Genomic DNA, 72,089 nt, shown 5'->3' with positions numbered 1-72,089 from the left:
CATAGTCACAGCAACGTTTTCTACCGCAGCATCACGGCGTCAAGGAGATGCGAGTTGGGAAGCAGTCCATCCCCCACTCACAGCATGGCTATCAGCAAAGCTGCATCAGGTCAGGCACAGCGTTGTCTAGCTCAGTCCCGAAAAGCTCCAAGGGCCCTCTGGGTACCTTTTCCTGTGCACCAGCACTCTCCTTTTTCCTCAGGTCCAACCCGAACACCCCATGGTGCCGTCTGTGGGCATTGCCCCTTAATATACTGCCTGGCACTGCTGAGGGGGATTTGGGTCCTTTCTCTCTGTGACTATTTTTCAAGTACTTGAGCACTTCAGCCTTTTCTATGTCAACCATTGCTAGGCTGCCTCTCCTATCTGTAAGCAGGTCCATATTTACCCCGAATTTCTTTTAGCAGCTAGCATACCTGCAGGATTCCTCCTTGTTACCCTTAAAATCTCTCTCAAGTCCTTGCTCCAGCTAGGCTTTTGTCTTCTTGACTTTGTCCTTGAGCACACAAGTGACGCTTTTATACTCCTCTTCTATTGTCTGTCCCAGCTTCCAACTCCTGCATGCTTCCAGTCTCATCCCAGTTGTCTTGAAACACTGCTTTTCAAAGACAATCAGCCTGAGGCAGACAGCTGGTATGAAAAATTACAACCCAGTCATAGATCCTTAGAGTTATAAGTAACTGAAATGAGGATCTTACGGGCAGGGTCAGGAAATTTTAATAATTAGTAACTCTAGCCTTCCCACCTATAATTATTTACTGTCAGATATTACAGCCAGCACTCACTATGCTCTGGCCAGAGCCACGTAATCCTTTTAAGCAACCCTGAAGTGTATTTTTGTTACCCAAATAAATACAGTATCGATTTATCCTAGTAAATGAGTGTGCACTTGCTCTGTTTAACATTATTGTATTATCTTCCACTATTTCTGCAGCCCTAGCCATTTTTACTTTATTTACATGACTTTAATCTTCTCCCCAGCCACACCTCATTTTATGCACTCTGGTCCTTGCTGAGTTTTATATTTAGATTTTTATTATATCTAATATCACTTGCCTGTATTCTGTTCCACATTTTTCTCATTTGACCTCAAGCTGTTCCCTGCCTCTCAAGCTCCCTCTTCCTTTATTTTCCCTCCTCTACCTTGCACACATGCTGCTCCCCCACATCTCTCTCACACACAATCAGTTCCCATCTTCTTCTCAGACACAGCTCTTCTGGCTTAACACAAGCTCTCATCCATCACACCCATTTTATTCCAGCGCAATTCAGTGTCGCATGTTATCTGCCATGGGGAGAGAAAAGGCTCAAGTGCAGCACTTCCCTCGGGCACATTCAGTCCTTTGCCCTCTGCACTAACCTCACCCCTCATCCCCATAGCCAGCAGTTGTCCTGGGCAGCCCGCACTTGGCAGTCCAGCCCCACGTGCAGATGTGTCCTCAGTCCACCTGCAGAGTCACCAGCCTTTTGGGGCTCTGGGAGAGCTATTCCTGCCCCTTGGCTTTGGTGTACATCTGAGAGATGCTCTAAGCAGAGCTCCTCCTGCATCCAGGCCTGAGCTGAGTGTTGGGTTTGGTTTTTCTTCTTCTTCTCAGCAAGGACCCAAGATTAGCGTTTTACCTGCTACAAAAGTCATCAGCCTTTCCTGGAGGGCTGAGGTCAGTAAGTCATACCCAGTCCTCCCACCCAGCTGCTGTAAGTCAGCGCAGACATCTGCCCCTCACCCTTTCTGGCTGCCACCAGCGACAGCTGGAGGGACACTGTGCCGAGCTCCTGCGGCAGCAGGACAATAAATCCAGCAAACTCAGAGGCAAAGCCCCCATGCTGCATGATCTTGGGCAGGTTGTTCAGTTGTTTCGCAATCCCTAACAAGAACAGCGCTTTTCTGAACCTACTTAGTCTCCCACTGGCCTGGGAGATACCCTGAAAATCTACAGAGCACCATGAATATTGATAAGATAAACAGGACTTTGGAATAAGGAATCAAGAAAACTGCCGGAGAATATTTTCCATTTTCTTTGCCTGGGGGAAGTGCGATCGCTATCCATTCGCTTTGGCAACATCCACCCACGCAGAAGGGAAAATAGAGGGAAGCTGGCAGAGCGAGAGCTCCAGCTCAGGTCTACAAGGACATACCACAGCAAGATTTGCCCACAGCAGATGCATCTCTAAAAAAGGAAGTGCCTGGTTCCCGTGGTGGCTGACCAAAGAGGTAAATGCAGGAGCTGCCGAGCAGTTGAGTTTTACAGGATCGTTGTTCTAACAGCACTGTCCATTAAACTGCTCCATCAGCCCCACACCAAAATCCAGATCAGCCAGATGGTCTCCTATCGCTGTGCGGATCACTCGGTACAAGGCCAACAGCATTTGTGCGCTTGTCTTCTGAAGTGTTGCCTAATTTGTTTTTAACTGTTTAAAAATTAAGTGCATCCTCAACCCTTCAGCTACTCATGTTTGTTTGCTTCATTCTGTTAGTAAGTACTAAATATTTTAAAAGGTCTTACGAGGTACCATGTAACAGCAGGTTCAGTTGTCGCTGTGCTTCATATTAATAATTTAACACACACACACCACCCAGAATAAAAATGAAGCCTGGAATACTGCATTGGTATAACCTTTATATTACACCTCTGTACGCAGCCACACAGAAGGCTACAGCAAGGGGCTTCCCAGACCGTGGGTAAGACGGCTTGACACATAAGGACCTTCTTGTTCATACCTCCCTCCTCTCCCTCTCACACCTTCTGCCCCTGTGGAGGTCAGACCTGCACCATGACTCCAAAAATGAGCGTCCCTCTTCCCCCTTCAGCTCTCCTCCTTTCTTCTTTCCTCCACAGACCTGGGAAGGCTGCTTGTCACTCCAGGAACACAGCGGCAGACAGGCAGTCGTGCCGCCTCCAGGTAAGCGATGCTTTATCACGGTGCCACAGGCTGACTGGCATCAGACACGCAGGCATCTCCCTGTGCATCGAAGGGGTAAGAGACAGAGTTACCGCAGAGGACAAGCTGTAGCTTGACCTATCCCACTCCTACAGAAAATTTCCTTTCTTTTAAGGGAATTCTCATGAATGTTTCAGCTTTCATTGCTTGCTCGTTTGCTCTTTCAGCAGCTCTCCTTCCACAGGCATCCTCACAGCTGTTGATAGGTACCACAAGCGCCCTTGCAAGGGAGACAGATTTCCCAAACAGCTCCACCAGCAGTGCAGAGGCTTCACCGAGCCCCACAGCAGCAAATCGTGCCTCCCTGGGAGCTTCCACCAGGGATGAGGGCAGGCGTGCAAAGAGGAGCTTTCTGCCTATAGTTGTTTGACCTGTCAGCTTGCCTGTTTATGTTCAGTGGTGTTTGCATGTACAAGCTGACTAGGAAAGCATCAAGCCATTCGGCTAAAAAAGAAAAAAAAAAAAATCTCAAGCCATTTTGTGTACCCACAAACTAAGATCAAAGGCAGGCAGAGGATGCTGGGACTCTGCAACTACAACTCTAAATATTTGAACCAGACAGCAAAAGCTTTGTCAAATTCAAGTTTCTGGCTACAAGATTACTATTCGTTTTTTTATGTACAAGAGCATGAGACCATGAGACTATAACGTAAGTAAAAGAGGGGGGGGAAGCAAACAAAAAGCCAAAAAATTAATGCAGACTTAAGTGGAAATACCAACTTTGCCTCAAGTAACCCGGCATCAGGAGGCACTGCTCAGTAACAATGCTACAAACAACACAGGCAGAACCTTAAAAATAGCAACATGGGAACAGTTAGCACACCAGCTTGCTATTCCTCTTCAGCTCTGTAACCCGAGAGGGCTCTACTTCTGTTGAGCAAAATGCAAGGCACATACTGCGGGTAGCATTAGCCTTGTAAGTACAGCACTTTCTGCACTGTTAAAAATAACCTTTCTTGTCTCTATACACTGGACTTTGGGGCTGGTTTTGTTTTTTGCTTTAAAATATCAATAGAATTTTGGTGCAAGCTAAGAAAATTTACTTCACCAAGGTGAAACTACACGGGTGAGTTACGCATCCTGTTTATTGTGTTTGATACAAGAGAGTCAAGTGGCTCCTGTCACCATGATGCTTTCCTGCCTCAGCTGCATTTATCTTGACAATACATCCGTGACACAACCAGCCCTGGACCACTACCGCAAGGGGGGTTGATGTGCAGAAGCAACTTTCTCAAGGCCACAGAGGAGGCTGCTAGCAGAACAACAAGCTTAACTCCCAGTTTGCAGAGTTGAGATGATCCCTTATTGAAGGTATTTTTTCTCCATTGCAGCCATGCTTGTTTGTATTGCGACTGTCTCCCTTCCACACAGATGAAAAACCCAGAACAAAACCCAAGTATATCACAGAAGTAATCGCTTGGGAGATCCCTGTAATTTCTCTCAGGGTGATGCTGTGCAGCCTCTTGGCTGCGAGTACCAGCCCTCAGCTCGACCTGGGACCTGCGCGCCTTCCTTGTGCTGTTGAATGGCACTGACATGCTACAGCTGAACAGAGCCCTGGGGAGGAGGACAGAGTTCTGAGGCAGGTCACGATGCCCTCCCCTCTGGGGCAGAGAAGGGCTGCCACAGCAGGAGGGGTCGATGTATAGGCGAAGGAGGGCAAGGACAGCCTCCAGAGCCTGGGGGCCATGGGGACAAGCAGAGGGGAGTGCCCTGTCGGGGCAAGCACAGCAGGATCAAATGTGGGGCTTGCTCTAGACCATGTCAGGAATATTTTATCTGGCCTTTCTACTGAGCTGGATCAAGCCCTCATCCAACGTAGGCTGGCAACATCTGAAAGGAGATGTGCCAAGGCAGCATTACGTAGCCACAGCAGCCAGTTTAAAAAAGAGCAATGCATGAAACTAAAAATGGATTGAGCACCCAAGAAACCCCACCCATGCTACTTCCTTCCCAGAGCAGCTGTAGTGTTTTAATACTGCATTTGAATCATCCAGCTCTTTTCACGCTGCCCACCGGGCTGGAAACCTTGCAGTCAGGCACTCAGATTTCTTCTTCCCTCCCAGCTGGGTCAGAAAGAGCCCCCCGAGGTGTTCTGCTATCTCCTAGCCAGGCAAAACCAGCGGGGCTACAAAACAAAGAGTTAATGGTTTCATACACGAAACCCTTTAACATCACTCAGGGTCCAACGTTTCTTATTTCATTCAAGTCCATTAAAGCCAGCTCACACAGCAACTCATCTATTGCACTAGTCAGCGAACACTGTTTGAAGCTGACCTTCACTCAGGCCACAGCATCCCAAGATCCAATAACAACTCGGGCTTCCTCTGAGCCTCACCCTGAGCTCAGAAATGCACCATTTGGCTTGAGGGGTTCAAGCTCTGTTTGCTGACAGTGAACATTGCATACCCGAGCCCTTCTCTTTATCCTTAGCTAGTCACCAGTGGCTGCGTTTGCTTGGTTCATTGATTTCTCCCCTTCCTCAGCCTGCTGTGGATGACCTTGTTCTGCTCCACATGCCAGGAAGGCCATGCTCTGCAAGCAAAGAATCGCATATGCCCTGAACTGAGGCACGCAAACACACTGAAATGCCTCTCCCCACCTCAAATAGCAGAAAGTGCTGCATACGCATTAGGGACAAAGGAGGAAGCAGTGGTCAGTGTTAAACAAATACATAGTCTTACCTACTGCATTTTAAAGAGAGTTGTCAGGGTAACAGAAGGTGGTTTGGGAGGGTTTTTTTTACTTTATCCATTATTTTTATAGGGCAAAAAGCCCACTGCCTGCTATACAAATCAGATGTTAACATTATGCTGTTAGAAAAAGGCAGTTTATGTAACCATAAAGCCTGGCATTTTATTATTTTTTATTCACTGCTATAGCACCAAGCAGTCACAGGCACTGCCTAAATAGGTGTACACTATTCAATCATCTTGTCAATATTCAGAAGGTTTTCAAGAATGGCCAGTAAGTTTGGGAACCTCAGATTCATAGTGCTCCAGGTGAGAAACATTGTGAAGAGAGTCATTATTTTTTAAATAAACGTCCTTTTAAAGTGCCCCATGTTGGAACACTGAGAAATCAAGGTCCTTCAAAATCAGTAGTTAATTATGAATCTCAGCCATTGGCCTTAACAAGCTTGCAGCAGAATAAGCAGCGTGTGTTGTTATAAGAAAAAAATCTTCAGTTAGGCTGGATGAGCTTCAGGCTAGACTATTTAGACTACAGGATCTTTATAGTTGCCCATAGAGTATTCCTCTGTGGCATAAAAAGTGGTGCATCTCTAATATTCTGGAGGGATAAAGATTATTATCCCATTAATAATAATAAATACCTTAATGCTATTTAAACCTTTGAAACATACCCAAACAATGGTCCCTCAGCAGAATTCCCACTTGTTACATCTGCCATAGTTCCCTCTCACAAGTGATCTTATACTACACAGTTCACATCAACTATTTTAATTTTTTCAAAGGTATTTAAAAAATACTACATTCTTTATGGCTCCTGCCAGTGAGCAGCTGAGAGGTGATGGAGGAGAGAAAGATAGAAAAACATGAGCAAGGCTCCTCAGCATTCATTTAGGTGTTCACCTTAAACAGTAAAACACATTAATCCTCAGAAATTAAAGCGGTCAGCCTGCTGTTTCTGCCTCTGATGTGTTCAGCCTAGACAGAGCCTTTGGTGCCAGGAGGCAGGTCCACCTGGGAGGGAAAGATGTTAGAAAGCCTCTAAATCAGCCAAGAGACTCCCTGCAGATTTGCTTCATTTTTCCAAGTCACTGCCAGCTTCCTGTAGTCTCCTCCTGGATGCTTTTGACATGTCAGCTTCTAAAAGGACCGACTCCACTCTTTCAGGAAACTAGAAATAAGAGAATAAGGAAGGAAAAATACTGATATACCATTAGATACTAGCAGCATCTTGTTTAGGAAACTGCTGTCAAAGCTGTGAAGGTCACCAGGACTTGAGATGAAGACTTTTCCTTCTTCAGAGAGAATCCCCACAATCTGCTTTGACAATGTGACCTAATATTAGATGCAGGAGAGTTCACGTTTGTTATCCTACGGGCAACAGACTGTCTAGTACACAAAGCTTTCTGTACATTGACTGTTAAGAGCTCCGTGAAGAGGAGAGGAAGTGCTGCTCCTTGCTTTTTGACACTGCTGTTGACTAAGCACCGGTGACATGCCTGGCTGAGACCTGTACAAGGAGGGAGCACTACCCACGTCTGGGCTTTCAGCCATGGGACCTGCTGACACCACTTTAGGCAGCCTCTTTGTGAGCATCTGTATGTTTTACCTGAATCCCAACAGGAACAAGTAGGCAGGTTGTGCTCACTGGAGCCCTTCTCTTTCCCTAACCTGTGATGGATAGTACGCTGTCATGATCCAAGTAGGGATAGCGCAAGAAGTAGGAATTAACAGCCAGTTTCTGTCATGGCAGTGGGTTAATGCAAAGTGCTGTCTTATACCCTCTTGTGGAAAACATTTCTCCAAGATCTGCAAAGCAGAAGACAGTCAGACAACAAAACAACAGACAGTAAGAGATATTTAAATTGAACAGGATGGATGGGACAAAAACCTCAGGCTGCGACAAGTTGAGTGGGCATCAGAACAATAGACGAAGTAGACAACTCAATTCTATTTAACTAATGCCAACAAATAGGGGAAAAATATTTTGTGGTATTTATTTTGAATGTAAGGGTTCACTCATTTGCTATCCCTAAGTAAGGGACCTCAAGTCTTCTGTGCAATCCCAAGTTACAAGCACTTACCTCTGCTCAGCTCTGAATTGCCCAACATGGGACAAACAGGTGGGACCACCCGCCCTTCCACGCAGCCGTGTTCCTTCCCCAGGAACCCTTCCAATTCCCTGCATTACCCTAAGGGTGGGGCGGTCCCATGAACTAGAGAATAAGATATTGTTTATTTTTAATAAGTTCCAGTGGCAGTCACACACTTGTTTTATAGATCAATCCATGTCCAAAGCTCTGCACAGAAAGCACCACTGGTTATCTGTCTTTTCCCTCAGCAGTGTAACAGTCCCAGATTGTGTGGGAAAGCTGTGTGGGTAACTGAAGTACACACCTAATCTGTCATTTACTGAAAAAGGATATAATGAAAATGTTGTCATTTTAGTTTGCTCCCCCTAGCCTACAAACATGTGGCATAGAAAGCTGTGGATCCATCTCCCAAATGCCATTACACAGCTCTGAAACCTCCTGCCAAATTTTGAGCATCAACTACCGTTCATTTATTAGTTTGCTGTCAGTAAGTGACACTTAACAATGAGAAAAACTCAAAGACTTCCATGATTTGCAAACAGTCCAGCATTTCACAGTCTTTTCCTGTCCCCAAAGGGCAAAATTTGGAAGTATAATGGTTTGGGGTGTTAGCCAGGCTCCACTGCAACACACTTTCAATCTAAACACATTTTAAAAACCAGCTTGCTTCTCTCTGTCTTCAACTATTTATACAAAAAATGAGCTGTGTGTCTCTAGCACCCACCCAAGAACCGTTTTTTCCACCAGGGCCCCTATGCACTGCAGCAAAGCACAGAAGTGATATATGAAAGCTCCCTATCACTAACCCAATTTAAAGGAAGGCTGCTTTCTAGTTAATGAAATGAGTAGTCTGCATTTAACTGGATAGAGGGTAAACTACATCAACTCTAAACCCAAATGATGCCAGCATATTTTATTTTTATCTAGCTCATCTGCCTCGTGGATTTCTGTGCACAAGCAGACCTGGGGTCCTATCAGCACAGGGGGAGATCCACAGTCTACATGGTACGCACTAAAAAGGGCACCGTAGCAGAACAGGAGCACAGTCAGCTCCAGCATCTACAATGTTATTTTCCTGATTGCCCCTGACCTTAATGTTTTTTAATCACAAGACCAGCGTACTTCCTAGGATTTCTGTTCCTGAAGTTGCTGGAGACGGGAAAGGAAGTTTCAGTCCTCCATCAACAGAGCAAACAACTTACAAGTGGCCCCTCAGAAAGCATCTCAAGAAACAATCAAACAATCCAATACGCATTATAATAGATTCAGGACTTTGTAGCCTCAGAGTGCCTACATTACTTACCTCATTAGTTTTGAGCATTTGAGACTAGCAAGGTTCAGACAGGGAGGAAACTTTGAAAGAAGTGGAAGGTCAGCATATTCCTCTACCACACCCGCTCTTTGATCTGGTTTCCCAGTCCTCATACATATTTGACAGCTGCTCCTCAATTTCTAGTTAACAAGAATCAGTGGTTGGATACAAAAGCTCTGAACAGTCCCAATGTTATTTAAAAAAAAAAAATAAATAAAAATTAAAAGCCAACCTCATACATGAGCCTGATCTATTTGAACCAACTCCCAGAGTTTTAAGCACCTTCCTGCAGGGGCTTCCTGCCTAGAAAAATAAACCCACTCTCCTAGGGAATATTCTGCTTTTATGAAAAAGAGAAGATGTGAAACTCAGGACTGGGGTTCGGCATGATAGCCTAACTTTCTCCAGCAAAGGCGGCACAGCAATACTGTGGGTTAATCTGCTTTATTTGATCTCTCTTGAATCCCTGCCTAGTTATCTTTGCTGGTGCTACAGAGGTAGCATAACTTTGACATACTTGAATTTCTGTTGCAAAAGGGATGAGAGCACTAGAGAGGAATTCTGAGGGAGAGGGAACAGTTGTTACAGGAGATACCAACTGCAGCCATAAATAAAAACTGTAAGAAATACAAGTGGTAAATGAATTAGGAAGCCACTAACAAGATCAGAACTGAAAAAGTCATACTATTTTCAGGAAGCACTCAGATTTTCATATGTGAGAGGTAACCAGAAGGGGGAAGTTAAACAATTATCAGTTCACTCAACCCTGGCATTAAAACTTCTAATTTTTGAAGAGTTGACATGTATTTTTAAACACATTGTCCTTGGGCCAAGGACAGAAAATCCAGCCTCCGAGTGATTAAGTGCTGAGCTGAACGTACAGCTTCACAAAGAAATAATCAATACAATACACTAAGTGGCAGCTCTTGACCAAGGCACATCAGAGGACAAAAGAAAGAGCAGGCACTTGAGGTAGCCTATGAAAATTCCAAAGATTTACCATTATAAAACATGCACTACTGTGGTACACTGTTGGTATGGAAACAGAAACACCTTCAAGACAAGTATAAAGAGGGGAATCTTGCAAACAAGTTACAGTGTACATAGCCTTTTTCCAATATGGGATCATTTTGTGCTTGTTTTAAGTCTAAACTAGCACCAGAAAAGTTCCCTAAATTAATATGTTAAAGCATTTCTGGTGACTGTGAAAGCTATATTAAAAGGACAGCTGGAGTTTAGGCGGCATGAATTAAATGGGTCCAGATAAAAGAACATTTAAACAGCCTCATTTCCTCCCAAAACCAGATGTTGTCAGTGGCTAATAGCGTATGTACAGCTATACCGACTCGAAAGACTTGTTTTTAGGTACATGTATCAGAGAACAGAATTATTTTTATGTTTGGGTTGGCAACAAACTCCTGTCCCTCCCAAACGAAAAATGCACTTTTCCTAACTTCAAGGCTGGAAAGCTGCAGTATTCCTTACTGGCAGTGGCAGCAGAGACTACACACATCACAGCCACTGCAAAATGGAAAAGGGTAATGACACATCCTACCAATGCTCTGCCTGACACACTGGCTTATTAGTAGCCCAAACATTAGATTCAGGGTTGAGCAGGTTAGCTGGTACACAATTACACAAATGTGCTTCTATCTGCATTACTCCTGAAGAACCTGTACTCACCTCTCCACAGGGCCACTGCCTGGACCCAGCGCAAAGCTCGGTGGAGCCTGATGGAGGGAAGTCAATCTCTGACAAGCGCTGAGCTCAGGAGACACGGATGTTTTTTATTTTCCAAGGGATACAAAGGTGGTGTCCATTTGGCAAGTTTGTGTGTCTGCCACCAGTTATTCCTTGTTTTGTTGCTTGCACTGTGCCCTCAGGTTTCTAAACCAGAACATTTCTGCGGCCCTGCAAATGCTACTGGAGCATCTTCCAGATATTTAGGAGAAAACCCTAAAGGCCACATTTTTCTTTTTTTTCCCCAGAATGTAAGATAAATTGTTTGATTAGCTCTAAGAGCTTTGTTCTCTTATAGTATGTGGCTGAGTTGCATTCACACACTGATGAAGACTTACCTGGGAAAGTGAAGTAAAGAAATAAGGTAAAAAATTAGTAAGCTCCAGCAGTATACAGCCACAATTCAGAAGACACTAAAATTTCCAGCATCCTTTCTAGTCTTTTGGATTGATTTGGTAGTGGCAGCAGAGCCTCTGTGGCAGAAATAGCACCAGATGACACATTCCTGTTTCCACTGAGTAGTAAAAGATCCTTAAGAGAAATAATCAAGCTGCTAAACTTGAAGGAATGGGGAAAATTAATGCAGACTGTAGACAAATGCACCACGACAGTACTGGAGGCAATGGATGCTAAAACTGATTAAGTAACTACCACTTCGGTAGGCTTGAAATTAAGACTGGAGAGACACAACAGAAAACATGCAGTTCATTGAAGATCGTTAGTTGCAAGAACAAGGTACAAAACCACCCAAGGGCCCACTTTAGCACAGGTTGAGTCCAACTCCATTTTTGGTATAGTGTGGGAGTCAAACAAGACATGTGATCCTTTAACATTTCTATAGGCATTAGGCAGCGCGCCGTCCCCCTCTAACCACAGTGTTGTCCAGGTACACTGGAAGCAACCCACAAGCAGCATCCAGAAGTCCTCTCTGTTGTGGCAACTCTTAGGACACACCTGAAGCCCACCTACCTAGCCTACCGCAGTGGTAGTTCACTAAGTCAACTCTAGTGCCTTTGTCTCAAGCACCATCATGGCATACTGTCTGTAGTCTTCACACGGCTCTGGCTCGGTACTGGTCGATGGACAAGTCTGAGGCATCCATTGAAGCCTTTTCATTTGCTTTATGAAGCTACCTCCTACTTACTGCAGTAGCAGAGGCTGCACAAATGAATAGGAAGGCAGGCCCTCACCCAAAGCCAGGTTCAGACAGAGCTGTGGGGAAAGCTGCCTGCAGGGTCTGCACAGCCCCCACTGTCACAAATTGGCTTCTCTTAGTGGGACACAGCAGATATTGGAGTCCCAAAATATTATCCCTACTGGGATTCCCTCTTTGCTATAGATCAGTATATTAAATAAAGGTTATTCCAACCTGGTGTTGCCTCAGGACACGCAACACAAAGGGAAACACCGATCCCGGAGAAGCACAATCCTGTCATAGACCTGCACGCTCCAATTCTTCATGTATCTGATAGCGCCCACCGCTCCAATTCCCACAAGCCCCAGTATGACTATGGGCTACATGAGGGGACACAGACTCAGCCACAAAGGCAGGGCAAGAGTCAAAGCCTTGCTGACACTGATGTAGGATCCTCCTTTAGGTTCATGTGCTCTTGTCCTCCTCTGCCCCCGAGAAGGGGTGGTCAGACAAGTCTCTGTCCTTGAAGTGGATCGCCTCCTACATTTTTTTGGTAGTTATGTGCTTCAAGTCCAACCCAGGACTATACAGTTAGTCAGACTGAAACCTCTGCTAAGGGCTACCCAGAGATATATTTGATTTTGAACCTGGGGAAAAAGAAATTCAACTAAATAAATACCAATGCAGTGGGAGAAGATATTTAAGTTTACTACCAAAACCTGTTAGCTGCTCCTCCAAAAGAAATTTCAGTCTTAGATACATTTAAAAAAAAATAAGTTTTCAAATAGCTCAGTTTCTTTAATTTTAAATAGCTAATGTTAATATTTGTTGGAAAACAGAAAAGTCTAATTTAATATTAAATAATATTAAATAATAACTAAATAATATTAAATAATATTAAAAGTGTAATTTAATATCTCAGAGAATTTGGTCATTAGTTCTACCAAAAAAAAAATAAAGCAGATAAAATCCCATTAGGACTAGGTAAGATTATAATAAATAGCCATTTCAAAACTTCAGAAACACCCTGTATTTACACTGTTGGCAGAGTCCTAAAGTGGCAAGAATAAATTTTGCAGCACTAGGTACTTTCTAGGCCCATTTTCTCTTCTTCACTTCAATTTCTCTCTAGCTTTCGATAACAACTTTAATCACATTCACACTTACTATTTGCTTACTGCCAAGAAAAAGGAAGGGGAAGTAACATGGAAGTCAAGTAGGAAGTAGTAGAGTTGTACATAATACATATAACTCGTACTGGTGGATTTGACCACTACATAAGCATAATACCTAAGTATACAAATCAGTTTCTTACTTGTTTCCTCTGCTTTACATATTTTTAGAAAAAAATTGAAGCAGATGTCCAGTTTTAAGGCCTTTGATTATCCTGACTGAACTGAGTAACTCACCTAATGAGAACTTTTCTAGAAAAGCATCCAATTTCAATTTGAGGGTACTAATAGATGGTGATCTCACCTATTCCCTCACCAGCAGGCTTAGAGGACTCCTCACCCTAACCATCAAGGTGCCCTATCTTCTTCCACACTCCAAGTTTCCTTCCTTTATCTTCCAGAATTCCTCCTTATACTTTTCTCCAATACATGAAAACCCTTACATCTCTCTTTCTTCCCATACAGAAACACACAGCAAAGACTCTTCTCTGTTTTCTTGATAGTTAAACATGTAATAGAGTAATTCTTTTAGTGAATTTTGTCTAGGCTTCCTAGTACTTAACTTCTTTTCTGACTCCCTCTCAAAAACCTCAACATCCTTTATAAAGCATTGCATGCAGTTATTCAGCACCTGTTTAACATCTGGACCTGACGCTGGCAGTGGCAAACCTTATGTAGCCAAGAAGCAATTAATCCTTTTGTTACAGCACTTCACCAAGCGTTTAAGTTCAACTGTTTGTTCAGAATGAGACCTGTATCTTCTTCCAGTTTCCAAGGAACAGGCTCTCTCTGTTGATGTGGCCCACATGACTGGTTTTTTCCTCCTAGAGGTGCATGTTTACATTCAGGCTGTCTTAAATCAGCAAAACCATCTTAGAAACAGATTGCTGAGTAATTCCAATTTCACATACGCTATTATACCTACCAAGATAAAGTGCTAAAGACTCTTACCAAGGCTCACAGTGTCCACGAGTTTGAAGTGCACAAAAGGAACAGGTATTTTGCTCCTGCTTTTCTTGGTCATGTTCCCTGAGAATAGTAAAAGCTTCCCTCCCACATTTACCCCAAGATGTTCCCTGTGTGAATGACAACTTTAGAAGTAAAAACCACCATAGGAATAATGGGGAGAAGGGGCAAAACCAAGGCTGGCAGAAGAACGGCTCATCTTCTTTCTTCTGTGCCACAGGAATATACTATCCTGTCACTACAGCCTCAAGAGGCACACTAAATATGATTACAAGCACTTTTCTCCTCTTTCTAAGCCAACTGGAAGAGCAACCATGGGACACATCACACTGTCAGCTCCTGCTGTAAAACATGCAAAGGCTAATGATGCCATGAAGCAGACCCCAGAAACACGTGCTCTTGCAGGCAGTCTTTTGTACACTGGAAAGGCACTTCAATACCAAACCAAAAACCTCAGCTTCACTACGTATTTAAGAGGGAACTTCAGTTCCTTTCATTAGCCATTTAAAAAGCCCAGAGGAAGCTCTCATGGCAGCCAGACTTGGCCCTTCTCATGAAAGCTGTCCGGCCAAGACAGTGAAAAGCCTGGGCTGCAAGATTTAATTTCAAGTTGTTTCAGTAACAGTGTGCTATTGATATGCCCCTTGAATATTACCCAGGGCCAAGAACACCCACACAGTATAAAGACATAAAGCACAATGAAATCTTAAGTGAATGGGTCAATTCTCCCCTCACTTACACCAAGGCCAAGCGTATCTCCATTAAGTAAAAAGCAGCAAGAATGAGACCCTGTAAGTCTCCAGGAAAATCAGGCCAGCTGCAAACAAAAGCTATTTAGAGTTTGTTTTTGCTTACTGACACTTGTAAGATAGTGAAACATGCAGAGCTGGAAAAGAGGAAGCCCTTCACAGAAGTGACTGTCCCATCCACATAGGACAAGAAAATAGTAAGAAACAATTAAGATTGGGACAGTCCTAAGTGTATCACCAAACCAGTTGGTTTTAGAAGGGGTAGATTTCAATTTTCCACAGCTACTTCAATGCAAGAGGAATAGGACAAATGATGCAAGTGTGTGATGCGTGCATTTGGGTGGGCATTTTTTAGCCAAGTAACATGAGGAAAAAAATATTTGCAGAGTAGCATTTTGCTACAGGAGGCAAGAGAACTGGCGCAGTTGCCATTACTTGACATTTCTGATTTTGCGCACCATTATTATAAAGGAAGAAAAAAAAATTATATTTGAAATCGTAAGTGAAGTCATAAAATGCATCTGTGGATGTGAAAATTACTAGAACCTCTAATGTTCAGATTTGGAGTTGTTCCTAAATATCACCTGCAAAACGTAGGCAGCTATAACCACCTCAGAAGTTGAAAAGGTGTATTGCATACTCTCAGTTGTTTCAGCCCATGTGTTAAATGCACGTGAATAAATTTATGAGTCAGGGAACAGTACCCATGAGCAGACAGCATTTCAGACACCTGCTCAAAACTCTAAACATTGCTAACAAGTCTCAAATCAAAAGGTTTTTTCCATTTTCAACATAACCTTGGTGCTTACAAAAGGCTCTCAATGGTTTACAAACCAACAGGCTTTCCAGAAAAAGGTCTATCAAAGTACCTGCCCAGTCAAACACACGAATTTTGCTAGTAACTAAGACTTCTTTACCAACACCACTCATTCCTGCCTCCAGAGTTAAGTGAAAAATCTAACAAAAGGCCCCTTACCTCAGGAGTTAAGGAAGCTTTTCCTGTAACTTGCTCTCCTTCAAAGGGTTATGTTGATAGAAACTTGGTAATTTAGATCTAGCTACATCAGATCCTCTGAAGGAGCGCAGACCAAAGGAGAGACAATCTTGTTGTGGCAAGACAAGTCATTCACATGAGCTTCTTTCAGAACTGAAGATATCCCACTGATAATGCTGACAATAGTGGGAGATCCCAACACAAAAACAGATGGAATCACAAGCTCCCCCCTGATTTCCCTGGAGCACAGATTTCACTTCACAATTTAAAAAAAAATTTGCTGGAAGACTCCTTAGGAAACCAGAGCTGAATTGCAATGTCAGCAAGGTACAAGATTTAAATTTAAGATGCTGCAGGCAAACCAACCACGTCTTTTCTTAGGGCTGCTGGAATTTCTTGAGGAGGTGCAGGAGGCAAGAAAGGTAGAGTGCCTCTTTCTGAAAGACGCCCTTCTGCCACACCTTCAGTAGAGAACTGAGAGTCACCCAGTGTAAGCTGTCCCCTACTCTCAGCTCTGCTGGAAGGAAAAAAGAAAGCAGCAGCATTTATCTGAAAGAATTTCCAGGCTTTTCCCCCCCACACACTTTTTAAATCCCCCAGGGCACAGAGAAGGAAGGCCTCATCTGCAGAAGACTTTCAAAAGTGAGGCTGTGCACTAGGTTACAGGATTTTGGCTGAGTGATACTGGGGCTGTTAAAAGCCAATTAGGGTCTATACATCTGGGTTCCCATGTACTTACCAACTCACAGCCTCCTCTTTTTGAAGAGCAAGTCCATTTACCAACCTACTCAGCAACAGTAGTCTTGTAAAGTGTACATGTAACAAGTCACAAGTTGTTCCATTTATTTGAGTAAATATCTGGTAAATAAAATCATCGGTAAATGTTACAAAATTAAATACATTAAAAAAGCTTGCCAGTATACATAAAATTCACAAACATGTACTTCTTTTGAAAAATAAAATATGTTCAGAGCACCCTTGATATAAAATGCCTGACTAGTGTCACCTACCAGCATATGGTAGCTTATTGAACATTTCAGTTAGGACAATTTCCAGGAGGGAGCAGGGATATCTCTTCTGTTCTTTCTTTTACAAGTGAGAGAGCCCAAGTTAACAAGTCTCCCCGCTTCTCATGGCAGAGCCATAAACAAAGACTATAATATTCTTTGCCTACCTTAATAGGAGAGGAATCTGCATTCGATTAAGACCACATCACTAAATGCAAGACAGTGCTTTTAATTCATTTTGGTAGCACTGCCTTTCCTCCACTGTGAAGCAGCTTTTAAGTGGTGACGGACATTTCTCTAGATATCACTGCAGGCCCTTATTCAGTATAGATTAGCACAGTTCCAAGACACCATGAGGTGGAGGGGATATGATCTGGCAAAGCATCAAAGTCAATCAAATAACTTTAAGTCTACAAATTAAGCCCTTAAAATTCCCAATTTTCATATGCTGCAGTCTCAACAAGGAGATATGATGAAATTCTTCACTGGGCTGCTTTAAGGGTATTTAGAAAAATGGCAGCACTCATTTTGGTAATCTAAATTGGTACCTTCTGGTAGCAAATTTGCAGTAGCCACCATTTAAATAATTTACTGTAACAAACTTTTCCTTCCATCCATGTGAAACAGTATTCACAACCCACTTTATAATTTATGTACAGACAAGCACAAGAAACTTGACATCCATGAGATAAATGTACAACCAACTTAAAAAATGTTATCTAACTACTTGCGAGGAGAAGTCTCCTAGCTCTGTAAATTTACAAGATCTTCTGGTTCACCACGTAGGCTTGCTGCCCTTCATCACTAATTCTTGGATTCTTCACTTGCTCCAGTAATCCTCAAGTGAAAGTTGAGCAGCATCCAAATTGTTGATATTCTCAATAAAAAAAATTGACACTTAAAAAAGAACCCTTAAAACACACAAAAGAAATTCCTTGAGTCAAAACTGAATGAAATCAAAAAAGTTGTGAAGAAAGACAACTATTTTAATAAAGGTCTTGTATTCAAAGTCCCATTTCCCTTGCCAGGTCTTTTACAGAGTGCTACTACTTCCAGTTATTTATATACTCTTCTTTTGAGGGGGACTGAGTTTCCTCATTCCTCTTATCCGAGTTAGCAGCTCTTTGATAAATTCCTAGGAAAAAAGATTAGAAAATATGAGTAATTTTTATGATCCCACAATACCATGATTTTGAGTTTAAAAAGAATTCAAAGCAAACTATACGTTTTTTATTTAAGCTTTTACAACTAAGATGGAATTTCTCTGGCCTGATCTCCAGGAACCTTATATTCATACTCTCATCACTCAGTTGCTAGCTGTCTTCCAGGCTTTTGCTGCACAGGGCCGTCTACCAAGTGTTGAATCAAGCATAATCTACGGCTGGATACAATGCAAATAGTCAAAGCAGACTTTCACAGTTTAAGCCTGCACAGAAATCAGCACTCCTGCCAAAAGAGGTGTTTCTCTCACCACCCTCCACGCTAACACTAGCACTTTGGTTGGCTGCAAAGTCAGCTGGAACAGAAAGCTGATCTGGCTGAAAACTCAGCTGTTTTTCCTCTTGCCCTGCTACTTTTCTAAGCTGGCCCAGCTCTCCAACCAGGCTCACCACTGAGCCCCACACCAACACTCATGCCAATCTGATGCAACGCAGGAACAAGTAGCCAGAGGTAGCACCATTGGCTTATGCTGGGTGAAACTGGTTGTGGAGCTCAGTGAATGACACTATTCTGAGGAAAAAAAAAAAATTAATGGACCAGGTCTCTATTCACAGTGGTATCTTCCCCAGCTTCAGTAGATTTTCTATTTTTAAGCTGTGGGAGAACAGAAGCTTACAGAGTTGTACCATTATCTGAAATACAATTTCGTATAACAGCTGCAGATACATTAAAAGCTAAATCACTCCCTTACTGTCATATTGGGAGAATGTTTACCAACAGTACTATGTATACACCTACAAAAAGGTTCTTATCATGAACTCATTTAGCTATAAACATGGAATCTAATTATGGATTTAGTCAGCCAGGTTGATGTGAAGGGATAAAAAGCATGACTTCCTAGCTGAATGCTTGAGGCTAAAAATTCCAGTGAACAAGGTCACCACCTAAATGATAACACAGTACCTTGCAAAAAAAGTCACACTGAAACATGTATTATCCAGGTGCTACACTGTGCATAAGGAAAGCCTCTGTCAATGTGTATTTTAACTTGAGAAAGATGTCAGGTTCTTCTGGTGGGACCACAATGCTGGCAGGTATCACCCCAATAGAGCAATTTCCTTTCCTGACAGTTTGTGCACGTCTATGCTGTACTGCATGTACTCTTGTACTATAGTTATTGTTGCACCAACACTAGCTGTGGCTTCAACTAACAGCAGTCAAGGCAGAGCAGCATAGACATCAGTGTGGGCTACAAATGCTCACCGAGAACCTTTTATATTCTGGCCTCCACTCCTGAACTAATAGATCAAGGCCAGTGCAGGAATACATCTATGCATATCAATATTGCGCTTCCCATCTGGGTAGACAGATAGCCTAAAGAGATGACCAGAAAAGCAGATTTGTTAAGACCCCAAATCCTCCCCCTCCATCCTCTAGAAGCTGTCTTTTTCCACACAGGCACAAGCCACTGCAACAATATCCACTCTAAACTTGTCAGAGTACAGTACTTATCCATTCAGAGGTCAGAAAAAGGAGGCAGACAGGTTTACTCTAAAAATTCACAGCTTTCAATGCACTATGCATTGGTTCTGTGTTATCCTTCTATCATTGTAAAGACCTGCTAAATAACACAAAACTGATGTGGCATGGTACTGTTTGAAACATATAAATACACCTTATGATTTTTTACTATCAAACTTAAATGAAGCCCTGCAGTGAAATCATTATAGAAATAAACTCTCTAAAATGGTCTTAAAAGATCTTTACTTGGGATTAATGCAGTTAGTACTGCCGTTCAACAGGTTTTTCCATGAAAAGCTATACTCCCATGCCAAAACATCAGATTAAGACAGCTTTGGGAAGGAATGGGCTGAAATTCAGTTATTCCCTTTGGATGACTTTATCAGTCATCTGTTAAAGCCACAAATACTCTCTCTACACCACCTCACCGTCAAGGCAGCAACAAAACACTGCAACTGGAAACTGTCCAACTGTTTCACAGAAGTCTAAAGCAAGAGCATTACAGGAAGGGGCATCTGCAGAGTGGACAGGGAGTTCTATGGTACTCTGTACCCATTTGGAATATCCCTGTTCGAAAGGCAGCTCAGCCATTTGTCTGTTTTCTCCCACAACTCGAAGGATTTGGAGCAAGTTTCCCTTGGATATGAAACGCAGCCAGGGGTCAGTTGCTTTTCAATATGACATTACAGCAAGGGAGGGGAGTTCCTCCCCTCATGCTCTGTAGCAGTACCACAAGCACCTTCTTTTGTAAAATAAGATATTTGCTTGAAGTTTTCAGTATTAACACCACCTAGAAACTTCTTAGTGCTGCCGAAATAAACCAAACTGTAGGCGCAACCCCCTAACCAGACCTGAGATGATTGAGGCTGTTCTTAAGGAAGGGGAAGGGAGCTGTATTCACTTGAAGTAGTACATATAACTGGAAGTGCTTTACCCCTCAGGAACTATTTTTCTTAAAATAAGGGTCTGCAGTACCAAACAGTAAAACCCAACAAGAGCATTTTGTATGTGGCAGACATTTTACATAATGCAGTAGTGCTCTTGTGCACACCCCATGGGTGTGCAAACCACAGCATTGGTTCAGTACATTTCTGATTTAAGCATCATTCTGCATCCGATGCTTGCTTGGAGCCAGCTGTCATTAACACAGCTGTGCTCCGGTGCTCGTGCCTTTCTTGTTTTGCAGCTCCCCATCAAGGACAGGCAGCATTCTAGAAAATACGTACATTTTCCCTCTTGGAGGTAGGAAAGGAGACTTCGCAGCATTTCAATAAGCCTTTACTTTATAACTAACCAACTCAGCTTTATGACATACAGTAATACCCATTTGTTTTCTTTAAACACCACTCAAAAATTGCAGTTTTATTCCTTGTGGACATCTGAGTTGAGGCTTAACAGAAGGCTTAATATCCACATCTATCTTAACCTCGTACACAAAAATCATTTTAGACAGAGCATTTTCTTGAAATCCCCTCTAGGAGATAAGCTAAAGTTTAGCATCATGCATTTGAAAGCTGATCATGTATGAATCTAAGTTAAAAGTAGTTCTGTAACACAGGTTGGATTATCTACTTACATATACTTGTATAATACTTAATTCAGAGTTGGAAAACATTTAGCATTAGTTCAGCTAAAGATTCAATAACTTATGAATTATTTCTGGCTGTAGACTTCCAAGGAATACACAGGTCACATCTACTTTTAATAGAAGAAAAATCTCATACTTTGGGCCTTGGTAAATAAAAAAGCAAAAATGTACACAAACTCAGTTTAAATTACTTTTACAGATTTTCTGCAAGGAGACCACCTTTAAATACAGGGTAGGTGGTTTTTTTTGTTTTTGTGTTTTTTGTTTTTGTTTTTTTTTTTTTAAAGTATTGACAGTCCTGTTGATTTATAATACAAAATCATTGTTTCTAGAAGACGTCTAATTCTAAAGGCAAATTTAAATGAGAGACAGAGACTAAATCTATAGCTCATTTGAAGTCATCTATATTCAGCCTTAGACACTTGTCTTGTCCCTTCTCTAACACCTTCCCTTGAATCAAAGGCATTCAGTTCAGCAAGAGCATTCATCTAATGCAGAATAAAAAAACATAAAGACAACAAACAAAGGTGAAATGATAATTCAGGAAACGGGAGAAAATCACTTCACCTCACTGCTTTGGAGGTGTGATTCATTGTTTTAATGAGGTCATTTGACAGACAATGAATTCCAGGCTTCCTATTCAAGTTTTCCAATTAATTTTGGAGACTAATTATACTCTGTCTCTCCAGATTTTTCTTCCACAAACATTAAACACGTAATAGGACTAGTTCTTAAACCAAAATATAGGGTTTCTAGTCCTCTTGCTTCACTAGAGCATGAAATAAATCCTAAACCAGCTTTCTTCCACAGCTTTACTGCCCTGCAGCCAAGTCAAAAATTAAGATTTCCTTGACTGTTTGCCCAAGGCTATTTCCTGAAGAGAGTCTGATTGGTTGGATGTAAAAAGTAAAGTCAGCCTGGAGAACAATGTCCACAGCTATTTGGGGAAGAAACTAAACAATAGCTCAAAAATGTCATCCGAATGGGAAGAAAAAAAAAATAGAAAAAAAAAAAGGAGGGAACCCTACTGCCAAACACCTTCCCTTCCCCACAGACTCAAACCTGAAGCTGATCATACGGGAAGAAGGGAACTGACAAGACACAGATGCTTCAGGAGAATGGATCCAGAAGCTGCCTTCTATTAGCAAGAACTGGTGCAGCATCTCTGTAGCCTCACTGAACAATCCCATTGGCACGGCCTCTCCAGTGCCCAGAGGAGGACAATACACAGCAATTTATCTTCTTGGTGAGCCCTGTACAATGCATTGACTAAATACCACAATGCTTAGCTATGGTTGAGACATGCAGTCCAGTTATTCTCCAACTCGGCAGCATGTAAACAAGCGCAGCTTATTCTTGTCAAATCACGGTTTGCTCCTCCATTCTTATAATATTGCTATGGGTATTTGTAAGTTGTACTTATGAGTACTTGCTGAAATGAAAACATCCAAGCTTAACTCCCTCCAACACCGTAGTACAATATAGAGCAGATCTCACCAGGCATATAAACAGTTTTAGTTCACTGAATTCAGAGTGGTCAAATGGATGAAGCAGCATGTTTTTCTAGAAATGCCTCTGTCTGCATTGCTTTTAAATATGCATGCTTCTTAACTTTTTTCCTCACAAAGTATCCTATTTGATTTCAGGTAATATGGACACATAATACAGTTACTGTGGCTTAATAATTTACCACCCATCAGCTGAGCTGCAATAAATGTCTATGAGCTTCTAGGCTCTCCCAGATGTATGGCAGTACACTGCACTGAGGCTTTAGGACACGTCTTTAGTTACTATTGCTTCAAATGAGTATCCTACATACTGCTGCCTTGCGATTATTTTAAAAACAAATAGTAACAAGAATTTGAAAGAATTCATAACATAGTAGGACCAAAAAAAAAAAATGATCCTTCAAAATTTTAGAGGTTCCATTTCAGAAGGGTTGAGCTTTCTATTCATATCTGCATACTAAGTACATACACTATCTGAAGACATACTGAAAATAGTTTTTAGTTTTAAAAACCACAGTGCTTAGACCACTCTAAAACGCTGCATCAGAAGCCCGTCATTTGCTTCAACTAGGAATTAAATTTGGAGAAACACGTAGTTAAGCAAATGCATCTCTACCTTTCTCAAAATAAAGTGTTACAAGTTGCTGAAATAGTCCAGCCACTGAAGTAACTGAGTAGTCAGTGACTTAAATCCCTGCCCAAATTCTCCAAAGAATATGCACAGCAATTTAACATAGCTTGTTTGGAAATAATCTTGAAAATTGTTATTAATTAGAAGTTCCCAGCAAAATAACTTTCTTTTATGATGCAACTTCATCTCCTTTTTCTCCTACTTTGTGCTGAGTGAAGAATTATACTAACAAGATGGTCTGGACAGATTTAATCCTGCCTGCCTGAGTGGGAGAGATCTCTAGCCCATTTGCCTGAAGCATCATGTATTTCTATAAGAAGAGAAAGAAGTAAAGAAACCCAAACCTAATTTATTCAGTTCTCTTCAAAGATTAGTTATCTGCAGACATTGTGTAGCTCAACCGCAGAGCTTCAGAGTCAGTAAAAAAAACCTGCCCACTCATTGGATTTCTCTCCCGTAGTAGAGTCTCCTTGTCATTTCCCCTGTCATCACTTTGGCAGTCCCATTGGAGAAGCTCTAATTCACATCACCCACAAGTATTTCAGATTTTCTCCAAAGCCCAGTCTAAATGGGTGGTCTTGCTGCTACCAATAGCAGAGATACATTAACACAGATTTAGCCAGCCTCCTTCAAAGTATGTGTCTTGACAAAACCTCATTGATTTCATGCCCACAACAGTCTTCCTATTCTAAATAAGTCTATTGTCAAGTATCAAAACCCTATCATCAAGATTATAGACTATATTTAAACTTCTTTGCTACATTCACTGCTGAGACTCAAAATTCCCTGTGACCTATATTAAGATTCTCCATCGCATAGACAGAACCGAGACAGCAATTTGACAAAGGTCGGGGTGGGATTTTCCACAGGCGACACATGACAGGGTGAAGCACTGGCTGCTCTGGCACATGGGTGATGCAGGAGGATGCTGCTGCTCCCTGCTCCTTTTCAACCACAAGTTCAGATCCAAGATTTGGTTATGGCACCAATTTTGCAGATAGCGTACCTTTTAAGTTTGTGCAGTCCCAAAAATGAATTGCTACTCTCTCATGTCAAGCCTTGTCTTATGTCAAAACTACATGATATGTACAGCTTTTGAACTACGTATGATAGTAACAGGAGAGAAGGGGAAGCAGATAAAGTGTAAACTGTCTGAAGAATACTTCTAGCATGTTTAATTTTGCATGATGGGAAGACCATCATCATGTGTCAAAGCACTGTCCACATCTGAGATCCCAAAGCCTATGCCTTGAGTCAGGCAGCTACTCAACTTCTCTTTCAAAAGTGCAACTTATCTACACAGAGCAAGGAGATTGTGGCTCAAGTAAAAGGATGTGAAATATAAATACAAGTCACATATTGCAATGATTAACACCAATAAAACCCATATACGTTACAGTTTGCTCGTAACCAAATGTACCTATTAGCTACTGTTTTGGTTTTTATTTTATTTTTTAATTATTATGTTTCTACAGTCAAGTTGGCAAAATCTGCCTAGAAATTATTTTTATTTTCTGGCATATTTTACAAAACTAACTTTTAATGACTGAATGACATGCCAGTCACATTGCATATGAATCTTGATTAGCAAATCAACATTTTAATTTAAGGATCATTAATGTAAACTTAAATAGCACCCAGAAATCATACTGACTGTGTGCACTTTCCTGATTAACCTTTAGTTGCCTTGTTTGGGTAAACTACACAACTCTTTACAACAAGGTTCCCACGTTAAGCATATTTCCATACAAATTAAAACAATGGCCTTAACTGCTACCTTAGAAAAGCTTTTAAAATTTAGAGCACATTCAACAGTCTAGCTATATTTCCCTTAGAAGAAAGGTTTCATAGCAGTTCCTCATAAGTAACTGTCAGCTACTATCTTTAGCCAATGTATTAGAGGCTGAGAATTCCTTCCACCTTTCCAGTGACCTGGATAACTCTGCTTCTTCTGATGAAAAGTCAATCCAGAATACATGCAAGAATCCCTCAGTCTTTCCTTAACTTTTACAGAATCACAGAATCATTAAGGTTGGAAAAGGCCTTTAAGATCATTGAGTCCAACCATCAAACCAACACCACCATGCCCACTAAACCATGTCCCAAAGTGCCACGTCTACACGTTTTTTGAACACCTCCAGTGATGGTGACTCCACCACCTCCCTGGACAGCCTGTTCCAATGTTTGACCACACTCTCAGTAAAGAAATTTTTCCTAATATCCAGTCTAAACCTCCCCTGGCGTAACTTGAGGCCATTTCCTCTCTTTCTAGTTTAAGTGGAAGACAATAAGCAAAACTGACTTAAGATATACATTTTGGTTTATTATTTTTTCTTAGCAGATGAGATAAGAGCTTCAAGTTAGTAAGCTTTCTGCCTGTACTATTTTTCCTTATGTTCTGAATGGTGGAGACATCATATTACATAATTTTTCCCCCAATTAGGGACTACTGCCTTTTGCAATCTGTGTAACTCTTGATGCTAAAATCCCTAGTGCACTTCATTGACTGTATTTGCTTGGTCAGGAAAAATCCCATCAACTCACATCTATTCTCCACAAATATTATAGGAATCCTTTCACAAACCAGTTGCCTCAATAGCTTTGAATCATTTGGAAATATGAAAGGATTGCAGATTTTCTAGAAGAGGTGTGGATCCTCATATAGGAAGTTTAAGCCAACTTAAAGGTTCCACACATGGTAGGTTAAAAAAAAAAAAAAAATCACTATTTTTAAGTGGCCTAAGTTAGCAGTCATGCCGTATTACTGGGCTTATGCTGCAGATGAAGAAGAAAAGCTGTTGTGAAAACAGTCCTGGGAAATGACTCCCATTTTGGCAACTACCCTCACAGAAGAGTGGATTAAGTACTCCTCTCAACTTGGCTATCTCAAAAGATTGTCAAGGAAGATGGATATTCTCCCAGGTAAAGGAGCTGCCTCCATCCCATCAGCAGAGGACTGAAGAGACAAGTTACAAGTTCAGTATTAAAATCTCACCTTTATCCAAGTGCCTTAAGGGCAGTTGAGCACACAGGATGTTGTTTCCTATGAACTGCTATGCCAACTTAATTTACCAGCACAGCACAAATATTTCCTGCAGTTCTAAGACCAAGGTTTCCAGTGGAAAACTCACTAACATCTGTCATGTACCCCTATCAGAGCTCTGAAATTTGTCCTTGCATTGTCAAGCTTCAGAGCTAAGAAAAATAATTCATATCACATGTTCAGTGAAGGAGGAATAAGGGTAATTATTTGATTCTCTGCCTTCCTCATCTGCCTTCAGATGACACAGAGATAAGAGGTCAGCACATGTGTGGCTGCTAAACTCTTGGCAACCTGTTCCTCCCATCCATTCATGACCCCTACGTTCTCTCACTAGCCTGTGACAAGAACCATGTCAGGCTCCACATGACGTATTGGTCTTCACACCTATCTTCCAAAGAACAACTAAGGTTCAATGGCACTTGCTGAGAGAAGGCTGACAGGGGTCAACTGTAGTGTAGCATTACTACAGTGAGACATCTGAAGACTTGATTTTTTTGGCCTGGCATCTCCATAACGGGAGATTGTGTTATCTGGTATAAAGAAACCAAGGTACAACACAGACCAAACTATACAAGTGTCAAGTGTTACCATTTACGTCTTTCTGGGTCAATTCCCTGCACTGTCAAAAAGTTAGTACCAGCAAGTGTAATAGCAATTCTGGAGAACTTTCCAAATCTACCACAGGAATCAATAAAAATGGAAAAGCTCTGAAGAAAGTATCTGATGAACACAGAAGCGTCTGTTTAACCGTACCAGTGGTTCTCCCTGACAGCCTGACTATCCTTAAGCCCCAGTAGTTTAAGTGGCTACAGCTACAGATGTTACAGAGGAACCAAGCTATATGCAACCTTGTTTCAAAAACCAAATGCCTGGCTTCTAGCCACACTCAGATGTAAGGTGCCAGACTAGGGGAATCCTGTAAGCCACCCACTCTATTAAATACCATGCAGCAGCCACTGGTGGGAAAGCACTGACTCTATAAATTGAACCAAGAAACTGATCCACAACCTAGACTTTTTTCTTTTTTCTTTTTTACAATAAGTCCAAGGTTTTGTTACAATATTTACTCTTCCTGGTAAGCACACATTACTATACGAGAAGTGGGCTATATTAGCACTGGACACGTTAATGGATATTCAAGTTGAAAGTTGAGTACATTTAACTAAATCCTGCTAGTTCAGGTTATCCCACAATTGTATTCAAGTCCATTCACAAAAACAATTAGCTGAACCACATATCTACACAACAGTTCCCAGAATAAACAATTTTACTGTCAGAGATAAAGTTAAATGGCTTCACATCAAAGACCGCACAGTCCATCTCTCAAGTTGAAGTTTCATGCAAATATCACAGAATCACATAATCATTAAGGTTGGAAAAGACCTGTAAGAACACCAAGTCCAACCATACATATAGTAGGGTTTTAACCACCTGATGAGAATTGTGTTTAGTTCTCTTATAACATGACAGCTTCAAGCTCAGTAAAGTCAATAAGGACATTACAGAAGACAATATTGATACTTCAGCTAGGGGCAGCTCCTCCACGGGGCCCAGTCCTGTTCCTACTGTAGTCAAGTGACAGCCACAAACATTCCCAGGATATAAAGCCTCAAGCCCATCAGCTCCCCATTAATACTCCTATATTTACTTTATCATAAGTATTAAAAAAGTTACTTTAGCTTGAACATAGCTATACTTTCCACACATTAATAGTATTTAAGAAAAGTCTTTTTACCTCTGTTGGTTTGTAGCAATCTACAAGAGTTTCCTAGAAGCAAAATATGAAAGCATCAGTTCCAATACAGATTAACAATGAACATTAATAAGTCTACAGTATGAAACCTGGCAAGGCAGTGGGGAAAGAAAAGGAGCAAGAAACAGGAATCACTGGAGGAAGATGCTACTGAAAACTGAGTGTTATAGCAAGTCACCTTTGCTCCCTAGGTGGATCAAAATGATTTGCAACAAGAGAGAAATGATGGCTTCTTCTTCCAGGTTGGAAATTACAAAATCCCCCTCTCCAAGAAAAACTGAGAAGAGGAGAATCCAAGAACACTTCTCCCAGCAATACACATATGAAAGGTAGCTTTTTGTGAGAGCACCACAGTCTTTGTAATGCAGAAATACAGACATTAGCTAGGTTGGGCATTCCTAGCAGGGCAGCTGCAGCAGCTAGTTTAGGCTAGTTTAGGCTATTTATGAATGCTGAGTAAACAGCCTGGGGTCATACCCCGTGTCTCTGTGGCTGGGCAGTGGGCACTGAGAAAAGATTGCCAATAGGCACTGCAATCAGATTTGGTGCATCTAAGCACCAAGTTAGTCACCTCCCAGAAGTGAGCTGAGGGCAAACCACTGCTCTGGGACAGGTTTCCTTTCTTGAGTGCACCTGAAAAGATTATAAACAGAGACCCTTATATCTAAATCAAGATACAAACCCAATATATGCATCTCTATTAAGACAATGATGTTTCTTTTCTTCTCCCCCTCATTCTTCCATTCATTAACTTTTACCTCAAGCAGGATTCAGAGAATTAGAGAGCTGGTTTGAATTGTGTAATTTCAGCAGACAGCTTCTGAATTTCCCTACTAATTCCTGTTGCTGACCATCTTACCCTTTCCTCAAGCTTTTAGACAAGTTACTCCAAGGTAACTGGGTGGGTTCCAATTTCTAGCTAGTATAGACAGAAAACAAAAGTTTCCAGTATCCTAAGGACAAGGGAGGATTTCTGTTCCGTATATGCATGCACGCATTTCTGCTGCTGCAGTGAATCGCAGAAACTATCTGGTCATCATAACTGACTCTCAGCCACATAATTTTTCTATGTGACTGGTCTTTATTTTTCTATGTGGCTGTTCTTTATTTTATATACTTGTAAAAATAAGAATGAGTCTAATCTGTCTCAGCATATCTCCTTATATTACTGGATTCTTTGCACTTTTATTTACTCCTGTTATCACCTACCTTCCAGAAATTTTTTATCTTAAAGGATTTTACCTTTGTACAGTCCAGTAGATTATGCTAAACTCAGACCTAGGAACCTCTCAGTTCTAATTCTACACTTAAAGTGGATTCAGCCAAACACAAGATATGGACCCAGATGCATTAATTCAGCCACATTCCAATTTTAAGTTAGAAAATAACATTACCTGTAATTTGAGAGCTCTCTCCTCTTCATTGGCTGCATCCAGAAGGTCATCAATGTCAATTTCTACATCTGGCATCTCTTCTTCCTGAAAAGCAAAAATTCCCACTTAGTGCATAGAGATATCCTTTAACTAACCTCAGAAGTAGCCTAGTGATAGCACACATAACCCCATCTGCCTGGAGCCAGGCAAGAAGGACATCAGTAAGGGACAGTGGCTTAATTCCTTGCTCCCAGCCCAGCAGAAGGCCAAGCCCCAGCCACACAGGAGGTGACAGCTCTTAAGCAACCCTTCCCTCACAGCCAGGAGCTGTGTTACTAACCCATGCCCAGCAGCGCAGGTCATGCTATTCTCACAGTACTGGGCAAGAAGATGAAGAAGAGGTAGGCACAGGGGAAGTAGATAAAAGCTGCAGCAAGCCACGAAATTGCTTTGAAAACATTCTTGATTGGACTGCTTATTTTGTTACACTGTGGAAGATTTCCATTCCTCAAAGCTGGCTTACCAGAATGACATGCATGCCCCATCAGAAGAGCTCAGATTTCTACTGCCTGCAGTGAAGCACAAAGTCTAAGGCATAGAGTATTTTAGGGAATTTTTTTAAACCTCGTCCACCCATACACTTCTCCCTTTGCATCACCAGCACATCAGACATGTTGTACCCTCAGCCAGAGCACCAGTCCACAGATTTTGAAAGACCCCTGAGCTCTGGAATCCCAATGAGAATTCATTGTCCACAGATAGCACTATTTACTGCATTTACAATTATGCAAAAATACACTCTGCTGGCCATTTTTTGCATTTTCTTATCATAAAAGTCACTTCAAAATGGTAAAGAAGCACCTCACTGCACATACAAAACACTCTGGTCTCAGCCTCTCCCCCACACAAGTCCCACCCTCACAGTGGCCTCAGTGCCACAGACACATGGCTCCTCCGATGCCCCTGCCCCAACTAAGACAATGCACGGTCACTGCAAGTCTGTCCTCTCCCACACGTACCCTGTCATTGATCGGCTCACTATCACTGCATCACCTTGGCACCTCCCGAATGAAAGCAGGGACCTGAAAGTGTCCAAAGGGGAGGGTGGATTTGAGAGCCAGGAGGAAGCAACAAGACCACTATCCCCAGCAGCAGCTGTCTTGTACCCCACCAACACTTTTCCAGATCTTTTAAAGCAGCATTTTGACAAAAATGTGGTGGTTCCAGCGATTTGCAAAAATTTCAACAATTGTGAAATAATTTAACAGCTCCAATAGCAACCGCCACAGGTCACACCAAAATTATTCTTCTACTGGATAAAAGAAGAGTCCAAACGTTAGCAAGGAAGATAACAAATTAGCTCGAGTTGATCTAATGAAAGTTAAGTACCAAAGTGCCAAACAACTACCTATATCAGAAGCTCCAGCTAAAATGCCAAGTGCTCAACATTTATTTGGGTGTGAGGAGGAAGGACAGAAGTAGGATGATTAAGTTCCCCATTTCCCACCTCTGAAGGAAAGCATGCAGGAACACGATAGTGCAGCCATGCAGGCTGTTAGACCCGATGAATAAAAACACACAAAGCACATCCTTTGCCCAATTAGCAGGTTCACTCTTTCAGCATGCATTTTAGTCAGAAAGGAAGTGTGGGCATTTGCTGAGATTAATCATAAAAATACTAGTTACTGTAACACTATCTGGCAATAAGGGAGTTGCTAACCTAAAGCTATAGGCTCATTAGCAATTTAAACAACAGGGAGAACAGGAGAGAAAAGAAGTCCTCCACAGACTATAAAGACATTCAGTAAAAGCAATCAAGGCTTGGAGGAGATAAAAATTAACCCACAACAGTGGTACACTTAGTAGCTTACTATCCGACCCCTACACTAATTCGCATATCACACTAAGAACAAGAAATTCACCAAATAGACAGTAAACCTGAACATTTTATTTAAGCAGCTCGTTATAAATACTGTTAACAGAGTGCCTGGAGTTATCATTAATACTGTAAACTTATCAAAATATGCATCCATGGACCTGTGTAAATGCTGATTGTGCATCTGTCTGCGCTTGAAGTGCTGTTCAGCATATTGAATATTTTGTCTGATACACATTTTGAACTCTTGCCTGTCAGCATGGAGTTCTGGCCAACTGAAACGATGTTGAAATGCAACAGTGAGGGGGAATTCCCTAGAAGGTATATAATGCTTTTTTGTGTTCACACTTCATTGAAGCTGAGCACTTCTGAAAGGTTAGTTTTATTCTGATTGGTACCAGTCATGTGGGAGAAATCCTTGCTTCTATCCCTCTTCATTCTTATCTTCTTCAAATCAACTTTCTCCTACATCTTCAAGGTTCACACTGCCAGCAGTCCAGAGGGCAACTGTACCAGTAATTCACTGAAGCTTTGGTATAAGAGGTAACACAGGTCCTTTATAACAACAAAAGCCATAACAAAAAAAAAGATAACATCAGAAGATGAGGGACTATAATTGTGTCTGACATACTGGCATTCAATTAAGTTACATTTTCTATAAAATATCATGCGTATCTTCATCACTTCGCAGCAGATCTGAACTCCGATACACAACACAAATGGAGGGGGAAGCCCAAAAAGGTAACTCTTGCTCTTATTTTTGGCTGAATGAACAAACATAATCAAAGCAATTTTTCCCCTCTGAACTACTGTGCCTGCATGATCTCAAGAGTTTTATGTTAGGCATGAAAAGCATGTGCTTAGGTCAGGAGCATGACCACTCCACAACAGCTGTAATGGCAGAAGGAACAGTCATGTCTTCTGTTTACCTGTTTTTACTGGTGAGATAAGTGTGGTTGATCCTACTATAATTAAGCAGCTAGATCCAGACTAGGCTGGGGCAAGCCTGAAAAGGGCTGTGCATAGCTGAAGGGTGGTATTTCAAGGGTCTTGTTAGCACCATGAGGCTGTGCAAGGAAAGCAAAGCACTGCCATGTTCTGCTCCAGTGAGAGGGAGACAAGGTGTTGCAAACAGCAGATGATGGGGAAAAAAAGAAACCAGAAGAAGCATGCTGACAGGGAGCAGCCTCCAGAAAAGCTAAAGTAGAAGAGGTGTGGGAGTTGCGGGTTCAAACACCCATCAATTGAAACAGTTGGGGGACACTGTCCTGTCAAGGACCCTCTCCAGTTTTCATTAACAATGCAGGCAGGACATGAGATAATTTCTGCTTAAGTATTCAAAAGTCCAAAAATATCACCAAAGTTAGCTTCCATGCTATTTAATGCAACTTAAACTCAACCTTGCATTGGAACACAGCCCCATGGTTATTTACGTTACATGAATTCTTTGCAGGCTACTGACAAAAGATCTTGGGGCACAGACATGCATTAAGTAGTAAATAGCTGTAGCAGTTTAAGACATTACAGCCTCTCCAAAGGTTTGCTATTTAGCCTCTCGCAGAGGTGATCACTGCCCCAACAGTGAATGGAACTGAAACAGGTGAGCATCCCTTACTGAGACTAGGGAAAAGGCGTGACAGCCTCTGAAACCACCTCCCACAGCAGCTTAAGCCAAAGGGCTGGATTTTGCAGGGGCAGCTGAAGAATACTTGCACACTCTAGTCTGCCAACCCTGAGGACAGCACCTCCAGCACAGCAAGAGCAGGTCTGACATCATTACAAGTAATTACTAATTAAACATTTATCTGAGGCTTTAAAATTTAAAGGGTAATAGTTGCCCTATGGATAAACTCCCCCCTATAAACCCAACTCTCAAATTAGCCTTCTATCTCTCATCCTCACTGCCCATTCACTGTGCATTATCTCATTCACAGTGCTAATGAAATAGGTTCATTTGGTTTTTACTTTTGATTTTAAGTTTGGGAGAGAAAGAAGAAGTTAAGCACAGCAAGAGAAGTTAAAGCCATCGTTTGTACAGTGAGTTTGGAAGCAACCTGAAAGGACATCAAGAAAAAGATGAAGGAAAAGGAGGGAAAGACCATACAATTCAGATGTATTAAAGTTTCAGACTGTATGAATGAGGGATTTCTCTCAAAGTCGTGGAAGATGGCCAGTGTAAGTGATCAAAACCAAACTAGAAAATAGGACCAGTTCTTCTAGAAGTATCCATTTAATATATGAAAAGATTTATGTATTTATTTTTAAAAAGAGACATCTGCTGGACATCTAATACTGTTAGCTCTAAACAAGTTCATCTGCAGATATGGATGGCACTGCCCCAATGCAAGACAATGGTTTAAGTTGCAGGATGGTAATCAAAAGTGCCATAAATTACCAGGACTAAAAGTCTGTGGTTGCATATGTAACCTGGTGGGATTATGAATGGATTGCACTTAGTACAGGTAAAAGGATACTACCAAATAGTAATTTGTATGAAACAAAGGAAAAACCCATGTGTTCCTCATTTCAAAGCATTCAGTTGTTTTGGGGGACTTATGGCTCAGGGCAAAAGTAGATAAAAATGAGGAAAAAAAAAAGAATAGTTTAAGTGATCAAAAATTACAAATCCATAAACAAAGAAAGCTCTTTTTGACCTAAAGCTAATGCTAGTTAAGTGGCGAGTCAAAATACAACAGCTGAAATAAAGCTGTTTGCAACACAAAAGGCTGCTAGTGTCTATTGATTGGTATGAGGAACAGAAGTTAGGGAAGGGTGTTAAAGACAGCAAAAAGAGACTCAAAAGTGCCAGGGTTGGGGACACTTGCAGTAGGAACAAGAATCCTCAGTGGTACAACCCAATTACTAAATGACCGTATGATTTCTCCAATCCTAAAATATTAACAGCAGTAATGCCATAGCAGCCGTGATGATCTAATGTTAGACTTGCAAAAAAAAAAATTCTCTCTCATTTCTGTTGGTCCCAGTGAAGTTGTTCATGCAACAGCGAATATCAGTTTGCACAGCTGATAATCTGTGAACACATTTAGGATGCTGCTCCCAGTATGATACAATCCTTATCATGCAGTTACATACTATTTTCTCCCCCATCAGACACTCATCTCATAAGCAACCATTTGAATGTGAAATCTCAAAGGCAACATGGAGTGTGAGGCCCCACACCCCTGAGCACATGCCATCCAGTCTTGGCTCCAACTAAGAGTTAGAAAAGCCTGTGTTGCACCCAGGCTGTTCCAAAGAGAGCAGCAGCCTCTTCCACCAACACCAAGTCTACCTTTCGTCATCACTCTTGTTCATTAAATAAAAGTGCAGAGACATTAAAGGCAAAGTTACCAGATTTGTCCACTCATTTTGAATCAATTATCCTACTGTTTCTGAATAATCATAATTTATCTGTGGCATTGTGGCTATTTACAGAAACCTTCTCCTGTGCTGAGCCTGTCTTCAAGCCTGACCTCATGTGGATCCAGTTAAATACCCAGAAAGGGAGGGACTCTAAGTGTTCACCTGTCAACAGAATGGTTTACGCAAGTTGCCCAGTATCTCACAGGAACACCAAGTGCATCTATATCTACATAACATGGTACGAATGGCTAGACAAAAGTCAAGGACACAGTGTTTTATCTGTATGGTCTAGATGCGATCTACCCTCACCACTGGAGGTAGTAGGAGGCTGTGCCCATAGCCTGCACACACACCGCTAGAGGGAGGTAACACTTTAAAAACACAGCAAGGGCCCCTGAAGTTGCTGGTAGAGCAGGGACAAGTCTTCTGAGACCTAGATTCAGTTCTCAGGTCTGGAGAACAGCACTCTAACTTTTGTGCTCAAGAACCCACTTCCCTCTGCTCCTGTTCTTAAAAATTTAGTCCTCAGCTTTTACTCTCACAGCTTGGTTCCTGCAAAATCCAACCTCCTCTGCTCCTACTTTTGGGGTATTGCTTCTACCTCCTTCCTATATACCCTATGTACCCTCTCTCCTCCGCGGAGGGCTAGAGGACTACTGCAAGCAGAGAAAGGAGCTACTCAGCTCCCAGGCACTGTGACCAGGGCTCCCTGCCAAGAACTGCAAGAGCCCAGCCCCTCCTAGTTCCCTATAGAGGAAGCTTGTTCACATAAGCTTATTGCTAAACTTCAACAAGTTTGGGCACATGACAAGCACAAGTGAAAGAGGAGGGGAGATGCTTGATTAAACTGAGAACACTTTCATAAACCGGTCACAGGCATCTCCAACACAAAGCAAGTCTGCTCTTTCCTAAATTTCCAAGATCAGACATACTAGAGTTTCAAATAGGCTATTGAAAGTCCTCATGCAATGTGAAAAAATACCTTTTTTCCTCCTGATTTTAGTCTCAACATCAGAAATAACTGAACTCTTAGTTAAAATCTTTCCAAGATACACCAGCTGAGGCAGGCACCTACTGCAAATCTCTTCAGCTCAGATTATTTCAATTTGGACAAGTTTAACATTTTAAAAGTGTGTTTTCCAGTTGTTAAATCAAGGGTAATGCCAAGAACAATCAATGCTTATGGGGCTCTGCATGGAGGAATACACACTTCGCTATGAAGCAGTGGGGGAGCTTACCCAGGAATCATCAGTACCTGGCAATAAAGAGGATGTAACAAAGCTGCAGGGAAAGATTATTAAGCTAGATGAGAAAGATGGACAGACACACACACACAATGATAGTGTCTACACAGGCAGGTAGAGCCAGACCTTAGCTTGCTCAGCCAGTGTGCACACAGTCCAGAAACTATAGCTGCATTAGTGCAGCTTTCAGATCAAGAGAATAAACCCTGTTGGCAGAGCATTTACATTCAGGTGCCATAGTTTATTAACACAGCAATCAGATTTCCAGACCAAAGCTTACCCACATCCACCTGGCTCAGAAAAGAAAGAGCTAGCTAAAGCCTGTCTGCATCTGACAAGTCACCCTATGTTGGTCAGTAGGTAAGTAGGCAAATAGCCTGAAGCTTGTATTAGGAAAAGCACACCTTACTCCAAGGAAATCCCAAAGAGGAGATTCATGTCTGAACCCAGGAAACAGGGAGCGCTCTCAAGCTCCCAGGTCTAAAGTGTAACCTAAGAGCATCCCAGATCCATGTCAGTATGCATCTTAGGCGTGTGTTGCCCCCAACCAGAGATACAGTATGAGAAAAAGCGCAGGATTACATGTTAAAAAGGATACCACCATGCTCCTTGGACAATCCCGCCACCTAGCCAGCCTTCACTGAAACAGCGTGGTTAGGAATTCTTCCTTCTTCCTCCCCTTATCCCAGCATGAGCAAACACACCCTTCTAACACATCCACTTTTAAATACAGAGACAGATTTCCAGAAACAAACTTAAATCAGTAAAGTCTGGAAGGACAACACTGACTGGGTGGAGGATATGACAGTGACTAGATCCCTTTGCATTTTCCAGGCTAGTACTTTCTGTGTAAGACATACCTTCAATATAACAGCATGTCCATAAACATCACTAAGCAGCTCATCAATAAGTGACTTGTGAAAACATGAGTCCTGTGAGCTGAAGCTTCAAAGAGCAGGGAGCTTGCTCTTGACCACCAATGAGCAAGGAAAAAAAGAGAAGACTGAAGCTCCTTCTTTAGCTTTATATCAACAGCTCATTCATTATTCCTGGTGAAGAACTACATAGCTTTCACAGTATTGTCAACGGCAAATATCTGAAAAAAGCACATAAGGCTGCAAAACTGTACTGTCACAAGGTGACAGTAACCTGTTGGTCTAACACACTCATCTAAATAGACAGCAATATGGAGTCAAAGGGAAAATGAGACTAGGGGTGAGAAGGGCTTTTACTCACATTTCATAGAAGCTATTTGCAACCATTTTGGTGGAAAATACCATTCCTTTTTATAGGCTTGGTAAGATGTCCTAAAGTTAACCCTAGTTAAAAAAACCCACTAGCCCATGGTGCATCTGAAGTAAATGGTTTCCTTGGCCAAGATGCAAAAACCAGGCAGAGGAGAGGGATCCTGTGAGAATGCCTCCTTAACAGCTGGGACTCCTACGAGTTTTGAATATTCAGGATCATCGATTCCTTTCTGAAGGCTATGAAAGGGCGTAAAGTTAGCCAAGAGAGATACAGAGGAAGAGACACACAGCTGAAGTATAAGGGCAGCCTCTAAGTACCCACCAGCATCCCCATTATCATTTCCTGTTTTACAGGTAGCAAACCAGTTTAAGCAATATGTCCCTTACAGGCAAGAGAGGGACACAAAGTTTGGATTTAACCAGCCTCCACAATGACAAGTTTAGAGATTTTTAAGATTTAAAGGGATGCATCAAACAACAGAGACATGCTCCCTCTGTGAGTTACATTATCTGACAACATAACTTGCCAACCAGTACTCCTGCAAGCTGCCTGGAAAGCGTAAATCATGAGGGTCACAGATTTGGGGGCTTGGTGTTGCGTGGTGGCAGGGGGGAAGGAATTCAGGACAGAATGATGTCAAGCAGGACAATCCCTGTATAAGGATATCACACCAGGCAAACTAGGACACTAATCTTGTATGTTAGTTTTACTTATCAATAGCCAAGAACAGCTCAAACTTCCTTGCTTAGAAACAATTATAAAAAACCATGGTGCAAAACAAATTTAAAACAACTTCTGGGAATCACTTAAGTATAAGTGCATCTTAATGTCCATGAATGTGCCAGGAGTTAGGTACAGCTGTAGCTTCAGAATTCAAATGGGAATTAAAAATATACTAACAGGGCAATGACTATACAGCACACACAGAACACTTAAAATTCTAGTTATGAACCTCATTAAAGCAATTAACAACAACTGATATTTTCAATAACCAGCAGAGGAGCACCCACTCAAGCCAAGTTCTTCCATCTCATTACCCAAGCTGGCTCTTTCTCTTCCCTCAGTCACTGTAAACCATTGTTTGTTTCAAGCTGGCACTGCCACAGATCAACCTCTCCTCTTGGCTCTCAAGTGACTGTAGACCAGATGAAGTGGACAGATGCTATTCCAATTACAAGTTCCAGCCAAAAAGTCAGCCCCCCCTAAAGCAGTAAATGCAGCCCAAATTTTTATTATGAAATAGCACGCAAGTACACCAAAATAGCAACAGCACAATCCTGGCACTTCAGTGATGCAAAAGAAGCAACTCTGTTGTGCCCTTACTTCAGTTGGGGTGCCTCTGTCAGCATGGTGGGATCAGGGTTACAGGCAGAAATAAGAACATCATCCCTCAATGCAATTCCTGCGAAAGCTCCCTTTATGGTCAAGCGTTTGTGAAAAAGGACAGGGAGAAGACCTCCACATCCAGACCAAGGGCCCCCACCCAGCTTCCCTGAATATCTTCACCCTCCCCCAGAACACAAGCCTGCCTGCGTTGACACTCAACACAGAAGCAGCTGCTGTCTTTGCAGATGCCGTTGCAGTTTTGCCTTTCCTTCAGTTAGAAGGCTAGAGGGCAGAAAGACGATGACAACACACCATGATTTCCTCTGGACAAACTCCTTACAGCTACAGACTGCCCAAATGCTAAATTTAAGTCAGCTGCTTAGGTCCTACATCGGAACATGGTTAGCACATATAACATTTTACCCTGTGTAAGGGGTGGAGGAAAGGTAAGACGGACAACTGTGTCAAAAGTCAGCTGGAAGAGGGGAAAGGGAAGGTTAAGTTAAAGCACAGCCAGACAGGTACAAGTACTGACAAACCATTCACCAGAGTGAAGTTACTCAGGGAAAGGCGGGCAGGGCCAATTTCAGAGGACAATTCAATACATAGAGACTACACAACTAAAGGTTTTTGGAATTGGAGCAGTAGAAAACCTGGACCGCTCTCCTGCTACTGTGTTCTGATGCACTGCGGACAGATGCTGCACATCACATATAAACTACCTTAGTTCCACACAGTTATGCCAATACCAGGCTTGGAATAAAACATAGTACCACTTAGCATACAACAAAAGAGCCAGCAGCTGAAAAACTGTTGACGTATTTACTTGAAGCTAGCACTTTTTAACAGTAGTAGCTTGTAATAGACAAAGCATCAAAATTTCCATGAGCTGTTTCGATGTACATTCTGGCCTACCTACACCCAAGAGTGATGGCAACAGGATTTTCAAATGGAGATCAGGGGCTCTCTTTAATCAGTAAAGGCTAACCAGCCATTAAAACCCACTGTATACTTCTGCATCAGTGTGACCACTACTGTCAGAGAATCCTCTGTGTTTATATAGACCATAGGAGAATGCCATGGTGATCTCAGTCAAATGCTCTAAAACTGGCTCTGCAGAAGAGGAAACCTTGGTTGTCTCTTTCCACAGTTCTCTGTTCTGCTTGCTAGCAGGGCCACAAAGCTGCTATTGAAAGAATAATGTGTTAGGAGAGCTCAAGTGGAGTTTTACTGCACTTCGAACTCTGCCAATTCAGTTGAGGCTGTGCTTGCCTAGCAGACACACTGCCTACTGTTGATCACCAGCAGGCCTTTCAAGGTTTCTTGGCTGGAAGGAAGACTTTCTGTGCTCTTTCAGAAGGCCACGCCGTTTTACTTAGACACCCTTAGAGCCAGCATGGGCTAGCTGCCACACTTCACTGGCTGCATTCTCCCATCAGCGGCAGGGAGGTAACTTTGTACATATGGATGCAGCCTGCAACTCCATAAACAGCACTGGAGGCTTGTGCAGGCGCCTTGGCCAATAAAGATAAATAACAGATCCTTTTACTTTTCTTCTCCCTGCTTCTGTTCAAGAATTTTTTCCATCTCAGCTTTTTTTTTTTTAATTATATGAGAGCTAAGGAAGTAACCTGCAAAGAATCAACAGGAGTAACTTTTCCTCAATTAGCTACTAAATAGGCTTTTGTAAAAGTAAAAAAAAATGCACACATGCACTACTTAGGGTTTGGGCGTTTTTTAGCAAATTAATTTCTTGGTATCCTGTGTTTTAACAACTACTTTCCAAAAGAGCCTATTATGTAGGTGACTGAAAATACTTAACCTGGGCCCTGGACTTGCTATTTTTAGTTTGGCATTTATCTGTTGCTTGAACGGGTGACTGAAACACTAGTCAGGGGTCACACACTTGCAGTGCCGACTCTGGTCTGTCCATACACAGTAGTTCTTGCATGAGCAGCTGTTTAGGAAGCACTTGCTCAGATCTCCTGCCACAAAGCATCCAACAGTGAGAAACCAAAATAGGTTCTGACTTGGAACAGAACAGCTTCTAGGAACCTCACGCTGGCCAAAAAACAGAGTTTGGCAAGCTTTGCTTGATTCATGGTCCCATGATTCATTTAAATACTTTTATTGGTTCATTTGGGAAACTGAAGTTGAGAGTCAGATACAACTTGTTATTTACTTTTATTTTACCATATGGGTATTTGATAACCTCAGAAAAATTGTGACAGCCCTTAAAAATCAGGTGGCTTTAACTTTGACACTGATGCAGCTGCCCAGTACAACAGAAATGTGGCCACTTCCCTTGAGTAAGCAGAATACCTCTTTGTGCTTTCCTCTCCTGGCTGGGAAATCCTTGCTTAGTCTACAAGGAAAAGTCATCATGATGCCAATGCAGACGCAGCTGCTAAGTTAAAAAAGCATCTCTCCCCAACATTTCTCTACAGATGAAATAGCACAAGCCAGTAAGAAATACACAAGGAAAGCTCCATTTCTCTACCACTTGACAATTTAATAAATGTCTCATCTGAAAAGTTTGTATCAACGAAAGATAGAGCAAAGGAGTAAATGCTGGAAGGTGGGAGTTGAACATGAAGTTCAGACTATATTCCCTGCCATTGGTATAGGTGTATGAAATCCTTTCAAAATGGGAATTTTCAATGGAAGCATTCAATTCTTTCTTGCATCGAAGCATTATTTTCCCAGCTGGTTTGTTAAGTGGGATTTCTGTCTTGCAGCATCACCCCTCCTTCACACTTGCAAAAGCACCATTTCACTACCTGACATATGTGCTCACAGGTCCTGTGTGTCATCTCATCCCATCCCGTTTAAGTTAACATCTAATTGCCAGTAAGTTTTAGCCCACTCTTTTCCAAAATCCTTTTATCATCTCCAAATGTAGCACATTTGAGAGGAATTCAGGCTTTAGGCTAAACCTCCATTTAATAGCTCTAAGAAGTCTGGCAAAAATGTCTTCCCATTCATTTAGTTTCAAGTATATGCATTCACTCTTTCCTGAGAGTCTCTGAAAAACAGGTTGTAAGACGACACTGTATCTCCACATTAAGAGCACATCCTTGCAACCAGAGAACTGAATGCAAGAGAAAAGTTCACTACAAAGAAGTCCAAAGCACCACTAAAAGAAAAGCTTCCGGTAAACCCTTGTGAGTCCCAGCTCCTCCCGCATTCTCCTACCCATTTCACTATGAAGCCCTCTACATCCCTATGAGCATGTTTACCTATCCGGAGAGAAGCGAACCTTTGCTCACTGCCAAAGAATTGCACTCTAAACAGCCAGTCAACCTTATGAATGGTGTTGCCATCTTGAAAATGCAAACTGAGCAAGTATCATTTGACAGAATCTGCAGATGACCTGCAACAACTGTTTCAAGAACAGACACTAGCCTAACTGCCTTCCAAGGTAGCCTGCAGCATCAGGACCTCCCATTTCAGCTCCCAAAATCCTTAAACAGTGAACTTTTTGAACTGAATTCTCACTTTGCTGTGGTCAGCCTTATTTTTTTTTTCCCTCTTTCTCCTGCTTCAACTTCAAGATTTATCTTTCTTAAGCAGCTGTCATGAATACGTTAAAATATTTTCCTCCATTTTTCACAGAGACGCAAATATGCAAAGTCAGGACTTGTCGGCGACCTCTAATCATCTGCATTGTTGCAAATGGTCACAGGCTGACGAGAAACGTGTGTTTCTCTTTCCAGTGGCATTCCAGAAGAATTAAGAGTTGTGGATGATATGGATATATTTTATTTTTTTTTAAATGAATAAAAGCTTTGTGGTTCCATAACCATAGCCTGAAGAGTCATTTAAGGCATACTGAAAGAGAAAAGTATAACATAAGGCAAGGTATTTGTTGGTTTGGCCTAGTATAAAAGTAAAAAAAATTAACTCACTCTGAAGCATCTCATTTACTCACAGCTTTACTTTTTAAATGCTAAAGAGCCCATCATCCTCCAGGACATGCTATCTTGCCGGCAGCAAACATGTGGCAGACCTTTTCACATTGCATAATGAAAACTTGTGGTGGGCTACATGATCATGACAGTGTTAGCAAGCCCAAAACAAAATGGGGCCAAAGCTCTGAGGTGTCCCTCTGCTGCTCGGATACACAAACAGAATATTTTTCAGCACAACCATAAAAATTCTAGATGCTTATGCAACAGCTGCTAGCCCTCACAAATCACTATAACTGAAAGATGATGCAGGCAAACAGAGCAAGCCCAGGACTGATGAGGGCCCGTAAATGAGATGAACTTACAGACTGGCAGTATCAAGAACAGAGAAATTGCAATTGGGCTGAACTGAAGGGAAAGAACCCCAACAACCTGCTGAAGGATGAACTCTAATTCCCCCCCCCCCCCTTAACAGCACAACTCCCCTGCACATGCTAAAGAAAACAACTGCTTAAACTTGTTTCCTATGACTGAAGTACAGCTCTGGGAAGACTATTTTTGAAAAGCTACATCAAGCTTAGCCCTTCATTACTGGGTTGGAGCCCTGGCCAAAGTGCTATAATCCTCACGTTTTCAAGTTAACAAAAGAGTGATAGACTACTCTTAAGTATGTTAATTAACACAGTAGGCAAAAAAAGGTGGGGAGGGGAAGAAGGTTTTAAGGGGAGGGTAATTTTCTCAAGTATCCCTTAAATGCCGGAAGGAGCCACCTTCAATTATCAGGGATTCCAAAGCTTCCCAGAAAGGGGAGAACTCACATGCATACTCAAGATCCCATTTCTTAAGTAGTTTCCTAGTTCTGTAGGACAGCACCCAGCAGGACTACCTGGGATCCAAAGCACTTCAGTGTAAATCAGAGATCCTCTGCAATCCCTGGAAGTCCAGAACACAAATCAGAGCAATGTTTCTGGTTAGCATTGCGTTTCCAGAGGCCAAAAGAAGGAGGTGTTAGCAGGGCCTTTGTCTGCAGCAGACTAGACACAGCTTTTCAGACAGAACCCAAATGAGTACAGCAGTCTTTCAGTTTTCTACTGAAGTTATTTACCTATTATGCAAAGCATTTCCAGCAGCTTACATATATTAAAAATACTGCCAAACAGTAGCTTCATTCAGTTTGATGTTACACTGAATTGCAATACTATTTCATGTTACACCATCCAACAGCATACTATATACACAGTGTACACATAAATATACACACTAGCCCTTCAGAAGCGTGTTAATAGACCACAAATATGCACCTACATACACATATGTATGAACAGTTACCTGCTGTTACAGAAAGTTACCAGAAGACAAAAAAAATCTGTATGCAGATTTCTCCAATGGAAGTATAGGTAGCAAGGCCTTGAAGAAGCACAGCTTGCTGTAGCACAGCAGAGCATATTAACGAGCCATCTGTTCATTATAACAAGCTCAACAGGATTCAGCTTCTAGCTGCAGAGATGCTACCTACAGCACATCCCTTGATCAGGCAGACAGTTGTTGGATATTGCCAAAGTCTTGCCACATCCCTTTCAGGGAACATGCTATATGTCTCTGCTACCAGCACAGTCTGGATTCAAAAACTGCTTTCCCAGGAGGCTATGCCTTTGAGCAGAATTAGTCACACTAACAAGCAGCCCAGAGTCAGGTTTCTCCAGCTAGAGATACACAGACATAACCAATGCTATTTGCTTAAAGTTCTCAACTTCTGCTCTCACCTGGGAGAAAGACGCATTGTATTTCCAGGAACACAAGCAGTGAAGAACATGAAATCTCTTCTCAGAAGAGATACTGGCTCTTGACAAAGAGACAAGAACAACATTTCTCTCTAGTGCTTTGCAAGCAAGATGACTAGTCCTTCTGTCTCTCCCCCCCCCCCCCCCCTTGCTATGTTTCTCCCTTCAAACAGAGAAATTATGAAACAGCTGTTGCTTTTGCCAGCTTTGTGAGAGGCAAAGAGCAGCAGTCACAAGTAGCAGCAGGGAAACAAGACTCCAATATACTCTGGGTCCCATCTGTTGAGAACGGGTAGCAGAAGACAGAGGGCAAGGAGACAAACAGGGAGTCCAATGTACGGTCAAACAGCTCCTTTCTCACCACCTATCTTATGTTCTTTGGCTCAACATCCAGTGACTGCAGCAATGGAAAGGACAAAACTCTTCAAGTTAAAATGTACAACATCAATCAATTTAGTATCCTGATAGTGCTCACAAGCAAGTTGTTTAATTAATACACTGTGCAGCCAGTATTTTGGCTTAGTTGTTACTGTGCCATGTGGCAAACTAGACAAAGCAGATGGTCAATAAGCCCTGTTAAACTGTCAGGGCCAGCTATTATGAAGAGACACAAAACAGCTCTCTACTAGTTCCAAAATTTTTAAGCTAAGTCTCAGCAACCTCAGTTCAGCTCCTTCTCCTAGAAAAGCTGGCATCAAAAGAATCAAGATTAAACTAATAACTTTCCCAAGACTCCAATCCTGAAGTTTAGAGCATGCCAGGCCCCATCCTAAAAGATGATCAAATTCATTAAAAGGTACAAAAATGTGACAATAGCCAGTATCATCTGCACTACACTAAGAAACCACTGACTTGTGAAATCAGCTAGTTTGCATCTTAAAAAAAATTATAAATTAGCGTAGCACTTAAGTCAGGAGAGCTAGGATTGAAGTCGAATATTAATTCCTCAGCCTTTGAATTCCAAACAGGGAGACGAGCACAGCATGAGTCTCACTTAAAAGGATGAATCGGTTAGTAAGTCAAATTTCAAACTATTTTCTGCTCTTCACCAAAAAAATTGTTGCCACACTTAAACTAGGAAACAATCTCAGACACTTTACCTCACATGTACCTCCAGATAGTACTTTGATCCTCACAACAAAGACAGACATTCCGAACAAATAACCAAGCAGAGTTGAAGTCTGGTTCAGCAAACAGCACCAGCTTTGCCAGGTTAGAGGAGAAGGTTTCTGGCAGGGCACACAGCTACATCTTGTTTTGTTCTGCTAAAATCCACCTCTTCCTGCTACAGTAGCCTCTCTGCCTGCTCACCAAGAGACATCCACGTAGGGGCCTTGTTCTGACACATCTCCAGAGACAAGTGTTCACATTTTTGACAAAAACATGCCTCTGCCTCCCCCACCACATCCCACGACAGCAGGCTTTCCTTCAAGGCCTTCAGGTGGTACAGTTTAACTTCTGTGTTTCACAGGAGGAAAAGCACACCATGTGGTTTTAGAGCAGAGCACTGTTACAACAGCCCTAACCCCAGCTGCAGCAAACTCGGCTAGCAAAACATGACATACATGCAGCCCTAGGGCTCCACAGAGCTCTTCTGAAATGAAGCATCAAATAAGGAGACTGGTATTTCTATAGTGCCCAAGCAAAGTATGTTGCAGTTTACCTGAAGATGGGAAGTTCTGTTTTCCCAAATAAAAGCAGCTGAACCTCTACACCAGGACATGAAGAACAACTAACTTTTATTAGTCTCTAGTACAACAGACCAACATCTTAAACAGAGCCAGCCAAATAATGAGTGTGTTTGCTTAGCACAAGGTAAAAGTGAAATTTTATCATATTTTAAGCCAAACTTAGACCACTCGAAGGCTCATGTATCTACATCCATAGGCTTCAGTCCCACCTCCATAAGGTATCATACTATCACAGTGCCAGCATGTTTTGCTCCTAGGGCTATAAGGAACCCAGGTGATGCCTATGTGTACTGCTCCCTGGCCATATAATAGATAAGCACAAGACTTGCCTTCTGCTTTAGCACTACATCTAGCTAAAATAGCTAAAATTTGCTTAGGATTTAAAAGTTTTGAGCCCAGTTCTTTGTAAACCCCCACGAGCAGAGGCTAGAAGCTTAAACGTGTCTTTCAGGCCCCAGAACACATGGAAAAATATTGCAAAAATACTGTAGTTAGAAGTTGGTTTGATGATGCAGCACTTCTTGCTGCATTTTAACATTTATATGTACAGTAATTGAAAGTCTCCCTTAACAGACAAGCTGGAAATTTTACTAGAGAGTCTTGAGAGGGTGCCCAGGGAGCTGACGCCCCCATCTCTGCAAGCTCATGAAAGGCAAGTTCTTGAAGTGTCCTTCTAGAAAGCCATCTTTGTGTTCACAAGCAAAATATTATCAGTTAAACATTGTGCCACCCAGAACCTTTTCAGGGTCCAAAATGGCCCCCATCTTTAGCATGCTACTTTGAGAACAGCCACCTCAGATGAGAGCTTTAGACTGCCAACAGCTTTTGGATGGATCCTGCACCAGCTCACTTGAGTGCATTACAGTCACCATCACTAGATACCTCAGCACCACATTTTTCAGGCAGTAGTATCTCTCATTTGTGTTTGCAGCTAAGTGCCTATCACAGTAGGGCTCTAATCTTAGTTGCTTGGTCTTGCAAAAGCTCCTGCAACAGCTGCCAAAGTAATTTTAATGATAAGTTTGCTGGCATCATTCAGAAGCTGCTGGCAAGAGAAACTAAGGAGTCAAGAGACAGATCAACTTTGTTTGTCTAAATTATCTCATGATTTGCGTAATATGGGCTCAAAACACCTATCTTGAACTCAGCCAATATGATATATTTACAGCAAAGAGCTAGACCAGCTTGAGCAAGCATGAGGTACGGCTATAACAGCATGGGTTTCCTCCATCTGGACTACATTGGCTAGTTTCTAGCCTCTGGCAGACTTTCAAGGAACCATTCAAAGAATTTACCTGAATTCACACTTCAGCTACTCATTCCTGTGAGTTTCACTTTCCTTCCACTATCTTGCATCTTAGAAGCACTTGGAGGTTAGCCGTCTCCTTTCATCATCTTCCCTCCTTTCAAACAAACACATTGATCATATGACAACCAGAATTCATGCACATGAAGCTGCTTATTATGTCAACAGTCATACCTAACTCAAGAGCAGCCGTCTTCCAGAATGAGACCTTCATCTGATAAAAATAATTTCTGTTGGGCAACATTTTGAAGCAAATCTACAAAAATTACTGTTTTTTTTTACCAAGGCCCAGGACTCACAAGTTGGGATTTCTCTCACCTTAGGCTTTCTATGTCTGTCACCCATCTACAGTAAACAACAGGAAGCTATAAAGGGAGCGTCAAGCAATTATAGCATAGAGGTCTGTCTCACAGCAGATGAGACAGTTATGGGAGTAGCTGAAGTTCACTGCTACTATTTTTGATCCTGAAGGCAACATACAGCATTATCCTAGTCCAGGAGAGCTGGAGCCAATGCCCTTCTTCAGATCTTGATAAAGTTAACAAATGTACCTTGGTAAAGGTTGAGTCAGGACATGAGACTAAGGACAGACTGTCTTAAAGTCTGGCTGATTGTGTTACTCATACTGCTTTGCCAGAAGAGACATGTTACAAATCACAATTAATGTAATTTAGTTTTTCCATCTGTTACACTGCATTTTAAGACTGAACTTTTTACTACCAGATGAAATGAAACACATCAAAAGTTTTAAAGACGGGCACTACCAGCTGGCTACTTTGACCACCCAACAAATGTTAATTTCCATGCCAAAAAAACCCCAAAAAAACCCTTGCCTGCCTCAAGTTAAACGTTTAACTTGGACAAATTTTAATTAATTTACTTAATATAGTGCAGTAGTCTGTTCTGCAGAAAACTATTTCCTACTTCCAGATACCAAGAAAAGGAAGTAATACAATCTGAGCATCCTTTCTGCTCCAGTTCTTAAACATAATTTAGCTTTTTCTCATTAGTACATCTTAGTCAAAGAGCTGACTATTTTGCATTCTTCTCACATTACTCCACCTTTGAAATCAAAGATAGGATTGGAAATGCAGGAGAAGAAAATTTCAAGCAGTTAAACATTACAACTTAAAATAAAATGGTATAGGTAACGGAGAGCAGTGTTCTCACTGACACACTGTACTCAGCATATACATTCAAATCCAGAGTCTTTGGGTGGCAGTGAAGTATAAGAAACATAACATCATTATCCCATAGGGCATAGAGAAGGAACTAACTCCAAGGAATCCAAAATAAAGTCCTTCAGTGGAGCTCCTTGTCAGATGACCCAGGCCTGCAAAACAACTGCATATAAACCAGATACCTGCAGCAGCATATTTCTAGTCTAGGAACAAAATGATAGCCATAAGTAATCACACACTTTCTGCAAACAGAAACCCCACTGAGTCTGACTTCACAGTCACAGTACAGAACTGATGCCATCAAAAGGAACCCAGAAGCACTCCTGCACATCTTTAAAGTACCAGTTGTGTGCTCGTCTATGTTTAATACAGAACAGCCAGTTTAAAAGGAACTTTGAATTCAAAGTATAATACTGTGTTAAACAAACAATCAAGTTATTTTTAACTAACTACTTTTCTTACAAACATCCAAAGTCTAAGATTTGAGGCCCTTGTAGAGATCAGCCTGGACACAAATATGTTCATGAGGAAGACTCCTATAATCTTTGCTCCTCCAGATTCTCACAGGCCTGTTTCTATTTCCACCTACAGATTTTCACAAATGGGAGATATTCCAGGAACAACAGAGATGATAATCAAGTCTTCAGACATGAAACTGCATGAACATGCACACAGAAGCAGGTGGAAGGAAGGGAATCAGATCAAAGTCAGGCACTCCCTTTCTCTCCCTGGGAAAAAAGGATAAGAGAGGAAGCTCCATGCTGCTCCTGTCTCATATTTCTCTTGTTTCCCGCTTTAAGAGACTTCAGTTCTCGGTAGTTTTCAGCACAAACTACATCCAGTGCATCCTGAAACAGTTGACTTCCACAAGACTTCTTGTAGAGGTAAACTAGAGGGTTCACCTACCTCCCAGGGTAATGTACAGGACCACTGGGGTCTGGCAAGGTATTTTGAGGCAAGTTGTTTTGTTCTTTTTTTGTTATTTTACACTGTGGCACACAAACGAGCAATTACTGCCAATGAAATGGTACATTAACAAAGTAGATTCAGGGGATGACAAGTAGCTTGAAAATAAGTTTCACATCAAAGGTCTGACTTGTTACTAACAGGTAATTTTCTTTAAGACAATGTCCACTTTAACGTGAAAATTGTCTCCCAACTAAAAAAATAAAAAGATGGCACTATGACCTGCTACGAGTAGCAGATTTATGTCTGGTCTATCAGGGACCAACACAGGAGCTACTCGAAAGACGGCTATGTACCACATTTGTGGTTGGATTCCTCATGTATGTTCTTACACGGAGCAGAAACCATGACACAGGTTAGGGAGCACCGGAGCTAAGGAAGTGTGGGTTTCCTGTAATTCATGCCTTGATTCGCAGATCCCCAAATACAGCTCCTCCCTTATTAAGAATATATAGAAAGCTATAACAGCTTACCTGTGTGGATTCACTACTGTCTAATAAAGGATGACAATCTTCCCTTCAGTGAAGATACTCATGGGTTTTCTAAATTTTGTGAAAATAAGCAGCTAAATTCTACAGTTATCATCATGTTATGATATCATTATCCCTCTGGCCAATTTCAAGCTAGCGTTGGAAGAGTTAGCATGGCAGAAGACATGCACACATGGATTTTCTGCCAAACACTCTAGCTAGTCATTTTTTAGCTTAATAATGGAAACAAATATACTCGGTGCCTTTAAAATACAACCAACCCTGTTCTAGTGGCAGTTCAAACTGGTACTGGCCAGAGAAGCAGCTTTCAGGATTTGTATTTGAATGGGTTCAGCATGCTGTTCTGAGCTTGGAAAAAAGTGTTTATGCCCATAAAAATAACCCGCTCCTGCTCAGCTTTTAAGTACCTTGTAGCACCAGCTGAGAAGACTTTCCGCAGTGGAAGAGGACCCTCTTAAAATTGGTTGTGGTAATTCAGTGCTCAGGTAGCCCCAAAACCTCTTTTTTCCCCAATTAAAAGCCTGAGCTTTAGAGGACTCCCCACACAGCATCACGACTGCATATAATCACTCTTTCTCCAACCTACATTACCAGATTTCTTTAAAACTCTCTTTTTAGGCATTCTAAAACATGTTAGCATACCACATTAGCCACAAGCTGCAAGGGATGCACATTTCTTTAATATTTTCTCCTATCAATGAACAAGGAAACAAAACAAGGAAAGAGTCAGCATAATCAAAGTGACAGGTGGATTTTGAAAATCACTTCAGGCTACAGCTAATAATAGAATACCCCATTTCAAATTAAAAGTTTGGATGAGTAGTCTGACACCCTCAAATGCTGAAGAAACACTAGTGCTTTTCCAAGAGCTGGTCAGGGAGAGTAAGCATGCCAAAATACAGGAGCAGGATGAGAATTTTCTCAGGCAGTAATTGGCCTGAATCCAACCTCCTGGATAGACTTTTTCCTCCAACTACAGGGAGCTGGGCTGCACACGTACGCAACCTCCAAAGGCAAGCTTTGCTCCAGCAAAGCCAAGACAAAGCATTCTCAACCTAGTTCAGAAGAGGCACTGGCTGGCACAGGGTCATACCAGTCAGCACTGGTGGTATCATCAGCTCCTTCCCACCACCCTTCACTTGGTGCTAACCTTCTTAATCATTCAAATGGCCAGAGAAAGCAGTGTTTAATGTTCACCTCACTGCTTTCAGGATGTCTCCAGGATGAGCACATGGTTAGACATACTAAATTCCTCCAGGAACAGCAGCAACCACACTTTCCACCCCTGCACGCCCCTGTTTACTGAACTTCACTGTCAGAGCAACAGCTTAAGAAATGTTTGACTCCCTCCTGTTACAGAGGACTTGGACAGCTTGGGCCATTTAAGAGGTCTCTATCTGGTGGCTCAAAGACAACATAAAGGATTGGGGGAGGGAGAATTGTTTTCTGAAAATAAAGAACAGAAAAATACTGAGATGTTTCTAAAGTAGCTACATTTGCACACTGTTTGAGGACCCCACTTTCTCATTATTGCCCAAAGCTGCCAAATAGCTACTTTTAATCCTCCTTAAATTCTTCTAAACCCAGATGGTTTGGAAGACAGAAGATGGAGCAACCCCCTCAAACCCATCTTCACAGCTTGTAGAAGGTACATGTTAAGGATACTGTACCCATATTCCTCCCACAGGCACCAGTGCAGGTAAAGCACAAAGGGTCAGTCCAGTTCTGCACACATTATGCCAAGCACAGGAGTCAGGACTCTAATAAATCCTACATTCATGATAAGCAGTACTACCTTCCATAAGAGGCATTCACAGGATAAAATCTACTGAATACGGAATGGGTGCAACAGCCATTGCCTGGCCCTTTCAGCACAGCAGAATACAGGCATCCAGGGAGTGTTTTATGACCAGGAAAGAGTCTCACCCAAGCTTTTTAACTGGCCTGGGGAATTGAGAGTTAAAAGGTGGCAGAATCCATTGCCACTCACTAAAATCAAACATATCCAATATTCCTTTGTTTAAAACCCACATTACCTACAGCTGCAAGCAGGAGATGAGCTGTGTGAAGAGTGCTCTTACGTGTATTGCACTTTAAAAATACTGAAGATCCTTCATATAATGCCTTTGGCATCTACCACTGAATAAAGACAAGCCAAGTCGAAAGACACTAACACAAAAATATTCAAAACCAAAATACACACAAACTTGCAAGACCATTTTCCAATCCAAAGGGATTAAACAATTATGTACTTAATTAGAAAAATTAGGACATCAGTTTCACCCTGTTTCTATACAGATCAGAACTCATTTCCTGCTGTGGTTTCAGATGTAGCTCTGTATGACTACATATGCAAAGACAGTAAGGAAAGCAGGTTAATTTTTAAGTTCCTATCTTGTTGTTCAAATGTTCTTAACAAATAAACAAACGTACACACAGAGAAAAAAGAACTATTTTTTATAATATGAAGAAAATTCAGGACATATGCACTCAAACAGGGAATATTCATGTGAAATCCTGAAATACTTCAGATAGAACCAAAGGAGAAATAACAGCTGGTTGAGCTTCCAATCTACAAGGAGGATTCCAAGTATACAGAAGAATAAGTGAGGGTAAATTAAAGTTGCAGTTAAAAATTACTCATCCCTTGCTAAGCGCAGCTTGGTGGCTTACGTTACATACGTGTTCAACCTGGCAATCTGGCTCAGGTGATAAGAGTTGTTTTGAACACTGGGCCAAAGTTTTACATCAAAGCATCTTCACATTGCCCTAGCAGCCAAGGCAATGTTATCTGTCTTGTTTGACTTTTTTTTATTCAGAAGAAACTACTCTGGCCTTCTTTTAACGCTTTGTTTTATAGTTCAGCTTTGGCCTTTACTCATGCATTGCTCCCAATAAGCTCCTACCCACACAAGTAGTCCACCGTGTACTTGGCGCTCCACTCCCAGCAGCCCCGGTCTATTTGGAGCTACAGGCAAAAACCCCACTGCTGCTTACTCATGGGCTGGTACTCTTCCACCTTTTGATGATTATAGCCCTTTGATTACAGCCCTAAAGCAATTTCAGTCATTTGATGCTTTCCCACAACATCTTCCTCCCTTCCCCCTCAAAACATGCCCCAAGGACATTCAAGTTCCCACAATTCACTGGGAAGTAAAGAGCTGCTCAGTTTACTGCAGCAAAAAAAAAAAAATAGGGGAGTAAGACACCAGCAGTCCTAGCAACGGGCATATGGGACTGAAGTGCCTAGGTACACAGTGATCCATGCTGCTTAAGAGTGCACCAGGCCTGGGAGCCCAGGTTAGTCTACCTTACTCTGCATCTGGCTGTGTTTTACATGCAAGGCTATCTTGTACGCAGAAGAAACATACCAACTGAACACTGAACTCATTCGTACACTACAAGACTGCTACCCAGGGCTTGTAGAAGTTTACAATTTACAAGGAAGTGTGTTCTTGAAAAGAGTGAAGAGCTCCACATTTAGGAAACAGGGATTACAGACAGCGAGAAGGTAGTCCTGCAATTAAACTAGATGAATGAGTCTAACAACCTTACAAGTAGGATCTTACCATGAAGTATGTGTGTGACAGTGGGCAAGTCAGAAAGTGATCGTTTTCATCTCTGACGTGGAGGAAATACTTAGCTAGCTCTTAGTTCTGAAGCTTTGCTCATTAACCTTTGAGCGCTTGAGACTGACTGTGCTTCAGAATTAGAGCAATGTAAATATTTATCTGGGAAACGGGAAAAATAAAATCCTGTGAGCAAGAGTAAAATTAAAACTAACCTCAGTTTAAAATCTGTCTTCTAGTTGCTTGACTGTCCTCAATTGCACAGCCTCAATGTTGCATTAACAGACTTCTTCCTTTTTAACTGCATATAATTTTTCTTCATATGTGTGTTTAATACTGGCAGTTAAATGGATCATTAGGATTGGAAACGTTAATCTCTTTGGAGATGAATAGGATGGAGCAGGGTAAGTTTCTGTTTTCAAAGCTGCCAGCAGCCTGCTGATATTTTTCTTTAAGGTACCATTAACACAGCAGCAGCCAAGACTGGCTTATATTGCTGCAAAGAAACTATTATCCAACTATTATCCAGTTTAATCCATTTTCCCTTACATACATGAATCTTTGCAGGTAAGGCAGTACTCAATGTTATGAAGATACAACCGGAAAAGTCATCAGCTCCCTTATTTCCTTTTATCATGTATTATCTGCCAGTGCACTTCCATGACAAAGTGATAGGAGGGGGTTGCACGGCTGACTTCTAGAAGAATACTGGATCAGAAGAAGTACTCAGGCTCTTACCATCTTTAACACCTCCTTTTAACACCTCCAGGCAGCCCCCAGTCCTCAACGGGACTGCAGTCCCTCCACACAACATTCATGGTCTCTGGGCTTAGCCTGTCCTCTCCTCTCCCTTCCCCTACTCTGCGTTGTATGGCTATTTCATCCTCAGCACTGAGGCAAGCAGAATCTTTCAACATATCAAACTGCTGTGCTATGAAGACATTAATTAATGATAAGAAACATCATTCCAGAAATTGACATTTAAATGGGTTTCATGGATGAAAAAATGAGTCTTTACATAAAAACTAAGTTAATGATGTGACACACACCTTCTCATCAGGGTCCATACAGCCACTCTGGTTATAACAACACAGCTGGGTCTACACTGACATCTTCAAACACTCAGTCTCCAACATGCATGTTAACATACCTCACCCACCATGTTACAGCCTGTTTTCCAGACCTGGAGCTCTCCCCACAAGGCCAAACTTCCCATGTTTGCCCCCGACAGCCTTAAGAAACACCCAGGACTAAAGGCTTTTATAAGAACGTATCCTAAAGCGAGCTCTGCTCACAGGCAAGCCAGTCCCAGAAGCCAAACTCACTTGAGTGCCAGGGCCCTGGGGGCACCACCAGCCCTGACTGTCCCTGCCCGGCCCCCTAGGACTCCCCCATGGCCCAGGACCCCATGCCAGCCCCCGGGGCCGTCAGCCCCTGCCCCAGCAACACTGCAGCAGGGCCGCTCTCCAGGTCCCCACAGCCCTGCCCGGCCTAGCTACAGGCCCCAGCAAGCCAGGCCCACTCACAGGCCCACATCCCAGCCTGGCCTCCACCCCATCCCCAGGGAGGTGCCCGATGCCCAGGGCTAGCCCTGCCCGGCCCAGGCAACCTGCGTGGTACAGGCGCAGTATGAAGACACTGGACAACTGGCAGCAAGGCCCAGGGCCGCATGCTGCGCCTGAGCGCCCACAGGCCCCGCACAGCACTGTAAGACCACTACAGAAAATGGACGGTGAAAAGCAAGATCTCTCACCAAATACTATTTTGCAGCCAGCAGCAGAGGCCTCCCCAGCTGAGCTCCAGCAAGAAACGCCTCCTGCCCAGCACTGGGGAGCCAGCCGCAGGGCTGCTGCTGCCACCCTTCCTCCTTTCCCCAAGGGTGCTCAGGTTTTCCTTCCTTCAGTGCCAGCCAGCCTTGTCAATCAGTACCACTCCTCTGCAGCCATGCTTTGACCAGAAGTCAACTTCAGTATTGCTGCTGTTCCACACTGAGCATTACAAGATTTGAGAGGGGAGGAATTGTAGATTAGGAGAGAAGAGAGAAGACTTCATGCTCCTTTTCCCCCAGCTTCCACTCCATGTCTCGTTTCCTGCAGTGTCTCAAACATTAAGGCAGAGTAATGCCAAACAGGCCTGTCTTTGCATATATTAATTCCCCTCCTATAACATACGCCCTCTGCTTGCTGTTATCCTTTCGCTTCTCCTTACCCTACAGCAAGCAAAGACTCCTCATCTATAGCAGCAGAGCTGAACGCCAACTGATCTGCGCACAGTTCCTCTGCAAGCCAGTCTTTGCTAACTCACAGATGGCTTCCCTTCTTTTTGCCTTGTCCGGGTATTTTGTCTTTTGGGTCAAGAAATTCCCAGGCTAGGTTTTAATGCAACTTTCTTCACGGTTTGCCAACTGATCACTTGAAAAGCAAAAAAAAAAATTTAGAAACCTGGATGACTGCTAAAAGAAACAATCGTACAGGATGGAGTCAACATGAAAAACAAGCCAGTGTGGGAAGACAGAGTCAGACATACTCTAACTTCACTGCTTTTATGCTTAACACTGCAGCTGTGAAAATCAGAAAGGAAGAAACCGGCTTTTTCAAGGCATGGCCAGCCTGCCTGCTGCAGTGTTTCAGAAGCACATCCCTAGTGCTCCTGTTCAGCACTGTGGAAATAATTGCATGGATAGTTTTGCCTTTTTGTAAAGATTTAAAAAAAAAAAAAGTCAAAAGGATGAGAAAGTAGTGCTAGTCTGGAATAATAACAGATGCCATAATGTGACAGGGTGAACAGGTCACTTTGAGACTAATGTTGAAAGACCATCATTTTCTAACATTAACTGTTTCCACCATAGCTAGAGTACTAACATTAAATAAGTGTTAAGCTGCGCTTGGTGAGTGGAAAATTGCTTCTATTAAAAATTTGCCTCATAACATGCCTCTAAGAGGCACAGAGTCCAGAAAATCAGCTCAAAACTGTCTAGTATTTCATTTTTGCTATAGCCTGTACCTCAGACATTTGGACCTGGTGGTTCCTGTTCCATGAGAAACTCAACAATTTATCTTACTGAACATGTGTCAGCCCAGAAAAGTCTGAGGAAAAGCTATTTACAAAGACCATTTCATCCGTTAGTGATAGGCTTGGAGTGAGGTGGCAGCTGCACAAGTGTACCTGAACACACTTACCCAGATCTGATGCACAAGTTACAAAAAGCATTGGACAAATTCTTTAGAAGCATTTGGGTACATCATGTGCCTTCAAGAGCTACATGTACAGACCTCACTTCATTGTAAAAACACCAGCAGTTGTTGATAGTGATTGTATCTACTTCTCCCTCTAATCCACTTCCAGTGGACTCTCCAATACTGGCATTGCTTTAAACATTATTGAAACAAGTTTTCCTAAAATACAAAATCCCAGTACCCACTTGTCCCACAAGCAGCCTCTAGAGCAAGAGAAGCGAACTTATAACATAACTACTGTCAACCTCATTGTCCCTACAACCCCTGACTTCTGAAGTTCTTTCCTCCACTACTGTGGATATTTCTGTGTCTCTGAAGTCTAACGAAGAAGAGAAAGACAGAAGGGGACAAGCTGACTTGCAGGCCCAGGAAGAAAGCAGGCTACTGAGTAACTGTCAAATTGGCACCTCCTACTGCCCATACTCCTGCTACTAGAAGCAAGCCAGCGGAGTTTAGGCAAGGAGACATATACCCACATACCTGGATCAGAAGTACCCATTAATGAAAGAAATAACATGGAAAAAACATAGACACAAGGCAGGCAGCCTGCCATGGGCTTTCTATATGTATTCTACCATCTCTACCTTACTTCTGCCTCTCCAGGTCCACCCAACTTCCCATTTTCTCCTTTGCTTCTCCAATCTCTTCCTACCTGGCCCTGATAACCCAACACTTCCCATTGGTTCAGAGGCAGTAGATATCCTTCTACTGCCTATTAGAGATGGATGGAAGCAAGCTCTAGAGGAGAGAGGAATATTTGTTCTCCACTAATCAAAGACATGGTGTTTAGGACAGCACAGAACTTGCTGGCACAGAACTTGTTCTCCACTTGCTAGCAGTGAGGAAATAGGTGGAGGAAGGGTGGGAAAATCCTCATCTCCTCAGAGCCCTATCAACAACTGCAGCCTTTGCACTTTCTAGGACAAGGGTTCCCAAAAGAGTTCCCAACCACTCCATCCTCGCAAGCACTTAAATTTCAGAGCAGTTCTCAAGGCAGGAGATGCATCTTTGTGGTATGCATCCTAAGAGGGTAAATTACCCTAGAGCCACAGGCAGTAGAAGCAGGGATGTAACCAGCAGGTGGAGATGTGGACAAGACACAAGGTGGAGCAGCAAATTCGCTGGGATTCATGCCATTGCTACTAAATTATGGAAAACAAGCACCATAAGAAGTAAAAGACAAAATGCCACGAGATTCTGAATTTTGAGAACTCTACACCTCATGGTGCCCATAACTTCAATAATAAAAGTCAATCCTTTGTTATGTTGGCTGCAGCTCTGTATTGTCTTTAACACAGACCAAAACAGAATCAACTGGTGAGAACAGGTGATTACAGGAAAAGATTTTAGGACATGAAAATACCTGTTTTCCCAAAAAGAACTGCCAATAATAATACAGCACATCAGGCATTCCATTCAGCCATAAGGTTAATTTTAAAAAAACAAAACCCACACCTCTGCTCATTACGCAGAGCAAGTAAAGAATCTTGCACTCTGCAACTGCCATGTCATTAGTAAGCATAGAGAAGGAACTGACATCCAATCACAGCAAGGTTTAGACTTCATTTAGCCTTCTTTAGTACTAACACTGGTATGTTACTGTTTTCATAACTGAACTGTCAAAACAACTTCAGCTTATCCAAAAATATCCATAACATGCTGGTTAAGGAATTGTTGTCTAATTTGTGCATCTCTACAGAAGTCTAAAGGAATCACTAGAGTGTGAAATTGCTAAATGAAGAAGAGGCATTGATCACAAACTACACCGAGCAGAGGAATAGAGAAGCATTCAGCACTTCCTAACCATACCCATGACATGAATCCAATCTCAGCAAAACATTTGTTAAAAATCAGGTGCTGCCTCCAAAGCAAATGCATTGTGTTCTCGATATAAAAATAGGACATGCTAAGTCTATGTTTGGTTGCCACTTAAACAAAACACTCCAAAGCAGATAGGGAGGACACGTCATGTTTTTTGTCATCATCCACTTTCACACAGGGCAGAAATAGTTTGGTATTAGCAAATACATGTTGTATGCTAAGTCACTGTTACATAGTCATCCTTGAGAGACACAGGAAGTTAAGCCATCAGGAGCTTTCTAAATGGTGGTACTTTGAGGATTACACCAGTGGAATGACTTTCTACATAGCAGTCACAGGACATCGCTACCTCTGCCTGATTCACAGTACAGGTCACTCTCCACCCCCAAAAAACAGAAGCCCAGTTGACTGCTCCCCTGCAATTTGTACGTAATTCTGCATCTGGGAAGAATGCAATAGTTTGGTAACAGCTAAACCCATACTGTGTTGTTCCACCACATGGAGCGCAATGGTGAACCAGAGAAGCTGAAGAAAGGACTTCTAGTCCAAGAAAAGGAGAGCTTGCAAGAACAAGCTGCATTACATGGAAACAAAGTTTGAACGTGCTCTGAGCTCCACAGCTAGACAACACAGGAGGAACACGCAGGGCATTCCTACAGTTATGGGTTACCACACCTCATCCTTGCATTTCCATGTTAATATGGCTTTACTTGGAAAGCGCATACCATGCTTGGAACTGATTTTCTAGCCCCTGGAAAGATCCATTTCCCTTTCAGAAAGGAGTAGAACTCATACAGCTCTAAGCTTAAGATACCCAAGTACCAACCTAGCACTTCAGAGGAGTCCTGAGATTCAGTTTCCTCCTTCACTCACACCATGGTGGTGCCACATTCTCCTAGCGTGACCCCTGACAACTATGACCATTCCATGCTAGGTCAAATTTGACAGATTGACTGCTTTCTTTTAAGATTGCAGGTGAAAAAGACCCAAGGAATACACTTTAAGAAAACATTTTAACCAAATAGGATCAACACCAGGTCCTCTGCACTCTGGGAATTTAGGCTAAACAGCAGTGCAATTAAGTAGGTTCATCTCTTGAGGCACTTCAAGGATTAATTACTGCATCAGAGCATTTGAAAGACTACAAGGAAAGAGCATATGAGATAGAGGCCTCTAAAGGGCTCTCTCCTTACCTCAGTTTCAGCAGTCCTATAAAAATAATCTGTTAGTCTTCAGTATTGATTTTTCTCTACACTGAGAAGCTGTGTGTAAATTGACTTCTGCAGTAAGAGTCATACAGTGTTGGTACATCAAGTGTCTGACACACTCATGGTCTTCTCACTGCATTTTTGCCTTACCAGGCAATTAAAGCATTATTGGTTGGAATAACACAGTTGTCAAATGCCAATATTTCTTTAGGCAGAAGTATTAGGTCCTGTCAGATTTGACATGGGAGACAAGAAGCGGGGGGCGCATGTTTTATTCAGTGGTACCAAAACATGTGCTTTTGCATCCTGCAGAATCTAGGAGCAATGCAGTCTTCTAGTTGAAGAAATTTAGTCTGTAAGAGATCTGGAGAGCTTCTCGTGGTTTGTAACAAGTCATTCCTTCAAGTGGTGCCTGGTCAAAGCAGTGTGCTCTACACAGTGATGACTGGTAGACCGCTTCCCCCCCACCCCAAGATGCTAATTTTGAGCAGCAGGGAGGCCAGGGACTGGCAGTCAATGCATTTTGGCTCTGGTCCACTGGTGTCAAGAAATATCAGTAGGAGTTCTACCATGCTTTAAAGCAGACACTCCTCTTCCCCAGGGGTCAGAGACACCACTTTGCTCCCCAGGCAAGTCCCCGAACTGCAAAAGATAGAAGAGTGCCTGAGGGATCTTTAAAATTAATTCGCCAAACAGCTCCAGATCTAGGAAGCAGGATAATCTGCTGTGACTATCCCACTAAGGATGACAAATGTTGGGAGAAGGGAGCTAAAGAATGTATGGGACCTCTGTTTGATTCCAGTGCTTCTTCTCACTGTCAGATTACCAAAAAAGTATTTTGGCACACAGTCCTGCCTCCTTCCACATGCTACATCCAATGCACTGCAAACTACTAACCCAGAGTAAGAGCTAACAATTCTAATATCAAATGTAGTCATTACATATTTTAAGGTGAAATCTGATATAAGCTTCAAAAAAAATTAACAGGAAAAAGTGTTCAGAGACCTACTGAAAAAGAAGACAAAGGGGAGAGGTTCTTTAGGTGTTTGCTTTTACAGAAGTAGTCCTGGAAGCCTCTGTTGCAGGCAACCTGAGACAAGACAGCCTCCAGATTATAGAGTGAGGATTGCTATCTCGCTTCCTTGTATTCTTTCGTCATTGGTCATCCAAATTACTTCACGACACTAAAGCATATCTTCTGTGTAACAGTTTGGTCTTGAAAAACAAATAGCAGCTGGATACCTCTAAGCAAGATGATGAAATCTTTAGCTAAGCAGACTAGTAAACCAGCACTTCAGTGACAGCTGAAGTAAGAGCTGAGATGTTTCTGGCTGCTAGTGAGCTAGTTGCCACCAGTGCTCCTCCCCACATGAGCTTCTGCTCTCAGAGAGGATTCAGTTTTCAATATTAAGAGGAGGAATTCAACCATAATCCAAATTTAGGGAGCTTTGTTAACTTTCCAAGAAAGACGAGTAAGCAGTTTTGCCTCAGTGCATCTGAATCAGGAATACAGAGTTAGCCAGTAAGCCTAAAATGGCATGATTACTACCAGCATAACGAAACCAAAAAGACACAAGAATTTATTCTAGAACATGTGGACTTTTCTGACAAAAAAAAAAAATGCACTGTGCTTCAGGTATTACCTTTTAAAATGTAAAGCAACCAACTGTAAAAGCTCAAGGCATTCTTTGTGTTTAAAGTGAATGTGTCAAAGTGTTATATATCAGTCACCTAAAGCAGAACAAATAATTTGTACCATGCTAGAGTTAATTCAGATATCTACTTCAAAGAAGTTATCATTCAAGTGCTAAAATAAGTTAGGATCTTGAGCAGCTAACATCATATATTTTCCAAGTACTGCTAAACTGATTCCATGAAATATTAGTGAGCACATTTCTTCCAGAGTCTGCAGACATCTACTCAAAAGACAGATTTTGTTATAAGGTAGCAAGTGACCTACAGCACAGTCACTGTCTTGATACTTCTGCCCCTCTACTGTGGCCATCACTTGAGCCTGATGATGCCCAGAGTAAGGACAGACAGTAAAGTGCATTTACAATCTATTTAAACTTCATCCCAGCGTGAAAGTCCAGGCAAGCCCATCCCAAGCAAGCATTGGTATTTTGTCTATGTCTTTCTATATTTTATGAAGGGGGTGGGAAAGAGCCTAGTGTCTAAAGGGTTTAAAAGGTATATTTAAATCTACGAAATAATGTGGAAAGAAACATCATATAACTGAGTTACTCCATTAAAAAATTACATCAAATGCAGAGAGCTTATCTGCAAATGAGAAAGCAGACCCTGTGACCTAGGAGATCCTTCCCAATTCTGTGTTCTGGAAAGTAATCCTATTAAGACAGTCTGATAAGAGGATTTTCACTGAGCATTGATTGTGCCATCATTTGCATTTATGAAGTCCAACACACAGGAACAAAGTGTGTGATCCCCTCACTGGCAACACACTCAGAATGGTGAAGTCTTCTCAGTCACCACTGGAAGTGTCACCTGTAGACTAGCACACTGCACAAGCTAGCCATTTTACTTACTTACCATTAGGCCACTTTAAATTAATGCTATCTTTTGTACTAGCTTTGCCCCACATGCAGAACAGTATTACACTGAATTAATTATTAGAATGCTGGTAGCTTAATTAAAGACCTACAGTACACGTTATGATTTTTCTCTAGGTTTAGATCCACTTGATCTGCACTACTGATAAATATCACGTGGATTGAAAAGATACAAGATGCCTTCTGGGGCTGTGATCTGTGTGTTCCCCAAAAATAGTTCAAGATACCATGTTGAACTGGTTCCTAGAATAGATATCACGCTCCCTAGGGGAAAAAGAAAAGGTAATAGTTCTGCTATTCAAATGTGATCCTCAATATTAAATACTTATCACTTCAAAGAAGATTTGATTTGTTTCAGTGTGTACCTCTGCCCAAATGATTCCTTGTTCCAAGATCTTTAACAGGCTAAATTTATTCTACCTTTGAAATATAGTCATACTGCTGCTGCATGGACTGCATACAATTAAGATTTTATCTCCCCCTTCTCCAACATTAAAACTTCTAGTAATCTTGACTTCCACAATTCCATGTGTCACACGAGGGGACAGCAAAAGAAACTGCCAATGTTTTACAACAGGCAGCCAAAAGTTGCAGTGACACAGATGGATGGCCATCTCTAACGTACTCAATTTGTGCTGTCAAATAGAAGTTTCTGGAGTTAGATGGAGGGAAGGGAAAAAATGAGAACTTAGTTTTCTTATACTGCAGGCAAGACACAAGGCTTCTGGAAGAATGGATTAATATTGCTGGTGCTGCTTTACCACCTGTGATAGCAAGAGACAAGGTGACCATAATTCAGACCGAATCAGGTTAGAGATGGGATAGCATATTTTTTTCATCAGCATCTCCTGTACTCTGAGAGAGCTGCTTCACACACATGTACTGTAGTATGCACTACAAAATTGTTCAGGTGTTTTTGGTTGAATCTGTGGCCCAAGTACAGTGCCTTTTAAGTGGCTGGACATAAGCTAATCTAAAGGGAGAGCTGTGAGAATGCAAACAGGAATTCAGCCAGCCTTTGCAAGGCATGGATCAACAGAGAATTAGTTTAGTCTCGTGACAACCCTGAACTATCGCACTACTTGTGAAATGAAGTCTTACTTCAAGTTGAACATCTTTTTATTTAGATACAACACCTATTTAGAAACATTCCCTATGCCTTTAAAGAGGAGGCAGATGTGCCATGAAATACAATACTTTCCTCATTTGAACAGGGTTATTTTTGTTTCAAGCATTTGCTTCCATAGCACAGTTTAGATCAGCTAATGCAAAGCTATGAGAATAAAGGGAGAGACCCCAATCTGACTTACCCTGTCAGACTACAGAGGTGTACAAGGGACTGATGCTGGAGGGAAGAGATGCCATTCAGAGGGACCTTGACAGGCTTGAGAGGCAGGCCCATGTGAACCTTATGAAATTCAACAGGCCAAGTGCAAGGTCCTGCACATGGGTCGGGGCAATCCCAAGCACAAATACAGGCTGAGCAGCAAATGTATTGAGAGCAGCCCTAAGGAGCAGGACTTGGGGGTGTTGGTTGATGCAACGTGAGCCGGCAATGCATGCTTGCAGCCCAGAAAGCCAACCATATCCTGGGCTGCATCCAAAGAAGCATGACCAACAGGTCAAGGGAGGTGATTCTGCCCCTCTACTCCGCTCTTGTGAGACCCCACCTGGAGTACTGCATTCAGCTCTGGGACCCCCAACATCAGAAGGACGTGGACCTGTTGGAACAAGTCCAGAGGAGGGCCATGAAGATGATCAGAGGGCTGGAGCCCCTCTCCTATGAAGACAGGCTCAGAGAGTTGGGGGATTGTTCAGCCTAGAGAAGAGAAGGCTCCAGGGAGACCTTATAGCAGCCTTCCAGTATCTGAAGGGGGCCTACAAGAAAGCTGGAGAGGGACTTTTCACAAGGGCATGTAGTGATAGGACAAGGGGTAATGGCTTTAAACTGGAAAAGGGTAGATTTAGATTAGATACAAGGAAGAAATTCTTCACTATGAAGGTGGTGAGGCACTGGAACAGGTTGCCTAGGGAAGTTGGGGATGCCCCATCCCTGAAGTGTTCAAGGCCACATTGGACAGGGCTCTGAGCAAGCTGGTCTAGTGGAAGGTGTCCCTGCCCATGGCAGGGCGGTTGGAACTAGATGATCTTTAAAGGTCCCTTCCAACCCAAACCATTCTGTGATTCTATGATGATTCTATGACAGTGCATAAGTCAGCCCAGTGTCTTCAACAAAGCTGAGAGCTGGTTATGTTGTGCTATCTGTGGATAGATCATCTATGTTGTAGTTTAACTGCGCTACAAGTACAGACGCATCCAAGCTAGGCTCAAGTCCAAAAGCAATGTAGATGAGTTTGTATGATGAACTTGAGTGCGAGAAAGGAGTAGGTTAATGATTGATTCCCCCTCTTCCCCCTTCAGCTGTATGTTCGCTGCATGATTTGCAGCATAGTTTACAATTGCTGTTTTTAATCCATGTTTTTTTCCATTGTATCCATGTTCTCTCTTCCATCTCCTCCCCACCCTTGTTACCCTGGATAATCAAGCACTGACTCTATGTAAAGCAATTTGCCTAGAGGCAGAAGAACCTTTGTAACCACAACGGTTGAAAGCTACTGTTTATAAGAAGTACAATTATAAAAATTTAAGTGATGTAAGCAATCAATTATTTCTTTGCCTTGTTATAAAACAACCACACCTACCACTTCAGCAAAGAGACCAGTTGAATCTTGAACGGAGAGGGAAAGGACAAAAGACTTGCTATGGAATAGCTGATGGAAGATGAAGATTTATGTTGCGAAGCTTCTAAATTAGAAGTTAAGAATATTGCTGCTACTTAAGATAAAACAATGAACCATGATGAGTGCAGAAACGACATCCAGACTATACAAAGCTCAAGTAGTAGAAAAATAATTCTCTTGAATGCCTTTGAGATGTAGCACAAATTTTGCACGTAACAAGGAGGAAAGTAGCTGAATGGTGGTGCATTTCCTACTAGATTAGGGTCTTTAGAACCTAAGATCAGAGTTTAAGCAGCACATTTAGCGACAAAAGGCTCTGGCCTCACTGCCGTCAGGTGCTTGGCACCTTCACAGGTACTTAAGCCCACTCCTTCTCTGAAAGCAGCAGCATGCATTTTACAAGGTTGTTTTACAGCAACATGCATTTTACAGGCTGTTTTGGGCTTCCTGTTTTCTACTCTGGGGACTCAAATGCCTTTATTTGATTGCTACATGATATAAGAAGCCTTTGCTACACCAGTGTTGCCCGTGTCCTTTGTAGGTCTCTAATCACAGCAACCCTTCATCAGCACTGGTATGTTGAGCAGCATCCCTGCCCTCAAGAGAGTACTCCAAAGTTCATGCCATACAATGTGGAGATCTGACATCGATAATAGTTGTCCAAAAGGAATAACCCAAATATATTTCTAAGCAATTTCATAGACCTCTAAGTACTTCATTCCAATGCATCTAGACTGTAATGCTTGACTTCCTGAAGAAAGAAATCCTTTAGTATGCTTCCTACTGACTTGCACCCTTTTAAGGAGCAACACTCTCTAATTCTCAGACACAAATCAGTCTCTTTCTGCTTTTGATCCATTTAGAAAGGAGTCCACACACAATTATTACATGTGAGATCTTGGTCCAAGTTAGAGGAAGTCTATTCAAAGAGTCAGACAGTTAGCAAAAGTTGGTTACTGTAGTGTTTTATTCAGTGGATTTCCTTACCAAACAGCGTTCTGAGAAATGAATAATAAATTTCAAACATTACCTCACCATAGCCTCAGGAATAAGTAGTACCTGATCATAGCATCAGGTCCACATCACTATATGGCAGCCTTAGTAGCATGCTGACCAGGCTGTTTTGGAAAGAACGGGATGTTTGGGGTGTGGAGGGAAGTGTTTGGCTCTGAAGTCCTTGCACCATTTTATTCTGCATTCTTCCAAACCCAGAGCAATAGATCACTGGTAACCATGACAACTGCCTCAGACACACAGGATCTGTGGGGTGCGCAGAGCCACTGACCCATGAGAGAGTAGGCTGGAGGAGGTGGTCCATACTGTTCAGAAGGTCAGTGCCCCATATAAATACAGTTCCGAATAGTACAGAGAGAAACAGCTGCAACCGAGCCCATCAAATTGCAAGACACGCCTGTTTGGATGCAAATGCACAGAGGAACTGATACCCTGTACAGCATCTAGTTATTCAGCATATGCAGCGCTGCTCTTGGTAGACCATCAATACCCATCAGTCTGCGACTAGATACAGTACTGAAAAATATTTTGGAAATACAGTCAAGGCAGCTAATTTGTTCAGAGCTTCCCACAACCCTCAGTCCACCTTTTACACCTTGCCACTAGCTTTACTACAGCCAACACAGTTGTGCAGCAAGAGAGGAGGAGAGGGAAGGCTAGGAAGTTTTCACTTTTGTGACCTACCTCTCCACCCTAGGTAAGGGCCTTCCTCTTGCCTAGCACCAACCAGTTCAAACTGAAGCGTGTACAGACGAACAGACTCTGTGATGCTATATTAGGGACAAGCTATCACTGTTAGCATATCCCAGCAGCTTCAGGAAGACAGCCAAAGAGGGTGTTCTCCAACACTGCAGTCAGAGCACCCAGGGGAAGGGAGCTCAATCCATGCAGGACCAAGTTAAATTGCTCCCTTCCCTCCCATACCCCACCAATACTTTTTTTTTTTAACTAATGGCCACAGATTGGCCTTGCCAACATGAAATCCCTTATCCATTTTGGAGCTTCATGCCATTCTTGTCATTGCAGTACCTGTATCAGGAGGTGAAAGAGAATCCTACATATGACAATTGTCAGTCTTGCATGGCTTTGTATTCTTAAAGGAAATGCTTGAGTGGCTTTTATGGGCAGCTCTTTCAATTATATTTTCTTGTACGTTGAATTTTTAAACAGAATTCCAGGGTATTTTGCCCTGGAATGGAAAAGGGGTAAGCTTAGACATAATCCTCTGTTACTTCCAGACCAACATCATATCCTTTGCCAAGCACTGATTTCCATACATGATTAGACATACTCTAATAAAATAGTGATTATCCAAATAACCTTCAGTAGAAGATGTTGATGAGCTAAGTCTTACATTCAACTTTCAGAGTGTGAAATCTAAGGGCTCATTTGATTTGTACATACCTGTCTCTACATTAAAAAATACTCAGCAAGAAACTCATAGCACAAGCAAAAATCTTTCTTCATTGTTTATTAACGCTGTGCAAAATCTGTGTGCCTTCAATGCACTCATTCCATCAGCATTCCATTTATAGTAAATGCTGTAATTGTGGGTAGACAGGAACCCTGAGCACAGTAATTCACCTGCAAAGTCAAATGGAATGGTTTCTGGGGACAAATCCAGTGGCCTTTTTTCCTCCATATATAAAGTTGTGTAAGTTTGGCAGGTGCACACAAGGTAGATCATACATCTGGAAAACTAGACTGTCATCACTTTCATGCTGAACTACAAGTTGCAAACCATTAGGGAATGAATAATGATGATGTAAGTTGTTCTGTGCAGCATTATTTAGCTATTCTTAACCAATAATGGACTTAGCCCAAAACATGAAGCATCTGTGGAGAAACTATTTTTAGAAACAAGATACCTACTAAAGGTCAACACTGAAGACAGTTCAAGCCCTGCAGTTAAGGCACTGCATTTTCAATATACTCATCTGTGACCACAGCCTCAGTTTCAGCGTTCATAGAAACCAGAACAAACAGGTTGTAAAATTTCATTTTTTTAATGAAGCAGTTCCAGGAGCTAACAGCCGGACTGACACTCACCTGAAGTACTTGACCTGAGTACATTAGCCTGACAGGTTCTGATGCCAAACAAATCCTGCTTAAGAGTCTGTGGTCCTACTAAAGTTTTCTACCTTGGTAACCCTTTACCATTTAGGCTGGGTTTTATCCCTAAAGTCTGCATCATGTGGAAGTAACCTTTCCAAAGCTGATCTTTGCAACACAGATCTGTGATCAGCATTAAAAATAGTCTCAAAGAACTCCTAAACCACTTCCTCCCAACTCCATTATCCTGCTTGGCATCCAATTTTAAAAACCAAAACTGTACCACTAAAGACAAGATCCACTAGAAAAAGAACAAACAAACCTGTCTCCTTATTTCCCAACCTCATCTCCTAAACTTTGTCACCAAGCCAAGACAGGCTTCTAGCTGACTTAACTTGCAAGTACTTGAGAGACACTACGAATACATGTTTAGCTTTGAATAAAGGAATTGCATGCATTGCTCCTTAGAAACAGAGCTCCAAATCAGAATAGCACTAAAACACTGACACTGGTTAGCTCTTCCAGGATTAGCAATTTGATGGCTATTTTTGACATTCTGGAAGATTTCAGATTGTTTCAGAACGTAAGTGTCATTGCATCAGGAAGTTATGGTGGATCTTCCAACAGAAGTTAAGTGAGCGATTCCCAGTCCCCCCCCAACCTGCCTTCAGACAGGGTTATTAACGGTCTGCGTAGGTGATTAAGTTTCAGCCTGAGAGCTACATTTGTAAGCCTAAAAGTAATTTAAGCAGATTCAAGCACAGCATCTTGCATTAAATTGCTATTGTCTTTAATCACTACACTCATCATGCATCTTCAACTTTATTCTGATAGCATATTAATTGCTTGACCTTTTCGCTACTGTCATTTGTGCTGACACTGGATAGAGTTCATGCATAACAGCAAAGAAGAGCAGAATAAGACTTAAACACTTTGCCCTCAACCTGCAAAGCTAAAACCATTTTCACCTCTTGTGTCAAACCATTTTTTCCCCCCTAAAGCCACCTCAGAAACCAATCATCAAAAAGAGTTTTCTATGCAGCCATATATGGTCCCCATCTTAACGGGGAGGCCTCCTTCTAAAGCAGACCTCCTTCTATTTCACTCAGAGGCAGCAACCACAACAAGGAAAAGAATGAAAGATTTTTCCCTCCAGCAAGCCAGTTATTTGAATACTGTGAAGAGCAGCAACAATTCCTCTGGACCTTGGTTTGGTCCCACATATCACATCCTTTCTTACATACAGAACAACTACACCTGTATGTCAAAAGCACACAGCACATGGCCAAAACAGGCCTGGTGTTTTTGAACGAGAGTCAAACCAGAGGCAATAGAGCCAGTAGGCCAGTTACCAGCTCATGCAGACAAAACCATCGGTCCATGCAAACAGTGCTTCTGACCTCAGAGAGATCCTTGCAGCCGACAGGCTATGTGGCCTAACAAACCATGAGGCTGGAGAGGCAAGTCACACCCAAGATGAAGAGAGTAACAACTGCTTATTTTTAATCAGTTCCCATTTGTACCTTTCCTTCACTTAGTTCATGGATGTGAATAGTTAAGGACATTTAACTTGTCACATGCGCATTTTTTATGAGGGCAAGTCCTTCTGACAAATTTGCTGATAAACTGGTTTTGAGATGAAAGGAAGTTTCTTAAAACATTTGTATTACGTCCATGCTAGATATTCAGGCCTGGTTATTTAGGTCCTCACATCCACACCTCAGTGACTGTTGAGCTTTTGCCTCCCTAACTCCAGAACACCCGGGAGCCCCGGGGTGAGATGTTGGCTCCCGAGATGCTAGCTGCAAAATTCACATTTGGCTTCAACAAATCTCACTTCAAAAGTCTCTAATAAAAGTGAATTAGACTACTGATGGGAAAAGTATGTGTAAACCTCAGTTTAGATTTAACATTTTGATCCTTTATAACAGTAAATACTTGAGGTATCAGGGAGGCAGGATACAGACCTTCTAGTCCCCAGGGTATTTCTAATGTAGCTTTGACAAAACCAAGTGCTGGTACTTCCTTTACTTACAACATTGTCATCTCTATACGGAAGATAACTTACTAATCCTCTGAATAATCTGAGAAATCCTCCTGTTCACCTGTCCTCTACATTAGAAAATTCATTCTGGCAACACTCACTTTTTGCCCAGAGTAACAGAAAAACAGGCTTGATGCCTACAAATTCGATACACCCCGCCCCCAGCATTTTCGATTCTCATCCTAATGATGGTCTGACTGCTCATTGAAATTTCCCGGCCAGCAGCTACCCCGCTCCTGGGGGCGGGGTAATACAAAACCATGGTCTAGCGGGGACCGTACCCGCACCGGCGCCCTTCCTCCGCAACAGCCGCCTCCGCACAGCCCCCGCAGCTGCCTCCTCTTCCTCCGCCCCCCTCTCCCCAGCACACCGCTCTCCCTTTCGGCCCGGCGGGCTCCCCGCCGCACGGCCAGCTCGCGTCTAACGGGGACCGACACCCTCCCGGCCCGCCCTGCCCCGGGGCACTACAGGGACAGCGGCTCCCGGCCAAACACCGCCCCGGGGCGCACAGCCGCGGGGGCCCAGCGCCGCCCGGCACCCCCGGACATGCCGCAGCCGCCGGGGCCCCCCGGGAGGAGGGGGGGGCCGCTCCGTGCTCGGCCGTGTGGCAGCCGCCGCCTGTCCCCAGAGGGCGGTCCCCTCCCATTCACCTCGGGGGGGACACCCTTTCCGCGGGACAGTGGGACTTCCTCCCTTCCCCGCGGGACAGGGGACACCGTCCCCGCGGCGGAGCACCGCGGAAGCGGGGGGCGGCAGCAGGGAGGGGGCGGCGGGCCGGGAATGTCATTTGGAGGTGGCGGTGACAGCTCTCCCCTGCCCGCAGCCGGAACGCGACTCGGGGTGGGAGGAGGATACCGGGGGCGAGGGAGGCAGCGGCGGGCGGGGGGACTGCGGCGGCGGCCGCGCGGGGGACCCCGCCACCCCAGCCCCGCACCTCGCAGCCGTAGAGCTGCCCCAGCTGCTCCACGATCCACTCCTCCAGCACCAGCCGCTTCCGCAGCTCCTTCCGATCGTATTTCACCGTCACTTTCCCCTGCTGGTGGCGCCGCTGCTGGACCTGCACCACCGCCGCCGCCGCCGACACCGAGTCCTCCCGGGAGGAGCCTCCGGAGGAGCCGCCGCTCCCGCCGCCGCCGCGGGGGCTCTGGAAGAAAACGCGGTTCCCGCCGCCGCCGCCGCCCGCTGCCTCGCTGCCCCCGGTCGCCACCGACATGCTCCGCTCCGCCGCGGCTCCCGCCGAGCCGAGCCGAAAGGCGCCCGCCCGCCGCTACCGCCGGGCCGCAGCAGCCGCCGGTTGCGCGTGTGCCTCGTTCCCCCGCACCTGCCGTTTAAAGGCTCTCATGGCACAGCGGCGCAGCCGGCCCCGCCGCCGGGAGGGCTGGGCCCAAACCGGCGGGGGGCGGGGACAGCCGAGGGGCGGCACGGCACGGCACGGCACGGCACGGCACGGCACGGCACGGCACGCCCGCCGCCGCCCTGGCCCGCCCCTCCGCGCCGGCGGAGCCTCTGGGTCGCCCCGGTGCCAGCGCGGCGCGGGCGGCTGCTCTTCGGTGTCATCGGAGCCGGAGCGGCATGTGCCCGCGGCAGGGCGCTCCCCGGAGTCTCCCCAGGGACTTCGGCTGCGGGGTGGTTGATGGCTTTTTTTTTTAAGGAAGTGCAGTATTGCCCCGTCATGCACACGACGTTTATAAATATTGTATAGCTGCAGCATTAAAACGCTGAATGCGATCGTTTTCTTCTCTCCGGGCGGGATGAACGATTTCAGGGCAGTGAACCCAAATAGAAAGCAAGTATTTCGAGCTATCAGCAGTTAGTGTAGCAATTAGCCATTTGGAGATGGCTGTCTTCCTAAACGGCACGGGTTTAGCATTAGTGTTTTCAGCAGCTGTGTCTCTCTCAGGAGGCACTGAGTGAAATCACCGATGGTCCATCACACGCACCAAAATGTGCTTATGACTGCAAGTGAGCAGCCAACACAACGCAGGCGCTGCTTGGGGCCCTGGGCTGTCCCCGTTAGCAAAGAGGTTTGCCTGTGACAAGGGGCAGAAGCCAACCTCCTGCGCGTGCAGAACTGGGA

At 42.8% G+C, this 72,089-nt stretch overlaps 1 protein-coding gene across 1 annotated transcript; it reads right to left on the bottom strand.

The window, feature by feature from the left end:
• Window positions 1–16,613: 16,613 nt before the first annotated feature.
• PPP1R14C (protein phosphatase 1 regulatory inhibitor subunit 14C) lies at window positions 16,614–71,225 on the bottom strand. Its single transcript, XM_059835458.1, has 4 exons — window positions 70,947–71,225; window positions 29,398–29,481; window positions 27,986–28,018; window positions 16,614–17,933 (listed from the first exon to the last, which is right to left on the bottom strand). Exons 1-4 carry the CDS (start codon window positions 71,223–71,225, stop codon window positions 17,859–17,861), a joined length of 471 nt encoding a protein of 156 aa, XP_059691441.1. The 3' UTR covers window positions 16,614–17,858.
• Between the last annotated feature and the right edge of the window lie 864 nt (window positions 71,226–72,089).

This window comes from Gavia stellata, chromosome 2 (assembly GCF_030936135.1).
Source record: "Gavia stellata isolate bGavSte3 chromosome 2, bGavSte3.hap2, whole genome shotgun sequence".
NCBI classification, from domain to species: domain Eukaryota; kingdom Metazoa; phylum Chordata; class Aves; order Gaviiformes; family Gaviidae; genus Gavia; species Gavia stellata.
This window is presented reverse-complemented; position numbering and strand designations above follow the sequence as displayed.

What these genes read in the sequence shown, in the direction of transcription:
- PPP1R14C (XM_059835458.1), bottom strand. Translation starts at nt 71,225, where the DNA reads ATGTCGGTGGCGACCGGGGGCAGCGAGGCAGCGGGCGGCGGCGGCGGC. An exon ending in AGAGAGCTCTCAAATTACAG is followed by an intron (nt 28,019 to 29,397) that starts GTAATGTTATTT and finishes TTTTGCTTCTAG; the next exon opens with GAAACTCTTGTAGATTGCTA. An exon ending in ATTGCTACAAACCAACAGAG is followed by an intron (nt 17,934 to 27,985) that starts GTAAAAAGACTT and finishes CTTTTTTCCTAG; the next exon opens with GAATTTATCAAAGAGCTGCT.